Source organism: Vigna unguiculata, chromosome 5 (assembly GCF_004118075.2).
Source record: "Vigna unguiculata cultivar IT97K-499-35 chromosome 5, ASM411807v1, whole genome shotgun sequence".
Classification (NCBI taxonomy): domain Eukaryota; kingdom Viridiplantae; phylum Streptophyta; class Magnoliopsida; order Fabales; family Fabaceae; genus Vigna; species Vigna unguiculata.
Genome location: NC_040283.1, coordinates 21,341,827 through 21,413,340, shown reverse-complemented (window position 1 = coordinate 21,413,340; position 71,514 = coordinate 21,341,827). Strand labels below are relative to the sequence as shown.

The 71,514-nt window shown below is 36.9% G+C and overlaps 1 protein-coding gene across 1 annotated transcript; it reads right to left on the bottom strand.

Moving 5' to 3' along the window:
* Positions 1 to 43,408: 43,408 nt before the first annotated feature.
* Positions 43,409 to 45,029, bottom strand: LOC114183974 (hydroquinone glucosyltransferase-like). Its single transcript, XM_028071193.1, has one exon. It carries the CDS (start codon positions 44,958 to 44,960, stop codon positions 43,557 to 43,559), a length of 1,404 nt encoding a protein of 467 aa, XP_027926994.1. The 5' UTR covers positions 44,961 to 45,029; the 3' UTR covers positions 43,409 to 43,556.
* Positions 45,030 to 71,514: the final 26,485 nt, after the last annotated feature.

Sequence of the window (71,514 nt, the reverse complement as noted above, 5' to 3'; positions counted from 1 at the left end):
CTCCTGGACTTATGGATTTTAATTTTTAAAGTTTTTAAATTTCCCGTGTTTTGGGAAATAGTTTATATTAAATGCAGCACTTATTGGATTTCGAACTTTTATTTATTTAATATCAGTAATATTCCTTAGGGATGTTACAATTGGTATCAGAGCAAAAGTTTTGAAAATATTTTTATATATTTTGGGGCTAGTGGGGAGTGAGCTTATCGTTGTGTTGTTTGTGAATATTGTGTGTTCAATGTGAAAAAATGTGTGGTTTTGTTTGACTAAGCGACTGATTTTTAACAGTTGTAATGTGGCGTATCCAGGCTATGGCTGCTAACAGGAGGAGGAGGAGCAGTGGCGCTGATTACATCGCTGAGGCGATTCGCCGGATGGTGGATGGGATGTAGCCACCCGTAGCAGCGCAGCCTAGGACGGCGATTGCACCAGTCAGGGTGCCGATAGTGGAAGATTTCTTGCGCCACAAGCCAGCTGAGTTCACTAGCAAGGCTTCCCCCGATGAAGCGGATGCATGGCTCCACAAGTGTGAGAAAATCTTCAAAGTGATGAACTGCGAAGATGAACATAAATTATTGTTCGTTGCGTACCTGCTGAATGGGGATGCTGAATACTGGTGGGCAGGCATGCAACAACAAATGGAGAATAGTGAAGAGCCAGTGACTTGGGCCAACTTTAGAGCTCGTTTCCTGGAGAAGTACTTTCCAGATACAGCGAGATAGGACAGAGAGGCTGAATTCCTAGCATTGCAGTAGGGAGACATGACAATGCAAGAGTATGTGAATAGATTCGAGCACTTGGCGAGGTATTCTTCACAGAACATCACAGAAGAATGGAAGTGTTTAAAGTTTGAGCGAGGTCTCAGACTTCAGCTTAAGAGGGTGGTAACCCCTCTAAGAGATAGGAGATTTCCCATCTTGGTGGAGCAGGCCAAGAGTGCTGAGAGTCTTGAGAAGGGCCCTGGTCCTATTGTGAGTCGACATCAGAAGAATGTTGCGGAGGCTAGGTATATGAAAAAGCCGTAAAACGGGCCACAGACATCTCAGGGTCCCAGTTGCTACCAGTGTGGCGGACCCCACCTGAAAAGGAATTGTCCATAGTTGGCAGGTGGAGTAGGAGGGTCAAGTGACCGTCGCAAGTGTTTTATATGCAACAAACCTGGACACTTCACCAACAACTGTCCAGAGAAGAAGAGTCTTAGCACGAAGAAACCAGTCGCATCGCCAGCAGAGCGAGCTAGGGCAGCGGGCAGAGTCTTTGCCCTGACCACCACTGAGGCTACACAGTCGGGTAATCTTATCCTTGAACCTTGTGTATTGTTTGGTAATTTGGTATTGGTGTTGTTTGATTCCGGGGTAACCCATTCTTTTATTTCTAATGTGTGCGTGGGGAGATTGCAATTGGTGACACATGATTTGGGATGTGAGTTGCTTTTTCAACTCCCTCCTCAAGTCAAGTGGCTACCAGTTCAGTCTGCGTTGGGTGTTCTATGGAAGTGGCAGGTCGCAGATTCAAGGTGAACTTGGTGTGCTTGCCTTTGGAGGGACTGGATGTAATCTTGGGGATGGACTGGTTGTCTAACAATCACGTCATAATTGATTGTGGATGGCGCAGTTTGGTATTCCCAGAACATGAAGGACTGGAGTTAATTTCGGCTCAGAGGGCGATTAACGAAGCAGAAGCCGGAGCCACCTGCTTTATGATAGTGGCTCATGTAGAGAAGAATAGTACCACCGAGAAGGTCAGTGTGATTCCAGTCGTGGAGGAGTATGCCGACGTATTTCCAGATGAAATACCCGAGTTGCCACCGAGTAGGGATGTGGATTTCTCCACTGATCTCATCATTGGAGCTGGCCCAATATCCATGGCGCCTTATAGAATGGCACTCGCGGAGTTGGCTGAGTTGAAGAAGCAAATTGAAGACTTGCTTGAGAAGAAGTTCATCCGGCCAAGCGCGTCACCATGGGGAGCACCAGTACTCCTGGTAAAGAAGAAGGACGACAGTTCAAGGTTATGTGTGGATTACCGTCAGTTGAATAAGCTGACCATAAAGAATAAGTACCCACTGCCGAGGATAGACGATCTGTTAAATCAGCTGAGGGGAGCCACACTGTTCTCTAAGATTGACTTGAGGTCTGAATATCATCAGATCTTGGTCAAACCAGAGGATGTGTAGAAGACGACGTTCAGGTCACGCTACCGACATTATGAGTATGTAGTGATGTCGTTCGGGGTGACAAATGCTCCTACTATTTTCATGGACTACATGACCAAGATATTCCGACCATACCTGGATCAGTTTGTTGTCGTGTTCATTGACGACATACTGATATACTTGGATAGTCGGGATGTACATGCATATCATCTTAGAGTGGTGCTAGGAATTCTCAAAGAGCATAAACTGTATGGAAAGCTGTCAAAGTGTGAGTTTTGGTTGGATGAGGTACAGTTCTTGGGCCATGTAATCTCAGCCCAAGGTATATCGGTGGATCCAGCGAAGATTGAAACAATGGTGAAGTGGGAAAGGCCACAGACTGTGACTGAGGTGAGGAGTTTCTTGGGCCTGGCAGGTTATTACAGGCGGTTTGTGGAGGGATTCTCCAAGCTTGTGAGTCCCTTGACTCAACTCACTAGGAAGGACCAACCTTTCTCATGGACAGACGAGTGTGAGGTCTGTTTTAAGGATATAAAGAGGAGATTGACCACTGCACCCATATTAGCTATTCCTGACACCGCCAAGACGTTTGAGGTATACTCTGATGCTTCATACCAGGGTCTAGGTTGTATGTTGATGCAGGAGAAACGGCCTATTGCTTATGCATCTCGTCAGCTGAAGGTGCATGAGAAAAACTATCCTACACATGATTTAGAATTTGCGGCGGTGGTTTTTGCTCTCAAAACATGGAGGCACTACTTGTATGGGGCACAATTTCAGGTATTCAGTGATCACAAGAGCTTGAAATAGTTGTTTGATCAGAAGGAATTGAATATGAGACAGAGGTGCTGGATGGAATACCTGAAGGACTACGACTTTGAGCTGTTATACCATCCGGGTAAGGCTAATGTCGTAGTAGACGCTCTGAGCAGGAAGAAATCTCATGTGTCTGCCATGATGATTAAGGAGTTGGAGTTGATTGAGAAGCTGCGAGATATGAATCTGGGATTGGATATGGAGACAAATCACATACAGTGCAGCATGTTGAGGATCACTAATGAGTTCTTGGATGAGGTTCGGGTGGAACAGGGTAAGGATCAGGAATTGCAGCATATCATTAGTGAGTTGGGCATAGAGAAGAGAAGAGACTTCAGGATGGGTAGAGATGGCATCTTGCGATTCAGAGAGGATATGTATACCCAGCAGTCGGGTATTGAGGAAAATGCTCTTGGATGAAGGGCATAAGAGCCGTCTTAGCATACACCCAAGTATGACTAAGATGTACAAGGATTTGAAGGCGACTTTCATGTGGACTAGTATGAAAACTGATGTAGCAGATTATGTGGCATCTTGTCTAGTGTGTCAGAAAGCAAAAATAGAGCATCAGAGGCCAGGTGGTACGTTAGAGCCTCTTGAGATTCCTCAGTGGAAATGGGACAACATTTCCATAGATTTTGTTACTCACCTACCGAGGTTAGTGAAAGGGCATGATTCCATATGGGTAATAGTGGATAGATTAACGAAGTGCGCTTACTTTCTACCTATTAATCAGAAGATGTCTCTAGATAAATTGGCAGAGTTGTATGTCAGGGAGGTCGTCAGATTACATGGTGTGCCGAGGTTTACCTCGAGGTTTTGGCAGTCGTTGCAGAACACTTTGGGCACGCAGTTGAGAATGAGCTTGGCCTACCATCCTCAGACGGATGGCCAGTTTGAGAGAACCATATAGTCTCTGGAGGACTTATTGAGAACGTGTGTTCTGGATCACCTCGGAACTTGGAGTGATGTGCTACCGTTGGTGGAGTTTACTTATAATAATAGCTACCATTCCAGCATTGGGATGGCACCTTACGAGGCCTTGTATGGCAGGAGATGTCGAACTCCTTTGTGTTGGCAGCAGGATGGGGAGGCTGTGGTACTTGGTCCAGAGTTCTTACAACAGACTATTGAGAAGGTAAGGGTAATACAGGATCGGATGCGTGCAACTCAGAGTCGGCAGAAATCCTACGCAGATAAGAGGAGGAGGCCACTTGAGTTTGAGGCGGGTGATCACGTATTCCTCAGAGTTACACCTACAACAGGTATTGGGAGAGCATTGAAGTTGAGGAAGTTGACCCCTCAATTCATCAGTCCATATCAGATTACGAGGCAAATTGGACCGGTGGCGTACGAGATTGCATTGCCACCTCACTTGAGAAACCTACACAATGTTTTCCACGTATCACAGTTGAGAAAGTACGTGGCGGATCCTACTCAGGTGCTGGAGCAGGATGATGTCTAGGTGCGTGAGAATCTGACTATTGGAGTGGGACCGGTGAGAATTTTAGATTCTCAAGTTAAACAACTCAGAGGGAAGGAGATTTAGACCGTGAAGGTTCTCTGGGACGAGGCAACCCAGGAGATGACGTGGGAGATTGAGGACCTCATGTGGAAGTCTTATCCTCATCTCTTTACTGGTAAGTCTTATTTTCGTGGACGAAAACTTTAAAAGGTGGGGGTAATGTAAGACCCGGGAAAATTAATTAATTAAATAATTAATTAATTAATAAATGCGGGAGGAAGGCGTCTTTATGACATTAATTGTTGTTTAATGTGACGTGGAAAAGTACTAGCTCATGTGGTTGAGAGTACTTGATTTGTGTGAGAGGACTTGGGTTTGAGTCCTATGTATGCCAATTATGTGTTGTTGTTTTATGCTTTGTTTTATTAATATGTAAGAGTGTGGAACTTGAAATGTAAACGTATGTTGAGTGTGTATATCACCGAATGTGAATTGGCATAGTGGTTGTGCTTTGGCCTTATGAGTGGAAGGTCATGGGTACAAACCTTGGTGGGCAAAGAATAAGCTTTATTTTTGGTAGCTATTAGTTGTGGTATGAATGTGAAGGGCTAAAGAAAACCTAGCAGAAGGGTAACTATTAGGTGCTGAAAAATCAGTCAAGAAGGGACTTGAATAGCCATTAAGCCCACGAAATTGAGAGTGTGGGCAGAATTTTGGGTGTGCGAGGGCTGAAGCAAGAGGGAGGAAATTTCCAAACGAACAATTTCAACGAAATCTTTCAATTTCTTATTTTACTATGTTCAACTCTATGTATTCCTCTATCCGTAGAGTACATTGAATGTACAGAAATGGCTATAACAGAGTTTCTCTTATTCATATTAACAACAACTCTAGGAGGAATGCTTTTATGCGGCGCTAACGATTTAATAACTATCTTTGTAGCTCTAGAATGTTTCAGTTTATGTTCCTATCTACTATCTGGATATACCAAGAAAGATGTACGGTCTAATGAGGCTACTACGAAATATTTACTCATGGGTGGAGCAAGCTCTTCTATTCTGGTTCATGGTTTCTCTTGGCTATATGGTTCATCCGGGGGAGAGATCGAGCTTCAAGTAATATGTGTATGGTTCTGTGTCATGGATTTCACAATTGATTTTTGTTTGGCATGAAATTCGTGTATAATGTGCAGTGCTTGAGAGTCTGATTGGTTTGAGGTTGTGTGCATAACCTTATGATGCATTATATAATTAGAATGAGGGTTTTGGTGTTGTTATTTTTGGGTTATGGCCAATATGTGGGTTCAGAGGATTCAAATGTGTTGCACTGCATATATATATATATATATATATATATATATATATAGGGCTTTGTTGATGATACAAATTGATTGAACATGTTTGGTTACGATTTGGGATTGGTTTGGGTATGTTTCGAATGATTGTGTGCGTGTATAGAGGCAAAACCCTGCAAGTCTCGCCCAAGCGAGTCCATCTCGCTTAAGCGAGAATTTGCAGAGCTACTCTTATGATTTAAAGGTCTTGTAGCTCGTCTAGGCGAGCTGTGTTATTGTTGAGCGAGTGACACTCTCGTTTAGGCGAGAGTGGTTCGCCTAAGCGAGATAGCAAGGAAATGTTCTCATATTGAGCGCGATTTCTCGTCTCAGCGAGGGTTTGTGGGTTTTGAGCAGACCAGGATCTCGCCCAGGCGAGGTGGCCTCGCCTAAGCGAGATGTCGTAACCATGTGTGATGCTTTGTTTGCGTTTTAGCTCAGGCGAGTTGGAGATGGGTGTTTGGGCGAGAGATGATCTCACCTAGGCGAGAGTATCTCGCCTAAGCGAGATAACGTGGTGTGGTCTCTGCTTTAAGCTCGCTCAGGCGAGTTGGGTTAGCCTAGGCGAGGCTGAGAGCGTAGTTTGGCGAGGGGTCCCTAGCCTAAGCAAGTTTATGCGAGTTAATGTGTTTCATATGTTTGTGAGTGTGTGTTTTGGTTGTTTATCAAAAGGATGGATTGCATATGCATGTGGTGTGATGTTTGGGCTTGAAGGACTAAGTCCAATAGGGGTCTGGGATCTGCTTGGTGGTTGGACACATGATGGCCATGGAACTGGTTGAGTTCCTGTCGGCTACTAATGGGCGAGGAGTCCTTAGTATGGTGATTGCATGTGTCGGGCGCACGATGGGCAAGGAACTGTTATGTTTCCGTCGGCTACTATTGGACGAGGAGTCCATAGTATGGTGATTGTGTGCGTGCCAGGGTCCAAGTGTGAGACTTGGATGTTTTACTATAGACGAGAAGTCTGTAGGGCAGGACTATGAGCGGGATAGGCTCATAGGGTTGGACCACAAATGAGTTAGTTTCGTGGGGCCACAGGGAAGTCCCAAGACTTAGTTGATGCATATGACTCATGAAGGACTATGAGGTCATGGTTTGGGTGATTTGGAAATTATAAAGTTAGTTATGTTATTTTGGGTTGGGAAACATATTTATATCATGTTTTGTTTATATATGTTGTGCATAGCTCACCCTTTCTGTGTGTGTGTGGCGATGATTGGATAACTTGTTATTCGGGAGTAGATGATGTGACAGGTGGGCCAGGAGACACTTAGACGCGGAGCGAGGGCTACCACGGGGATAATTTTGTATATGTATATAGATGTTTACATTTTTAGCTTTGAGAAAATTATATAATCCCTTTGGGAGTCTTTTACTTTTAATTCGGTTTTATGAATTGTGGACTCCTGAACTTATGGATTTTAATTTTTAAAGTTTTTAAATTTCCCGTGTTTTGGGAAATAGTTTATATTAAATGCAGCACTTGTTGGATTTAGAACTTTTATTTATTTAATATCAGTAATATTCCTTAGGGATGTTACACCTTTCATTACCTTCCAATGTCCATCTCCAAAGGTGGTGTAATGCCCCTCATCATCCAACTACACTATAGATATTAAGTTTCTCTTTAAGGCAGGAATATGTCTGACATTATCCAAAGTCCACACACTTCCATTAGAGGTTCTGATATTGATATCACCTCTTCCTATAATATCAAGAGATTTTCCATCTGCAAGGTAGACCTTCCCAAACATTCCTAGAATATAGTTAGATAATAGTTATAAGGAAGGTGTAGTATGGAATGACGCACTTGAGTCCATGTCGCAATCGGAATCGCGACGGGAAGGCGAACCGAAAAAGAAAACGGGTTTAAAAAGAGATCGAGAGTCGCCACCATAGTTATTTCTAGAAAACTATAGAAAACCATAAAAATAAGACAAGTCTGCGAAAAAACCAAGGTTTTGGGTTCGGGAGTCGGTTACGCGTAAGGAATGTGTTAACACCCTACAACGCCCGCCCGAGGGCGGTACCTTTAATTAAAAATGCAAAGTTGATGTGGTTTTCAAAATGTTAATTTCCCCCAAAAATAACAAGACAAAAATGTTAAAAGAAACAAAAATATTTTTTTAATTTTTTGGGCCCAACAAGGATTGAGCTTGGTCCTACGTATTGTCATTGAAAATGAGAAATCAAGGTTACGTAGTTCTTTAAAAGCTTGTTTGTTTGAAAATGTTGATATTTTCATATTTTGAAATTTATATTTTTTGGTATTTTGAATTACTTGAAAATATGTGTCACACGACGCAAGCGGTCAGACAGACACGAAAAGAGAAAGAAAAACTATTTTTGGTATTTTTGAAAATGAGTGTCACACGGTGCGAGCGACCGGACAGACACAATAAAGTGAAAGAGAATATTTTTCATTTTTTAGATTTTTTCTATTTTTTTTTGAAATTTTTAATAATTTTCAAATATTTGGTTTTCTAGGAATAAAAAATAAAATAAAATAAAAGAAAATAAATAAATAAATAATAAAAATAAATAAAAATAAATAAATAAATAAAAAGAAACAATTTAATTAAGAAGGGTGAAAGTGGAAAACAAAAATATGAGGGTACATGAGTAGTTAGTGGGGGTGCACAAAATAGATACAACAACGGGCCCAAAGACAATAAACAAAGACGAAGGAGGTGCAGGATTATCACATGTGGGAGTGCACAAAGTAAAAAAGGAAAAGTATGATGAGGTGTGTTTAGTAGAGATGGGAGTGCAACAAGTATAATATAAAACAAGCCCAAAAGTGACAATAAAAATGCAGAGGGAGTGAGGTCAGTAAACATGATGGTGCAAGAAGTAAACAAAACTCAACAAAAATAGCGCACAATGACATAAGGGTGTGGGTTAGTAAAAATAGTGATGCCATCAGCAAGGAGGTGTATGTATAATGAAACAAGGGCTGAAAAAGTAACAACAGTAGTGTGAGAACATTAAAACAGTGGTGTAGAAAGTTAATAGAGTGTCCAACCCAAAAAAACTCTTAAACACAAAAAGCAAAACCTTAAAGAGAGTTTCTTCTCCTTCACACCACTCTCACTCACGGCCAGAGAGCCTCACCCACTCATAGGACCAACAAAACAACACCCACCTGCGTTGCACCGTTCCGGCAGGCCAGGGACGCCGGCGACGATGCTGACCATCACTCACCGGCGACACATCTCTTTCTCCTTCTCCAACGCGCGATATAGTCCTATGGCCAACCAAGAACAAGCTGCCACACGATCTTCGTCAGCCAAAGTCGTCGCCGGCCACGTCGTTTACCACCGGAGCCTTCACCGTCGATGGCAAAAGCCACCCCTTCTCTCCTTCTCTCTCACGAGATCGACGTCCGCGCTAGGAGTTGCCATCACGCGTCTACTGCTCAAGAACTGCCACACCCGTGGCCACTGCACCGCGTCACTGCCGTCAGAGATATCACTGGCGACATCCTGTTCCATTCAAAACTCCGAATCGTCGGTGGCCTTGCCGCCAGCGAGGGTTTCTACTCCTTTGTTCATCTCTCTGCTGTGATTGGTTGTGGCTGATTGGAGAAGATAAAGACTTGAGTGTTTGGCACTGGAATTGGGGTTTCGGTTAATATTGTTGTTAGATGAGGGTATGAATATGGAGATGAAAGCCAAGCTCATTCGTGTGCGAGTTGTGTGCGAGAATGTGAACTTGATAATGGTGAAAACAGATCCTAGAAATGTTCACAGCTTTGGCTATTTCATTGGATATGGAAAATGATGAGGATGAGTGGTTTTACAGATGAAGATCGAAGTTTAATGTTTAATGGATGTTTGAAGATTATGATTTGGGATGGCTGAAGGGTACATGAAGAAGATTACGATGGCCACGATGATGGTACGAGAGCGATGAGTGCACGATGATGCTTGGTTTTGGTGTAGCATATTCCATTTTTTAGACTCAAACAACAATAACCAGCACAATATATTTGACTATAATCCAAAGAGATGAAAATCATGCATATTCATATTCACAAAACGGTATTGAGGATGAAACACACCAACACATCAAGCCTAACATAGGAATCCATCATGCTCCCTCAAACATTCATTTATTTAAGATCAGATTTATTCAAGACTTGGTGCATACCTCTTGTAGTTGCTTGCCCTCACCCCTTCTGCTTTGGCTTATGCATTCTCTCTAATCCAGTGCCTTGAGTGCTTTTTTCCCCCTGTAGTAAAAAAAAATAGAACCCCTCCTCTCATGAATCTTCCTCTTTTTATTATGTAACTATCTGCACCTTCCAATCTCGAAATTTGGGATAAGGCTGAGAGCAGATGTTGCTTCCTGCTCCTTCAACCATGATAGCACAGCAGGCATTGGTCTGATAACAGAGAGACCTTACATTACCTCTTTCTTTCCCTTTTTCCTTTTCTTTTTGTTTTTTTTTGTTTCATTTTTTTTTTACATTTTTTTTATATATATATTTTTTGAAAAAGGAATAAAACAAAATAAAAAAATAAAAAAGTAAACAAAATATGATTAAAATCAAAATTAAAAAAAATTAAATTTAAAAATAAAAATAAGAATAAGAATAAAACAAAATAAAAATAAAATAAAAGCAAAATAAGATGAAATGACAAATCAAAATAAAAGTAAAATAAGATAAGAAAAAAAATAATAATAAAAAAATAAAAAAAGGTATTACCCGGACAAAATTGGGTGTTGACAGTCCATAATCCATGAGTCAATAGAACTATCTAGACTACATAATAATGCATGTTCAATTTCATCAATTGCTGCATTTACTGATTGATCATCATCTTACTTCTTGTTGTTGTTGTGCTTCCTTGGAGCCCTACATTGATTTCTAAAGTGACCCCTTTCTTGACAATTTCAACAAGTGATATCATTTCGGAATTTTGGTTGTAATCTCCTTCTAGACTTTGATCTACCTCGACCTTGATTATGACCTTTTTGGCTACTTCTTTCTTTAGTTTCAGTACTCAATGTTGAACCAGAACTAGAACTGGAAGATTCCCCTGAACTTTTCTTGCGAACATCTTCGCTTAAGATCAAATCACGGATGTTATCAAGCTTCAACTTACTATTACTTGCATAATTACTAATTGCAGTAACAGTTGCACTCCAACTTTCCGAAAGAGATGATAATAATGTTATCTGCACTAATGTCAACTGCACAATAATTGTATTAAATTCACTAACATGATTAGTAATCGAGTTACCTTCACCCATTTTTAGGTTGACTAGCCTGCGAATCAAATACACTTTATTGGCTGTAGATGGCTTCTCATACATATTTGACAACGTCTTCATCAAATATTTGGTTGTGTTGTTGTTCATGATGTTGAACGCAACATTCTTGGCTAATGTTAACTGGATCACACCAAGTGTCTACTGATCTAACAAATACCATTCTGACTGCTCTATATCGGTTGGCTTCTGCCCTGTTAAGGATAGATACAACTTCTTCTGATACAGGTAGTCCTCTATCTGCATCTTCTAGAACCTGAAGTCACTGCCATCAAACTTCTCAATCCTCACCTTCCCTTTTTCCAATGCCATTGATCTTGCTACTTTTGACGAAAGCTCCTACTAGTTTTGACCAAAGCTTCTACTGCTTTTGACCAAAGCTCATGTTGTTGCTTTTGACCAAAGCTCTTGCTACTTTTGACCAAAACTCCCACTACCTTTCTAAACTGAGATTCCCAAGAAGAAAATTAAACTAAATCTTTTCTGATGTGGAAGATCAGACAATGGTGCAACCATAGAGCATACTAAGAAAAATGGCTCTTGATACCAATTGTTAGGAACAAGGCAATAAAGGAAAGAATAAAGGAGAGAAAAATATAATGATAAAGATCCATAGAACCATTGACTTAAGGTTTTGGGTTGAGAGTGGTGTCAATGCCTAATGTTGTTGGGCTCAGGTCTCATTGGTGTTGTATCTCCCTAGTGAAACACCCTCTGTAAACCTAACAAAATTGTCACCAAAACTATCCAAAATATTTACCGTTTTTGTACGTCTATTGATTGCAGTCAAAGTCGTGTTATGGTGGTGAAAAAGGAGAAAAAGGGTCCATATGAAGAGGAGAGTGTTATGAACAAACATCATTAGGATTTAAAGGAACAATTGAGAAATGTTTATTGATAAATGTTTTAAGGAGTCTGATGGGAATATATTTGAAGGCCTTAGTACCATATATAATTATGGACGAGTGAGAACATTTTCTCCACATTCCACAAAGTAGCTCAAGTGTTCATTATCACTCAAAGAAGATTCACGAAAATAAACTATTCTTTTTGCCTTATACTTTGAGCAATTGGCCAAACATTTTAACTTGTTACTTATTACGGAAATTGTGTAAGACCCGTAAAATTTAATTAATTAAATAAATAAATAATTAATAAATGTGGGTGGGAAGAGCATTTATGACATTAAATTCTGATTGGTATGATGTGGAAAAGTGCTAGCTCATGTGGTTGAGAGGACTTGGGTTCAAGTCCTATGTATGCCAATTTTGTGTTATTATTTGTTATTGTTTTAAATATATGTTAATCATGTTGTGGAATAATATGATATTTGGATTATATTATTTAACATGAAATATGAATTGGTTGAATGGTTTGGCATTGAGTTGGCATTGCATGGTTGTGGGTTCAAACCTTGGAGAACCCAAATTAAATTTTATTTTTGCTAAACTTTAGTTTGGATTGAATGTGAAGAGTTTATGGAAAACATAGATGAATGGGCAGCTAGGAAGCCTGGAAGGGGCTGAAAAACAGACCATAAAAAATCATTGAATGGTCATAAACATTACAATTAAGCCTATTTTCGTTTTCGGTAATTAAACAATCATTAAGGGCAATAATAAAAGGCTAATTGTGAGAGAAATGAGGGTTTTGGAGTCTGAACATTAGAGGTATTGAGGACTGCACGAATTTAGAGAGAAACAGTGAGTAGGGAGTGGAATTGAGGGGCTGGACAGTGGAAGAGCTTAGAGGAATTGTTGAAAATCAAGGAAAGAACTCAAGCACTATATTTAAGCGAAGGAATTCCAGGTTAGGGGAGTTTTACCACCTTCTATCTGTGTTTTTTATGCATAATTGTATGATCATAGAATGTATATGTTTGCCTTTTGATTAATTGCATTGAAATCTGCGTTTCTAGGATTTTTCCAGAAACCGCCTAGCGGGCTGCTCATAGTCGCCAGGCGGCACATGCCAGTTTGGTGTTCTTGGGTTCCTTTGAGGAACCGCCTGGCAGTGAGTCCCTGTACCGCTAAGCGACGTAAAACTGCAACCCAGTTTCTGGGTTTCTCTGATGAACTGTCTAGCGGTGATGAATTTCCGCCAGGTGACGCGAGTTTGTTGGGCTCGATTTTGTGTGATTTTGGGTGTTTTGGATTGAGTTTGATCGAGGAAAACCCAAGGGGTAGTTGTTAAGGGATGATCTAACGTGTATTCCATTGATTTCTAGTGTGATGAATGGTATAATTTGATAGAACAATACAATTGTATTCTTAGGGTTTAGATATTGGAGGTCTGGAAAAATTAAGCTTGATAAAGTTAATTATACTAAAACAATTTTGTTCGAATTAGAATAAGTGATGATTGGTGGCACTAACATCAGGTTCTTGGAGGGAATTGATTGAGATAGAGATAAGGGAGCATCCAAATGGTATAAAAATCATTCACAAGGGCTGCAAGACTGGGAAATTGCCCAGAAATCCATGTGTCGCCTGGCGGCACGGGGCTTGCTGCCAGGCGCCTTCGCAGCAGTATTATTTTTGTGTGGTTGCGCGAGATAGTGAGGATGTGGGGGATTTTGAGGTTCAGATTGACAAGTGAATGGAATTGGGAATGTTAATTGGTGAATAAGAAATGTATTAGTTAGAGGATTGAGTTGAAGTGGGAGGAATTGTTGGCAGGCTTTAGGCAATTGTAAGTGGGAAGTTAGAGACAAACTTGGTAATGGTAATGAGTGAATTGTGAATTGGTAAGTGTGAGAAATATTAACATCAGATATTAGTCACTTGAGGAGTGATGTACCTAAGTGGTAATGACTTAGCGAGAGTTTGGAAGTAGGAAATGAATGATGGAAGCAGGTCTGACCCCCCTTTAAACCAGTACAACATAGGTACTGGTATGGCACCTGACAGTAGTGTTAAGTCCACCAAGCGATAGCTCTACTCCAAGGAGCTCTATAAGATGCGAGGTGCCTAGTGGTGAAGGATGTTCCGCTAGGCGATATCTGCAGGATTAAAGGTCTACTAGGGTGTGTGTGCCTGGCGGTGTGGTCTGTTCCGCCAGGCGGTGGCTACAGAAATTGAGGGTTCAGAGGTGCTTGGCGCTTGGCAATACGTGTCCTCCGCAAGGCGGGCTGGAAGCTGATAGCGCTTAGCGGTACGTGTCCCCCGTTAGGCGATTTGACTATTGCAGCCTTGGGTGTTAGATTTTTGGATGCGTGATCTACAAGGCTTTTAGTGGTGCTTCAAAGGTGGGATTGTTGGTGTTGCTTGAGTTGAGCTCAAAACGTATCCCTTGAGTTGAGCTCGAGATAGGGGTTAAACACGTAGCATTCCTCGAGTTGAGCTCAGAATGGCATCCCTCGAGTTGAGCTCGGGATGGCAGATGAACACGAGGAACCTTTGAGTTGAGCTCGGGTTGGCGAGTGTTACCGGTGTGAGTGTGCTGGTTGTGGCCAATACGGATGGGTCTAGATGGATTGCCCTCTTCAGTAGATAGGTGACGAGTTTGGTAGTCTTGGGACCATGCGAACTATGTTCGTATTTGGGAACTCCACCTGGCGTTACGTTGTATGATTCGTAGCAATGGTTCCTGCACGTGCTCTATCGGTTGTGGCCGATAGGTATGGCAGCAAGTCACCTTGGGGTAATCACTAAAAGGGGTAGAACACGAATGATTTGGTTGTGGCCAGGTGATACGAAATAGAGTGAGAGACTTTATTTGGGTGTTTCCATGAATTATATAAATGACTACTTATGTGTATATCAATATGATTGTATGTTGTTTTTGTTAAGCTCACCCTATCTGCTTGTGTTTGACGATGATCGTGTACGCGATACATGTGAGCAAAGGATGTTGATGTAGGTGGTGCTGGTGATGCTTAGACTCGGAGCGGGGATAGCATGGGAGTCTTTTTACTTATTATGTTTTCGAAATAAAATTGTAAACTCTTATGAGACATTTTGTTTATTATTTCAGTTTTATAAACTTTGGTTTTGGAATTATATTTGGCAATAATAAAATTTTAAATTTCCCGCATTTTGGGAAATGAGGAATTATTTTAAACGCGACTTGTTATTTATTTTATTTTATTTTATTTTATTAAATCCGTAATATCCTGACGGGATGTTAGAAATTGTCTTAAAGGCTCCTAAATGAGGAGGTTCCATATGATTCATCCTTTGAGACCTTGTAGTATCAAGGTTAAAATTAGGAAGTTGACTTTGTTCCAAAGGCAGTCCAAGATGCATCAAAGACAATCAAAAGTGCATAATCTTAATGTTATGAGTGTTGGAAATAGGTTAGTGGAGTCTAGTTTACCAAACTTTATGTAAATGCCCAGGTTCCATGTAACGTGATTAATGGAGTTGAGTAGGGAGCATGAGTCATCTCTTTACCCAAGGAGGTCAAAATGCGAATAAATTTTGGAAACAAAATGTGAGGAAGGCCGAATGGAATACAAGCCAATAGATGATAAATCATGTACCTACCATTTTCACTAATATGACTACGTGACTCTTATTTCTGCAAAATGTTCTTCTTGTAATTGTTGCTATATTTCCGCATAAGAGATCATTATAATTGCGAGTTCTTAATCCTAGGGGGAGATTGAGACAATATACTTGAATATGTTAAACAACCATTAAAGGTTTATACTCGTGTTTCCTGGATAAGGTTAAACTCGTGATTAGAGATGGCAAATGAACTCACTTTGTGGGTATTGCTCAAACTCATCCCTATTTTGATGGGGAATCCTTACATTGACTGGGTATGAGTATGTGTATGAAGAATCCCTGACTTTTTCAATTGGGAATGCGGATATACATATTCGCTTTGTCCCCGTCCCTACACCCACCATAATACTCTTAGGTTTTATAGAGGGGGTTTCACTAGGGAGAATAAACATCAATGAGAGCTGAGCCCAACCACATAAGGCATTGACACCACTCCCAACCTAAAATCTTAAGGCAATGAGTTTATGGGTCTTTATCCTTATATAATGCTCTACTTTCTCATTTCTAGCCAATATGGGACTTAGACTCACTTGGATTCCTAACAATCTCCCTCTCAACGGTGAATGCCTTCAACCACATTGGTATACTCCCCTCCAGCGGAAGCATTCCCACCCACAAGTACTCCTTTTCTGCCTTTTTTTTATCGTCGTTCTTCTTAACGGGACACGCTTACCTGTAACCCTTGCTAGGAAGACTTTGATACGAGGACCATATTGCGCTCGTTTGAGCCAGTTTTAACTATCAGCTCCGATTCCACTTCTTAGATTTTACAGAGGGGGTTTCACTAGGAAGAACAAACACCAATGAGACTTGAGCCCAACCACATAAGGCATTGACACCACTCTCAACCCAAAACCTTAATGCAATGGGTTTGTGGGTCTTTATTCTTATATAGTGCTCCACCTTCTCATTTCTACCCATTGTGGGACTTAGACTCACACTTGGATTTCCAACAATCTCCCCCTCAAGGGTGAGTCCCTTCAACCACATTGGTACACTCCCCTCTAGTAGAAGCATTCCCAACCACGAGTACTCCTTTTCTGCACCGTTGTTCTTCTTAACGGTCCACGCTTACCTGGAACCATTGCCAATAAGACTTTCGATACGAGGACTATACTACATTTGTCTGAGCCGATTTTAACTATCGGCTCTGATACCAATAGTTGGATCGAGTGCTTACCACTTGGCCAAAAGTTATAGCTATTAGTCAGGGCGTAACTCTTTTTACTTAAGAGTGTAACACAAGCCCAAACGCCATAATTTATTCGATTGTGACCCGCCCCACTTGGCCTTTATCACGGGATAATTGATGCAACTTGCAACAATCTCCTGCTTAGTAATTGTCCTACTAGGAATCCCACTTTGATTGTGACTTGGCCCACCTGGCCTCCGCCATAGGGCAATTGTGCAACAATCTCCCCCTTAACAATTGTCCACAAGGAATCGAACTCGTGACCTTAGCTTTGATACCACTTGTTAGGTCTATAGGGGGTTTCACTAGGGAGAACAAACACTAATGAGACTTGATCACAACCACATAAGGTATTGACACCACTCTCAACCCACAACCACATAAGGCATTGACTCACACTTGGATTCCTAGCAAATACCCGTCCCCACTATATCCCCGTACATGTTTAAATTATTAAAATATCCAGTCAATTAAGTAACCACACACACACACACACACACACACACATATATATGTGTGTGTGTGTGTGTGTGTGTATTACACACTTTATATTTTTCTATTCTTTTTTAATATTTTTCTTTATTGTATATTTTCCTTTCACGTGAGAATGTTTAACCCTTTAAATTTAAGTGTTAAATAGCATAAACCTTTTATTTGTTAGGTAATTTAAAAAATTATGTTCTTTACTCTATTATTTTAAATTTTTGTTTCATTTGAAGAATTCTTTTGTTTCGTTAAAACATTTTTTGTTGTTTTTCAACCATGGACTATGTTGATATTTGTCTTAGATATTTAAGGTATTTGTGCGATTTCATTAAATAGTCTCTCAATTTGTTAATAATAGTGGCAAAAAACCGCTACAAAATGTTCTCTAATTTAATAATATTTTTATATTTTGACGATTAAAAACCACCAGTAAATGCATCATATTTTTTACGGTTAAAAATCGTCACAAAATGCATCATATTTTGACGGCTAAAAATCGCTACAAAATATAACATTTTTTACGGTTAAAAGTCGTAACAAAATATATTATATTTTCACAATTAAAATCCAAAAATTATTCAAAATAATTTTAGAATTTTTTAAAATCCAAAAAATAATTTTAGGATTATATAAATAAAACATAAATAATCCAATACATAATGACAAATTTAATATTGTCTCAAAATGTAACACCCCATTTAATTAATAATGCTAATTAAAGGAGATGTCACGCAAGATAGTAGTAGAAGCAAGGTCTTGGAGTATGGACACTACTCCTTACAGTTATGCACGAGAAACAAAAATAGAAGTTTAGGCACACCACGATGCCAAAATCAAAATAGTTTAATGGGTCGACAAAGTACAAAATAAAGTGCTAAAGCAGGACAATACATGGGCCATAGCCCTAAAAGAAAATTAGAATCCATCCTAGAGATGCTAAGCAGCGGAATCACCGTTTCTCTGTTGACCACGGGGAGTTCTCGCATCTGCTCACATCAATAAATTGATGATCATCACAAAGAGAGAAAACCACACAAACAAAACATGTAACAAACAGAAGGGTAAGCTAGAGCAGAAAATGGTTTATCATACAATTATATACATTTTCACAGTCCAACATATATACATCATCCAATCATATTATGACCTTCAACCAATACACTAGACACAAGACATGACTCATCCGGATACATATAATTAGTCGGATTCAACGGATGCTTGCACTTGTGGTGGCCATTACTGCTCTACCGAGATAATTGTTCCAGTGTTTCACCCCCCATGCACAAGGTTAGTGCTTAAAGAGTTGCAGGGCTCCTGCTACTCTCACCACTCGAGTCAGTACACTCTATGTGAGACTAACTGACTCTTTAGAGCATCAGGATGCAATCCTTACCTTGAATCCTTACTAAATTATACAAATGAGGCACCAACATGAACTCCCACTAACATGGGTCATGGAATTACGTCCCAACCAACTAAGGCACCACCATGAGGTCTCACCTAGAGGCTCATGGAATTACACCTTAACTAATGAGGCACCACCATAAAACTATCATGGAATTACGTCCTAACAAAACCAAAACCATGATTCTAACCATGAATGTAACATTATTGCTCATACCAAATTCATGACCACATATATAACCAACCATTCATGTATATTCCATACCAAGGTCATGTCAAACTCATCATTCACCACCCACAAACCATCTTTACTCATGTATATTCACCCACCTCATACTTTAACATAGTAATTCAATCAAGCAGCTACCAAACATCCAAGAACAGAGAAGCAACAAAAAGGAATGCGCCCTCGCCCAACTCCTCGCTCAAGCAGAAGGGTCTCGCTCAGGCGAGCTCCTTTCGCCTAGGCGAGAGCTCGAGAAGAGGGGAATAGTGGCTTGTGCGTTCTCTCGCTTAGACAAGACCTCCTCGCCTGAGCGAAATAGGCTCTCGCTCAAAACAGGATCTCGTCGCCTGAGCGATAGCTCACGCAAACAACTTGGGCAAGTTGCTGTTAGTCCTGCGTAGGCGAGACACACTCGCTTGGGCGAGAAAACCATAACCGTCTACTGTTCACGTAGCCTAACACCAATATTCAACCATATCAAAGCACAAATAGCATTCATATCATTTTACATACACACATGGCTTAGAAATATGAAACAGACCCAAAAATAGGTAAAGATCAATTTAAACTAAGAAACCCTAGCTTCCCTTACCTAGAAAGAGCTACTAAGGGAAATTTTGAGTACGAACAGAGAAGCACCACAACTCCTAGGGTAGTTTAGTGAGGCGGAGCGGAAAGTGCTTGAGCCTTCTTGACCAAGAGCTGAGACCAAACCCTAGCAGAGTTTCTGTTGGGAAGAAAAGGTGAGGAGTCAGCACTATTTCGCAAAGTGAGTCCAGAATGGAGGGTTTGGCTGTTTTAGGGGTCTTGACACTCAATGGGCCAGACTTAGGCCCATCTGATTAAGATATGCCCTTAAAATTTAGGGCAGAAAAGAAATAGAAAAATAAAGTGGGTCTTACACACAAGACCTGGTGTTTCAAGAGAAAACTAAAACGCGAAGATAAGTCATGAAAATACGCAACAACCAAATAATATGTTCTTTCAAATATTTGAATATTATAAATTATAAATAGTTAAAAGAAAGTGATACAACAAAGTTGGTTGCAATTTCTAATCTGGTTACAAATTCTAATCAATAATACACCAAACTAATAAGAGAAAAATAACATGAAAAGAGAAAATACAACATATTAAACTTTTGATTCTAGAACTACCAAATATAAAACCTTGAGCTGGAGTTGATAATAAATGTCAAAAAAATATATTATGGTTTTACAAAATATCTTCTATTAAAAGCCAACAAATGTGAGTCTTGAGCATAAGCTACCTTGAGCATAAACTTCCTGGTACCCAGAACAAAACCTGCATCAATGTTCCCAATCCCAATAGCAAATTGACAAAATGCTCCAACCGTATATGTATGAGAATAAGTACCAAAGAGAACCTGCAAGAAATAGTGAAATTAGCAAAGCATGAACCAAAGTTATACCGTTGTATTCAAAATCTGTCTTAAGGTACATTTCTTATGATGTTCTAGATCTATCCAATCGTTAAACAACTTGAAATGTATTATTCAAACGTATTTATCATAACCCATCCTCAAATATCCTCAATGCTTAGAGGTGTCAATTTGGCCCAGCCCACAGGGTTTGGCCTTGGCCCATGTGGGCTAGGGCCAAAAAAGCCCACATTGAAAAAAAGCCCCCAACAAAGAAGCCCACAGGGCCAAAAATCCTACAAAAGCCATGTGGGCTAGGGCCAACCCATGGGCTTTCATCTTCCACATGAAAAATATATTATTTTTTAAAACATATTACAATTTGTGGGACAAGCCCAAAGAACCGGACAAGCACGACGACCCGAGTAGGTCGAACAACCCGGACCTGCCCGACGATCTCGACAAGAATGATGACTCGAACGGACCCGATGATCCAAACAAGCCCAAAGACCCGAACGGGCCCGACAACCCAAACGATCCGGACGGGCCCGACAAATAGGAGAAACCCGACAATAAGGACGGGCCCGGCGACATGGACGGGCTCGACAACCCGGACGGGCCCAACGACACGGACGAGCCCGACAACCTAGACGGGCCAAACGAGCCAGAAGGGCCCGACGCGCCGAAACAGCCCAACCACCAGGACGGGCCCAACGATCCGAACGGGTCAGACAACCACGACGGGCCCAACGACCCAGACGGGCCCGACGTCCCAAACAGGCCCAACGACCCAGACGGGCCTGACGTCCCGAACAGGCCCAACGACCCAAACGGGCCAAACGACCTATATGGAACCGACGTTCGGGACGGGCTCGATGACCAGGACGGGCTCGACGACATGAACAAACCCGACAATCTGGACGAACTTGACGACCCAGACGAACTCGACAACGCGGATGAACCCGACGACGTGAATGGGCCCGACAACCTAGACTGGCACGGACGGGCTCGACGATCCGGACGTGCCCGATAACCTGAACGGGCCCAACGACCAGAGCGAACCCGGATGATCCTAACGACTTGAATGGGCTCGAAATCCTGGACTGGCACGACGACCTAGACGGGCCCAACGACCTAGATGACCCAAATGGGTCCAATAACCAAGACGCGCCCGATGATCCAAACAGGCCCAACGACCCTGACAAGACTGACAAGACTGACGAGCTCGATGATTTAGATAGGCCCAAGGACGCGATTAGGCTCGATGATCTAGAAAGGCCCAACGACCTAATTAGGCCCGTTCGGGGGGACGGGCCCGTTCGGGTGGATGAGTCCGTTCAGGTTGTCAGGCTCGTTTGGCCTATCTGGATAATCAGGCCCGTTCAGGTCTTCGGGCTCGTCCAGGTCATCGTGCCCGTTTGGGTCGTCGCCCGTCCGGGTCGTCGTGCCCGTGTGGGTCTTCGGGCCCGTTCGGGTTGTTGGGCATGTTCGGGTCGTTGGGCCCGTTAAAGTCGTTGGGCCTGTTTGGATGATCGGGCTCGTTCGGGTCATTGGGTCCGTTTGGATCGTTGGGCTTGTCTGGGTTGTAGGGCCGATCCCGATTGTGGGCCCGTTTGGATCGTTGGGCCTGTATGGGTTATTGGGCCTGTTGGAGTCGTTGGGTCCATTCGGGTCTTCGGGGCCGTTAGGATCGTTTGGCTCGTTTGGGTTGTAGGGCCCGTCCGGGTCGTTGGTCCCATATGGCTCGTCGGGCATGTACGGGTTGTCAGGCCCGTTTGGATCGTCGGGCCTATTTGGGTTGCGGGCCCGTTCGGGTTTTGGGCCTATCTTGATGATCGGGCTCGTTCGTGTCGTCAGGCCCGTCTAGGTCGTCAGGCCCATCCGGGTCGTCGGGCCCGTTCGGGTTGTTGGGCCTGTCTGGATCATTGGGCTCATTCAGGTCATTGGGCCCGTTTGGGTCTTCGGGCCCGTTAGGATAGTTGGGCTTGTCCGGGTGGTTGGGCTCGTCCGGGTCGTTAGTCCCATTTGTCTCGTCGGGCCCGTCTGGGTTGTCGGGCCCATCTTGGTCGTCGGGCCCATCCTTGTCATTGGGCTCGTCCTGGTCATTGGGCTCGTCCGAGTCGTCGAGCCCATCCGGATCGTCGAGTCCGTCTGGGTCGCTTGACTTGATCTTTGACTCTTTCTTAATGTAGTATTATTTGGGGGCTGACCCACCTTAGCCCTAGCCCTAACCCACTAGAAAGGGAACTTTGGGGGTTGGGGTTTTTTTTTGGCCCCCCCATTTGGGGGCCCCCTAAAATGGAGCTTTATGAAAAATGGGCCAGGGGCCAAATTGACACCTCTATCAATGCTTCAACTAAATCCTCAAAGGACAATCTTATTCTCAATAGATAACTAGTGCAAGAGAAAATAAATCCTGGAGCATGATAAAATGAAAATTGTATTTTTATTACTTTTTATCAACATGCTTGGTATAATTTTTTTTTTCTAATGTGAACCAAAGTTTCTTTTTTTTTAAAATTCAATCATGGTTAGTTTTTTATCGTCACTGTCAATACTATTTTTTTTTTTTTTAATATAGATCATTATTTTTTCTACTTATTCTTAACAATGTGAAGATGCCTATTTGGTGTAATGTTAGCCAAGCTTTTTTATCAATAGCGATACAAATATTTTTCAATCCATATAAATTATTTGTTGGTTGATCCACACTATCAGCATTTATTTGAGAGAACCCCTAATAAAATTTAAGGTCTCCACTCTATGACATAATTTTAATAGCTACCATTAATGGCTAAATCCTAAAATCAAGACATTTATCATACTAATAAGTCACAACCACTAATAACACAACACCTATCCAGAATTTCAAATTCTTAAAATAACTCATGATAAACTTAGAGTAACTTCTAAGAACTACTCTAGATTTGCCGCTATAAGAACTACAAAGCAAGAGTAGTCCAACACTTGAGAAGTTGAGCACTTTACTACTTGGTTAATGTCCTAACTATAGGGGTATCATGACAAAAAAATACATGCATCTTTCCGTATTCAAACACTATGCATTTTCACCCTTTATATACAAATTTATGAGCACAAAATGACCATGTTAGGAAACAAGCAAAAAAGCAAATGTAAAAACATTTATGATAGTAAAGGGTAGCGAGAAACTAACATTTAAATCACGGTAAGTCTAACAAGTTGATTAGTTTACTCACTATTTCATCCCTCTGGTTTTCTTGATAACCGTTTTGGGACAACTCTCAGGAGTAAATTTCAACTCTGCACATCGTGAACATTAATTAGTTACATGAAAACAAGCTTGGGCAATTTAAAAGCCGTGACAAGTCTATAATCAAAAAATAAATTAAATAAAGAATTGCATGCATACAAATCACTTAATCTCATTGTTTCTGCAGAGAACAAATAAGATCAGTTAGGCACAAATATCACGTTACCCATGTCTGCCATCTCCTCGGTTGGCTTCTTCCCCTTTTGGCATATATCGGCTTGGACCCGGTAGGGGTTACCTGCAGAAGAGACTCCAAAGCTTAAGTCAGCCAAAGCTCTCAAAAGTCAAATCAGGTGATTAATGGAGTAATGAATGCGTACCTTTAATTCGTGGTGTCCATGTGTATTTATAGATTATTAATTACGTCTGACCATTTCATGGGCCGGACCTTGGCTTGGGTCATAGGTGGGTTTGGACCTTAGCCCAAGCCCTTAGTCTGATTATTATGGGCTTGCTGAATCTTAGGAGTGCCTTGATTCCATTAAGTGTACCAAGGTGGTCGCCATAGGCCGGCTACCTCTTCAGCGGCGCATGCCGCTATCGCTTAATGCGTGGTCTTGGACTGGTACTTAGTGTCCTAGGGTACCGGTTTAGGCCGGTTAGGATTAGGTTAGCCTGGACCGATTTACTGAATAACTTAGCGTGTAGATATGGTGGACGTTTGTTATTATTATTTGGTCGAATTGGCTAGGTGTGGTACACTCGTCAAGGCAGAAATGCTAGTTACTTGCAACCGAAGAACCTTCACATACCTTATTGTTTTCTCCAACATGGAGACCAAATCAATCTGCAAAATTCATCAATGGAGTAAATCATAATCCTAATTATTTTAAGTTTTCTTACTTTGCAATTAAAACTTTGCAAATCACTACCAATATAAAAATATTAATTATTACGACCAATTATGTCAAATTTTAATTACGTTAACCGATGTAAGCCACAACTCGAGCAAAGTATGTTACAACCACAATATGAAGAACATCTAGTCAACTCTGACAATATAACTTGCCTCCCCTTGTAAGTGGCAATAAACAATACCCACTTTCTAAGAGCTTTTACCGTAAATAAAATATAATCAGATACAGAACAAAACATTAATTAATAACTCATTACAAATCAAACCTTGATAAGAGAAATTAACCGCTGCCTAAGTCTAAAACTGATAAGATCTTCAAGATACTTTTGAATGTCTTCCAATATATCATCTTGCAGTCCCTCATCAAGCACCATAGCTTGTCAAGAAAACAATACAGAGGTATTATCCAGTAACAAAATAATTAAATAATGGCTAAATGAACTTGAGTGATTCCTTAAACAGAAAGAAATACCCTTAAGAGAAAATGGAGGGATGCTATCAAATCTCTTCTTTCTGTATATATAAACCAAAGTCCTGCCGCAAGCCGTAAAACTTCCGGTGGTTCCCTTCCCATTAAGCCTCACTACAGATAAAACCAAAGCAAGTAATTAAATATAAAAGATGCACATGTATTGACAATATCATTCATGGGATCGTGGTTTCTCAGTCTAACATAAAAACTGGAAAATTAAATCCACTAAAGAACCACAACTAAAACTAACTTATCTTTAAACTAAACTACCTTCAACAAACTTTCTATTTCAAAGAACAATCATATAGTGTTGTAAATTAATCACTGCACCTAAATCATGTTTATTAAGCAAACACAAGGGAATGTTGTTCAGGTTAATGATATATGCATATGTTTTACAACATTTGACCATAGAGACCGAAACTGAGCTTTGTTTAGACAGGAGTTAAGATGAACAAAAATGGGGCCAAAAAAAACTTGTTTTTATAACTCTCCCCTTTACCAAAATTCATGGTTACATCTTTGCCATAGTAGTGAATGCTTGTGAAAAGTTTTAAAATTATGAAACTATATGAAACAATACACTGGTTTGAGAAACAAGAAAGAAAACTAAAATACCCCAAGATGTTAATAGGTTCAAACAGTTGAAGATTATCAGATTTCATGAACAATCATGGTTGACTTTTCCACGGAAAAAAGAAGAAAGCACGAGATACGCAGAAATGGTGAGGGAAAGCGAGAGCATGCAGAAACGAATGGAAGAGAAATGTGATGGATAGCAGAAGTGATTCATCTTATTAAAAAAAAGAGAGGAGTCTCCTCCTTTTATACAAAGAGAAAGAAAAGAAAGGTAGGTTAACAACTAACAGACTAGCGATTGAAAAATAGAAATACATGAAAACAGTTTTACACAGTGGTTACACAGTTACACAAATAATGATGGACTATTAGATCTTAAGACCCCCCCGCAAGCTGGCAGTAGATGTTCTGCGTGCCAAGCTTGGAACTGAGTTGGGAGAAGAGACCAGGAGGTAAAGACTTTGTTAGAATGTCAGCAAGTTGGTGGAGAGACGTAAGTGATGCATGAGATGATACAACCATTGCACCTCACAGACCGTGTGAGCCAGGGCTCGATACTCGGCTTCAGCTGAACTTCTGGAAATGGTGGTCTGTTTCTTTGATTTTCAAGCGATGATGGTGTTTCCAAGGTATACCAGATATCCAGTCATGGATCTATGAGAGTCAGTGCATCCAGCCCAATCGGAGTCGCTATAGGCTTTGAGATGAACATCACTTTTCACATCCATGAATATTCCTTGCCCAACAGTGCCTTTTAGGTAACGAAGGACCCTGTATGCGGCTTGATGATGATCCTTGGTGGGTGCACTTACGTATTGACTAAGTTGATTGACAACATAAGTGATATCTGGTCTCGTGTTTGTTAAGTAGATGAGTTTTCCGATAAGCCTTCGATATGCACTTGGATCTGTCACGGGCTCGCCATCTGCATGTAGCTTAGTGGAAAAATTCATGGGAGTGCTAACAGGGGAAGAGTTTAACATACCAGTTTCACACAGCAGATCCATAGTGTATTTTCTTTGTGATAGGTTGATACCAAGATGGCTTCGAGCAATTTCAAACCCTAGAAAGAAGGTTAGATTGCCCAAATTTTTAAGTTTGAATTTTTCATCTGGGTCACTTCCAGTTACAATAATATCATCAACATAGACAAGAATAATGATGATTTTACCTTGGATGTCGCGAATAAATAAGGAGTGATCAGCGAATGATTGTGTGAAATTGTGGGTGAGAAGAAAATTGGAAAGTTGAGCATACAACTGCCTACTAGCCTGTCGCAGTCCATATAGGGATTTATGTAGAAGACATACCTGTTTTGAATTCTGATGTATCAGGCCAGGAGGAAGGTCCATATATATATGGTTTCATCCAATTCTCCATGAAGGAATGCGTTATTGACGTCTAGTTGAGTTAATTTCCAATTCTTGATGGCAGCTAAAGCAATGATAAAGCACATTGTAGTTAATTTTGCAACAGTGCAAATGTGTCATGGAAATCCATGCCCTCCAATTGAGTAAATCCTTTTGCTACTAAGCGGGCTTTGTGCCTCTCTACAGACCCATCAGCTTTGTGTTTAACTTTAAAAACCCATTTCCATCCTATAGTTTTGCATCCAGAAGGAAGATTAGTGATGGTCCAAGTTTGATTTTGTTCGAGTGCTGATAGTTCAGTGTCCATAGCTTTCTTCCAATCGGGATTCTGAGTAGCTTCCTCAAAGGATTTTGGTTCACTATTGCTATGAATGTTGAGAGTGATCTGCTGAAAATGAGTGGACAGTCTATACAAAGAAATATATGATTGAATAGGGTACTTTGTGGTCTTGACACAAGCTAAATTAGTTTGATAGTCCTTCAAGTATGCGGGCAAATTCCTAATCCTATTGGATCTTCGTGTATCAATAATGGAAGAAGTGCAGTTTTGATCAGCAAAAATCAAATTACCAGTACTATTAGTATCACTACTGGTATCACTATTGTGCAGCTCATAATCAAAAACAGGATTATAAGATTGACTGATAGGTAAACAAACATCATTTCTGACTGCATTATTATCAATGTTATAGCAGCTAGGGAAAACATCTTCATGAAATAGCACGTTACAAGAAGTCTTAATGTCATGGCTTTTTAGATCATAAGCAATGTAACCTTTGGTGTGAGGAGGAAAACTAAGAAAAATAGCAGGTCTAGCACGTGGCTCAAATTTAGAACGTTTAGCTAACAAAGTTTGCACATAACAAAGACATCCAAACACTTTAAGATCATGATAGTTATAAGGATTTTTGTAAAGTTTTTCATGAGGAGTTTGATTATTAAGATAAGGAGTGGGAGTAACATTAATTAGAAATGCAACATGTAAGAGAGCATAAGACCAAAAACATGTGGATATTTTGGATTAAAAAATTAAGGCCCGGGCAACATTTAGAAGATGCTGATGTTTTCTTTCAGCTATCCCATTTTGCTTGGGAGTTTTCACACATGTGGTTTGATGAATAATGCCCTTAGAATCAAAGAAACTATTCATTTTAAACTCATTACCATTGTCACTTCTAATGATTTGCACCTTGGTCTCAAACTGATTTTCAACAAGATTAATGAAATTGACTAGATGAGTTCTTGTTTCAGATTTGTTTTGCATAAGATACACCCATGAAAATCTGCTAAAATCATCTATGACAGTAAGAAAGTATCGATGCCCATGAAGAGAAGGAGTGGGGGATGGACCCCATATATCAACATGTATAAGACTAAAGAACCTCTCAGTACGAGACTCACTATTGGAAAATGAAAGCTTCTTTTGTTTTGCCATATGACAAATATCACAAGGTTCATTTACAGAGTATATGTAATCAAATTTGCTATGTAAAACATGAAGTCTTTTATTAGACGGGTGACCTAATCTTTTATGCCAAATATTGCTATTAATGGAGTTGACAAACCTTGTAGGATTGGAAAGCACGTATAAGCCTTCTTGATACTCAACTGAACCAATCATCCTTTTGTTCAGATCCTAAATAAAACAACCACTATCAGTAAAAGCAATGTGTACCTGTGAATCTTTGATTAGTTTGGATAATGATATTAAATTGTAATTGAATTCAGGTATGAACAAGACATTATGCAAGGTAATACCATTGTTTAGTTTAATGTTTCCTTTATGGGTAGCTTTTACATGAATGCCATTAGGTAGATTAACTTTGATATCATTGATCTTACTGTAAGAATCAAAATTATCCAAACTTATAGTAACGTGGTCAGTAGCCCCTGAGTCCACAATCCATCTTTCTTCGTTATGTATCATGTTAATGTATGAAACGATGTTACCTGAGTCAATGTTATTCGTAGATATGCTGCTGATGTGACTTGACTTTGGTGTTATGGTAACGGACTCTCCTACAGGTTTGATTAGTGCCATCAAAGCCTGATATTGTTGCTTTGTAAATTTGATTTCTTGCTCATCTTCATCATTCTTAGTATCATCAGCCTTGATGTTAGCACTGAAAGGCTTGTGGCCAGGAGGAAACTCAAGCTTCTTATAGCACGTATCGATAGTGTGGCCAGTTTTTCCGCAATGTGAACAAACCCGCTTGCCTCCTTTGTTGCTTGGAAATCCATTCTTTTTATAACATACAGACTTAGTGTGTCCATTTTTACCACAAAAGTGCATGACGAACCTGAGTTGTTTGCAGCAACAATGATCTTGACTTCTGGATTCAAAACATTGTTTGATAACTATCTTTCTTGCTGTGAAACATAGGAAAATATTTTCGTAATGGGAGGCAAGGGCTCCATCAACAACACGTGTGACTTTACATTGCTAAACTGGTCATTCAAACCTCTCAAAAATTGCATGGTACGATCCTCGAGCTTTCTTTGTGCAATAATTTCAGAGACTCTCAAGTTCGTCCCAGATTATCCTTAGTTTGGTGAAATACTCACTCACCGTTTGGTCTCCTTGCTTTAACTTAGTAGCTTCAGATTAAAGGTCTGAGATTCTCAAAAGGTCTCCTTGAAAGAAGCGGCTTTTCAGGTCACTCCATATATCTTCTGCATTTTCCATCCATATGATGCTCTGTCGTATTTGTGGCGAAACCGAGTGCACCAGCCAGGATACCACCATATTATTGCACCTCATCTAGGCATCACGCAAGGGGCTATCACTATCAGGTTCAGTGGCGGCTACATTCACAAACTGTAACTTGTTCTTTGCACTGATAGTTGTGAGCACCGATCTGCTCCATGAATGGTAATTATTTGAATCTAAAACAGGAGAAACAAGTGCAATGGCTGGTTCTCTCCAGGGTGCAAGTAGAGATAGCTATCATTTGAGATCTTTTCTGATTTTTCTTCCTTGGCCATGATATGAAAAAGAGATTAAACGAAAGAATTGTAAAGAAAACATGTGAGAAAAGGATTGGGAACGTAAAGAAAAGCCAAGAAAAGATTAGGAGATTATCAGAGTACACCAGGCGTGCAGCAGAGCTCTTCATACGAAGAGCTCTGATACCATATCAAATTTCATGAACAATCATGGTTGACTTTTCCACGTAAAAAAGAAGAAAGCACGAGATATGCAGAAATGGTGAGGGAAAGCGAGAGCATGCAGAAACGAATGGAAGAGAATTGTGATGGATAGCAGAAGTGATTCATCTTATTAAAAAAAAAAGAGAGGAGTCTCCTCCTTTTATACAAAGAGAAAGAGAAGAAAGGTAGGTTAACAACTAAAGACTAACGGTTGAAAAACAGAAATACACGAAAACAGTTTTACACAATGGTTACACAGTTACACATATAATGATGGACTATTAGATCTTAAGAAAGATTGTGAAAATATGTGCAGTGGAAGCTTAGAAACATTAAGTATAGTAATTTTAAAATGTGGTATTGTATTGGAGTAATTTGTAAGGTTGCATGAAGAACTTACGGAGAGAGTTGTTGGACCCACATGAGAGGTTAACTCTTGCTTGATAGGGACAGCATTGCGGAACTCATTACTTAGAGGTAGAGTAATGATAGTTTAACTCACCAAATTTGACCCCTTTTTAACCTATCTACATGTCAATGAGATGTGGCATTTTGATTTTTAGTTTTCAATTTTTTTAACTTGTGTGACATGGCATTTGTATTGATTGGTGTAGTCCAGAGCCGAAGAGGGTATTTGCAGTTCAGGTTTCAAACCGACCCTTTTCATTCTTTCATTCACTTTCTTTCTGCCTCCGCGTCTCTTATCTTTCACCACTGAAATCTCCTCAAGTCTTTGTTTCTTGGGACAACGTTCTTCGCTTTTTCTCTTTCGTTAGAGGCACTTTGAACATTGTGTGATGCTGAAATTTGGTGAAAAAGAGGGGTTAGGGTTTTGTCTTTCTTCCTCGCAAGGAACACACATGCACATTCATCGATTCTTTTTTTTCATTCCACATCTCTCACCGTTGTGTATCCTATTCTATCTCCTAGGTAAGTGAGAGTTTCTATCTTCATCCTCTCTCTCGTTTTAGGTTTTTTTTTTGTTCATTATTTCTCTCCTTGTTCATCTTTTATTTTTCTTTTTCTGGGCTTATTGTTCCCAACATGAGTTTGTTTACTATATGTGTATGAGTGTGTATTTATAAGATTCAAAATTTGATTTGTTGAAGCTCTACAGGTTCACAGTTCACTCTTGTGAGTGTATGCAAAGAAATAAAATCATATGCCTTTTCTAATTTTTATCACATAGGGATCAATGCATTCCTAGCTTAAGAATAAGTGGTGTAAGGAAGACTTGGTTTTATAAAGAACAAGCATACGACCCAATTGTGTCTTTGTATATAAATAGTTTAATATCAATAGAAATTGTTGGCAATGACAATTGTAGACAAATTCTTTAAATTGGTGTTGTAAGAATTGACATGTTTTCAAAGTAATAAAGTATATGCTGACTATATAGTATTTAGTATTTTATTGATAATTGTTTCCCCAATCTTTTATTGATTGTGGTTTTTCAAGATTGGTATGTGGTCATCACACCGTCTGATTTTGTTATCATTTACAATGCGTCAATGATGGAGTAAATTAAAAAGTTGAACCCATCATATGTAACAACAACGGTTGGATCTTACCTTCTCATTGTGTTATCATTTACAATGATTCAATGATATAATAATTTTAAAAATTGAGCCCACCATCTGTAATTGTTGGACCTGGGTGGAAGTTGTTTTGTTTTCTTAACTATTAACTTTGATTGATTTTTTTTAACTATGTCTGTCTCTTATTATATTTACTGATATTCATAGGTTAGTGCACTACTTGTTTTGGGTTTGAAGGCAAAAATTTGTTTTAATGTTATTTTGGTTATGAGGAGTCTATACTCTACTGATTAAGTAAACTATAAAGTATTATTTCAAACAAAATAAGGTCTTTGTTGAATTAATGAAATTTTTTAGGTTGTTTATATTTCTTCTTCTGAAACTCTGCTTCAATAGTTTTCAGATGTAGCATAGTTACGGTTGTCTTTAACTCTTCCATTGTTAATAGCGATTATATTTACAAATGCTAAGGAACATGCAAAGATAAAGAAAAAACTTCTTTTAGTTTAAACAATATATGTTGTCTTATTTTTTTAACTATGTCTGTCTCCTATTATATTTATTGATATTCATAGGTTAGTGAACTTGGCATTTGAAGGTTGTAGATACTGTCATACCAGGATCTGACTAGAAGCCAGGAGCTTGATTCAAACTAACTTGTTTTACTTTTATTGGAACTTGTATTTTTTCCTTTATGCTTGGCATTTGAAGGTTTATGCTTGATGTTTGAAGGTTGTAGATGACTGAATATTAGCAAGCAGGTTCATAATTCAATTACAGGGATCTGCATAATGGAGTAAGGTCATCATGGATCATGGCGGGCGGGGTTAATACCATAAGGCTCAATTATACTAGTTATATTGCACAAACATGATCATTATCCTTGACATGAAGGAATACCGTGCTATACAACTCCTTTCTAGAAAAAAAAATTAGGATAAGGATTTTAAATATAGAATTTGTCTTATAATTTAACATCTCTCAATATTGTATTTTTTTATATTGGAAGAATTTGCAACAATAATTGAAGATTTTTTTTTGTAGTGTTATAATTTTTTATAGATTGTGTTATAATTTTTTTATAGATTTAAATTTTCATTACTAAATAAAAACTGTAAAAGAATGAATATTTATAGAATGAATATCTATATATATTGTTAGTTTCTATGTACTTTGTTTTGTGCAAAAATGGATGTAAATATCTGCATGTGTACAAAATCTAAAAAAAAAATAGACAATTGTACATAAAAATGGACTTACTATTGCTAGAAGTATGGTTACGAGGAGGGTTTGTTTTGAAATGTGCGTTTTTGGTGAACTTTTATTTGGTGGAGCAATTAATGAAAATTTATATCATATATGGAATAACCCTTTATTTTTTAAGATAACACTTAATGGAATAAGCAAGTCTATATGTACAAAATCTTATAAAAGAAAAGATAGATACTTGTGCACAAAAAGACACTTACTGGTAATCCATGTGTACAAAATCTTATAAAAAAAAAGACAGATAGTTGTACACAAAAGACAGTTATTATTACTGATAGTGTGGTAATGAGATGACCTTTGAAATGTTCATTTTTGTTATTAATGAACATTTATCTTGTGAATAAATTAATAATAATTAATATTGTATTTGGAGTAACACATTACTCTTGAAGATAACACTTAATGGAATAAAAGTCCATATGTACAAAATCTTCTAAAAGAAAACACATATAGTTGTGCACAAAAGACACTTATTGGTACTCCATGTAAACGAAATCTTATAAAAAACACCTACTATTACTAATAGTGTGGTAACGAGAATAAGCAAATGCATATGTACAAAATGTTATAAAAGAAAACACAGATAGTTGTGCACAAAAAGACACTTACTGGTACTCCATGTATACAAAATCTTATACAAAAAAAGACAGATAGTTGTACACAGTAAGACACTTACTATTGCTGATAGTGTGGTAACGAGATGACCTTTGAAATGTTCATTCTTGTTATCAATGAACATTTATTTTGTGAACCAATTAATAAAAATTAATATCGTATTTGGAGTTACCCTTTACTCTTGAGGATAACACTTAATGGAATAAGCATGTGCATATGTACAAAATCTTATACAAGAAAACACAGATAGTTGTGCACAAAAAGACACATACTATTACTGATAGTGTGGTAATGAGATAACCTTTGAAATGTTCATTTTTGTTATCAATGAATGTTTATTTTGTGAACCAATTAATAAAAATTAATATCGTATTGGAAATAATCATTGAAAAATACTTAATTTAATGAGGATGTCCATGTACAGAATCTTACAATAAAAAAGACAGATAGTTGTATTTGTAGATATCCATGAGATTACCTTTGAAATGTGCATTTTACTCCTTACTTCGTGAAGAAATTAATGAAAATTAATATCATATTTAGAAAAATCATTGAAAAATACTTAATTTATTGAGGACATCTATTTGTACAAAATCTTACAAAGAAACAGATAAATAGTTATACATAGAAAGACACTTAATAATCATTCGTTAATTAATTGAATGAGGACATCCTTGTGTGCAAAATCTTAATAACATACATACACATAAACATATAACATGTCTTGTACAAATAGATTGATGAAACTCTAAAATGAAACAACCAAATAAATTTTGAAATTATGAGCAAGCACACCATAAATCTTCTATAATTGCAGTTTCAGCAACAAGAAACATTGGACAAAATTTACTAATATCAAGAAAGTGGCAATCAAATCTACCCCACAAATTATAGGATTGGTTCAAAGCTAATAACCATTGAACAATATAGTTTATCATATATGATCAACTTTAACAGCTTTATGAAAAATAAAAAGTTATCTAATATTTTTCTAATGTATCTAATTAGGTATATCATCTATGAGCAACTTTAACAACATTAATCTTTAGAGTTGTGAACTACACGTGGTCTGATCTTCTTTATGCATATGACAGATTTTGACTTGGGCAACATTTGAAACCTTTAATACCCTCCATGAATAGGCAATGCCCACGAGAGTGTTGTAGTGCAATTAACTCCAATTGATCAAATTAACTCCACCACCATAACTTGTCACATGCACAATTGAAAAAGTAAAAAGAAAAGGAATTAGAATCATAGAGACATAATAAAATTTGCTAAGATGTGAAAATGAGACATTCATAGTTGTCAAGATCTTATTTTCAAAGCTTCTACTTCTAACTTTGAAAAAAAAATTCAATATTAATTAAGCATGACTAGGGATTAGGTGTGTGAGGTAGCCCCAATTTCAAAACCGTAGAATGGCAAAGTAACAGGAATAATAACAAAAAATGATTGAAGTATCATTGTTCTACTTCACTTGACCATAAAAGCTAATGGCTCACGGAACCATTTGTTAATGGTGGAGGAAAAGGAATACCAGTGACATTCCTCTACCTTAATAGAACAACATTATTTACATATGGGTCTGGAACCTCAGTTTATAGCAACCAAATCCTTAGTATACTTAGTAAAATATTGTCCATTAGATGAGGTCCAACAAAAAAGATAAAGTGAATGCAAGAAGTGCCCACATTGACTTCCATGACATAAATAGATAAAATGTGATTTTATGAATGCATAGGTGGCTTGTCATGAAAAAAAAAACCTATCACAAAAGGTTGTTTATTCATGTCAGTTGCAGAAGTAGTTGATTGCTCTAGGCTGACGTTTCTTTGCTCTATGCTCTCCATGTAAACTCCAGAAAAGTGAACCTCAGATGAAGATTCCATTAAATCCACAACTGACTTAGTTCCATAGGCAAAGATCTACAAAAATAAAATGTCAAACAAACACTCAATAAAAGACATAAAAATATGAGTAGTAATAATAATAGTAGTATACCTTTCAAATGTATGTGGATGATTGGATCAATCAAGACAACCATTTCACCTTATCAACAATGCTTAAGTTGGATTCACGCTTTCAGATGAAGTTCATTCAAACCTTCTAAAAGATGATTAAGTTCACCATACAAGAATCTTAACAATTGCCACTTCCTATAGCGTTATACATATAAATAATCAGAAAAGTGTTATTATATATTCAAGAACTTAACTAAAGGACAAAAGAAGTATTTTGAAATTTCGTTCTGTCCATGGCATGACCTATCAAATAAATAATAACGATTCAGGTCATCATCAACATCAGATTGAGAGGACAAACTAAACCAAGCTTAGGCATCAGAGATCGAGAGAAATAACGGTAAAAAAAAACCCTAGAACGACAAAAGGATGAAGATAGAAACTCTCACTTACCCAGGAGATAGAATAGGATACACAACGGTGAGAGATGTGGAATGAAAAAGAAGAATCGATAAATGTGCGTGTGTTCCTTGCGAGGAAGAAAGACAAAACCCTAACCCCTCTTTTTTCACAAAATTTCAGCATCACACAATGTTCAAAGTGCCTCTAACGGAAGAGAAAAAGCGAAGAACATTGTCCCAGGAAACAAAGACTTGAGGAGATTTCAGTGGTGAAAGATGAGAGAAGCGAAGGCGGAGGGGAAACGAATGAAAGAATGAAAAGGGTTGGCATGAAACCTGAACTGCAAATGCCCTCTTCGACTCTATACTACACCAATCAATACAAATGCCACGTCACACAAGTTAAAAAATTGAAAACTAAAAATCAAAATGCCACATCTCAGTAACATGTAGGCAGGTTAAAAAGGAGTCAAATTTCGTGAGTTAAACTATCATTACTCTTAGAGGTATACCCATAAACCTTCTGCTGTGCAGATGAAATAAAAAGAATAGTCAGAGACAGCCTTAAAAAAGAGTTCGTACGATCATCAGAATTCCAAAAGTAGACTTTAGTGTTGGTTCATTCGATGATCGATTAATTACTTCGCTCCATAGAATATGTAAGACCGACGAATATAAATAATTAATTAAATAATTATTTAATAAATATGGGTAATAAAAATTTTTATGACATTAATTATTAGTATTTTTTATGTGAAAAAATACTAGTTCAAATGATTGAGAGTACTTGTTTGTGTTGAGATGACTTGGGTTTGAGACTTGTGTATGCCAAATTGTGTGTTAATTTAATTGCTTATTGTTTTAGTAATATATTTTATCTTGGTGCGTGATATTAAATTCCTAAAGGTGTAGAAATTATCACGAAACATGAATTGTTGTGCATTGACTTTGTAATTGAGTGGTTGTGTGTTCAAACCTTGCTAGGAACGAATTAAGCTTTCTTTTTGCCAAAAATTCTTTTGGCGTGAATGTTAAAAGGCAAAGGAACCCTAACTGCCAAGAGGGGCAACCTAGAGGGATGATAAACACCTTGTTAATGACTAATGAATAGCCATCATGTCTCCTTTAATTAATTTTTTCGTGTTTGAAAGTAAATGGAGATTTTTACTCTAGTAATTGTGATAGAAAGGAGCGGTAGGAGTGTGTAAATTGCTATTTTGAGTGCACTGTGAAAGGAGGTGAACAAAACAACCATATATAGCATAGACATAAGGTGTGCAAACTAAATTGGTGGGGAAACAAAAGAGGACTCTTGTGGATTACAAAATAAGCTTGAGATTTTAAATTTCAGCAAGGATTAATAGGTAAGCGGAGCTGCTATCGTATGTTTTTAATCGTCTATAATATACTATGCCTTGTATGAACATAATTGCACGAAATCCTCTTTTGTTTACGTTGTTTTTCGTAGGTTTTTAGGTTTTCACCCAGAAACCGCCTTACGGTCATGAGTGTGCCGCCAGGCGATGCACCAATTTTGCCCAGTTTTTGGGTTCTACTATGAACAGCCTGACGACTATGAATACCCGCCAGACGACGCGAGTCTGATTTGTGTGGTTTTGTTATATTTTTCAATGCATTTGTGATGTCTTAAAATTCCTTGCGGAGTATTAGGCATGAGTGACGTTGTGATGCTATATAATTGATATTAAATGTAATTGGTGAAGTGGTTTTGATGATGAATTATGAATGTAAGATATTGGTTTTGGGAAAAATTAATGGTGATTCTGATTACTAGTGTTAATTGTTATATGAATTGTAAATTAATGGTGATTCTGATTCCTCATGTTATCTATGAATTTGGCCTAATTGCATGATTGGGATGGGTTAGGACAGATTAAAAAGGTTTGCGCCGAAACGGGAAAAACTGGGATTTTACCCAGAAACTGATATGTCGGCTGGCGGCGCATGATTTGTCGCTAGGCGATAGCGGGAATTTTTCCAGTATAGGGTCCTGACTTGGTTGAATGCAAGGGTTGAGTATCAGGGCCATTATTATGGATTTAGGTGACGAGAATAATGTACTTAAACTTGGTGATTGGAAAGAGTAATAAAGAGAATGTGATGGTGATTATTCTAATGTGTAAGTGAGAATTGATATTAAATGGTAATTGCAAAGGAATTGTAATGGGTAGTTATGAATCAATATAAGGGTTAGTGTGAAATGTGGAAATTCTAGATTCTGATTTTGGTGATTTTATTATAAGCTTGATTGTGAACTTTAAGAGTCAAAGTTAGTTGCATGAGTAATGAGGTTAACTGACTTATAAGTAAGAGTGAATGTATTACTAGGTAGAGAGTAAACACTGCATTACAATAAGGTGGATTTTGCATTATGGGATGTGATGCTATATATAAGTTATAAATGTGAGTTACTCTTGATTGGAATAAAGTGTTAATGGTTGCAATTTAGGGAATCTATGTTGACCTTGAGTAGTTGAGATATATGTGGTGTAGTAATGTAAAAATGGAGTGTGGCATAATGATGGGACATGTAGATTGCTAAACTAGAATTTAGCATGAACAGTTAAGTATGAAAAATCTATTTCTGGGGTGCTAAACCAGTAACTGGCACGCTACTAGTAGTGCCTGGCGGCACGGTGAAGGCCGTTAAGCGATAGGGCTTCCAGGGGTGTCACTAGAACGTGGGTCGCCCGGTGATGAGGTGTGAATTGCCATGCGGTATTGTTAGAGCAGTGGTGTTGGTTTTCGTCTGGCGCCTGGTGACGGGGGTGTTTCTCGTTAGGCGGTCTACGTAGGATTGTCGCCTAACGGCGCTTAGGCAACACCAGGAGATAGCATTGCAACTAGGAACTTTTCTTGTTTTCATTATCATGCTGTGATGTGAGACTTGGATCAGAAGATCTTGTGCCATGAGCTGGTAGGTTCATGGATGGTGGTGAACACGTGATGATATGAGCGGGAAGATTCATATCCTGATACTCTCGTGTAGGGATACGAACGGGGAGGTTTGTATGTTTCGTGCTCACACTTGAGAGATGCTACGAGCGGGGAGGTTTGTAGCTGGTGGATCACGTGTGTTGGACTACGGACGGAGAGGTCCGTAAAGTTGGACTACTAGCGGGGAGATTCGTAGAGGCAAGACTACAAGCGGGGAGGTTCGTAGAGGCAGGATCACGAGCAGGCAGGTTCGTTGGAGCATCATATATCCTAAGTCCATGGTCAATTAATTGTGTGAATTAAAGGTTGAAAACCCTTAGGGTATTAAGGTCTTGGTCAAGAACTAACTAGAAGAAAATAGTTTGGTGTATCTTGATTTTATTAACTTATATGTTAATTCTTGTTGAGCTCACCCTTTCTGTTTGTGTTTGGCGATGATCGTGTGACGTGTCACATAAGAGCAGATGATATTCTAGGTGATGTTGTTGATGCATATCGACGGAGAGAGGGATAACATCAAACCTTATTTTGGCAAGAGATTTTGATTATGTTTTGTTTTCATGTAGTCAAAGTTCTGAAACTTGTAATACATTTATGAACTGGTTTATTTAATTTTAAGTGCGATAAATAATTTTCAATTTTTTCCGCATTTGAGAATAATAAAACAAATTATGACATTTGATTTTTAATGATTATTTATTTATTTTAATTTGGTAATTTCCAATAGGGACGTTACAGAATCATATTTGAGATCACTTACCTAAGCCACAAAGAAAGATTCACCTAAAAGAAACTGCAAAAAGCATAGATAACAAGCTACATCCTTCTTTAGCACCTGCATATGCCATGCATATCCCACATAACCACCAATTAAAACCAATTAAACCTACTTTTTTTTTCATATTTCCCAACAACCAAACATTAACTTGCATTCTTTTATATGACTCAATAGAGCAACTATAACAGTAGAAAAATCTCCCTTTCATGCTATAACTCAAGATATTATTACATGATCCAAGTTCCAATCATCATGTGACACATTCTTTCTACAAACTACAAACTATAATTATATGTGACAAAAAGATTAGTCAGATTAAATAATTTGTTAAAATACTCGTTGATCCTTTTTTTTATACCAAAATCTCAATTTGGTCCTCATATTTTTATTAGTCTCAATTAAATCCATATTTTTGTAAATTAGTAACAATTAGGTCATTTCCGTTAGTATAGAACTAACACTATTAAGTAGGTGTCACGTGTCATCTCCTCATTTTTTTGAATTTTTGAATTTTTTTTAATTTTTTTAAGAAAATATTTATGCCACGTGTCACTTTTGTAGTGTGCCACGTGTCAATCTAATATTGTGACATGTGTCAAATTATTGTATGAATTTCAATTTGGTCCTCATATTTATTAATTTGATTTGATTTCAGTCCCAATTTTTTTTTAAATTTTTAATTTCATGTGCTTCATATTTAGACCAAATTTAATTTTTATATAAATGTTATGATGATACTTTTATTACAAGTGATATTTCTATTACATATTTTTAACAATATTTAATTTATTTAAATTTATATTTTACATTAAACTTTATTTAAATTTTATTTTAAAATTATAAATATGTAGATTTATAAATTTATATTCGAAATATTTGTATAACATTATATATCAACAATTTTTTTAGAGTTGGCTTAAAAATAACAATTTTATAAATTCAAATGTAAAATTTTAAAACAATTTTATAACAAATTAAAATAAGTATATTTATAATTTTAATATTAAATACAATTAATATTATTAAAATATTTAATAAAAATATTAATTTTAATAAAAATAATCACAACATTATATAAAAGTAAAATTTGGTGTAAATTTGGAGCGCGTGAAATCGAAAATTTAAAAAAAAAAAGGGGACTGAAATCAAATGAAATTAACAAATATGAGAACCCAATTGAGATTCATACACTAATTTGACACGTGTCACCATATTAGATTGACACGTGACACACTGCAAAAGTGGCACGTGACATTAATATATATTTTTTTAAAGAATTAAAAAAATTAAAAAATTAAAAAAAATTAAGTAAAAATTAAAAAAAAAATTAAAAAATTAAAAAATTAAAAAAAACGAGGAGCTGACAAGTCGCACCTACTTAACGGTGTTAGTTCTATACTAACAAAAAGGACCTAATTGTTACTGATTTACAAAAATATGGACTTAATTATGACTAATAAAAATACGAGAACCAAATTGAGATTTTAGTATAAAAACAAGGACAAACATACTGTTTTAAATTAAATAATTCTTGTCTACACAATAATTTCTCTATGATTGCACTGAGTTGTGTCTCACTGTGGTCCAAGTGTACCTCTGTGTAGCCCCTTGTTATTGTCATGTAAGCTTTTGTAAATTTTCTTATTGAAATCTATGGAAAGTTATTGCACCTCCCCCAAAAATCAAAATCTCATTGTTGAATTTCTTCATAATATCTTTATCCATAGTGTAATGACTCATGACAGAAAACATGTGAAATGTTAGTGTATGAGATCAAAATTTTCTTTCCAGCATTTAAAAGTTCAATAATAAGTGCTTCAGAATCAACTTCAAAATTTACACTTTTAACCAATTCTCTAAAACACACCCTATTATTAGATAATGTTTATTGAAAAAAAAATACAAAAAATTTTTAAACAATAATGAATCATTTGTTAAAACAGATATGTTTAAGATAATGTTAGTACTGCTCTCCTTACAAAACCTACAATATTGCATCATATTATTTTCATAGGAGTTTTTCTGAAAAGGAAAATGCTAGATCTTCAACCAATTTTTATTTAATGATTCTCCAAATCCCAAGTTTGTGTCAGGAAGATACAATAACAGTGATGCAAGTGAAGAATAAACCAATATGTTTTAACCCTCATTCCTCTCATTGTGCTTATACGTTAAAATAATATAGCAACAGTAAGATAAAAGATTGAGGATATATAACCCATATAAGAGTCAGCGTAGGAACAATAAACCAAAACCTAACCTTTTCTTCAATGTCTCTCATGTTATCCTATGCCAGTCCATGTTTCTATTCCCTAAAGCTTCTGCACTTAGAATAACAACAATAACATGAATCAATCGAGTAAAGGGAGTAACAAAAGTAAACCTCAAAGCATGAAGTCTGAGATTTGAGTTTCTGCTTAGAATTTCACAAATTCAGCATTCGTTGAGAAAGGATAAAATGGAATGTTTTGAGGCTAGACTTCGCAATAATCGAATAACGTGAGGTTTTTCTCCTCAAACAACGACCTCTGCTCGCTTTCGATTATGCGGGGCGATTTTATTACCTCCACGAGATTCAAGTGCTATCACAACCTCTAGATGGCTTAGCTGATCCACCTCCATCCCAGCAGAAGCTCGACGACATTTCTGTGAGGAGTGGGCTCAAATCTAGGGTTCCTTGATGCATCACCTTCACCTCTAACCATGATGTTTTCGGTGAAAAAATATCTATGCTCAATTGAAGAAGACGAAAAGAAGTAGAATGAATGATTAACGAAGAGCAAAAAGATACGAAGAAAGAGAAGGAGAAATATTTAATATAAGTTATAATTAGATAATTGCAAACAAAATAGTATAGAAAGATTTGTGGCAGTGAGGAAAATTAATAGAAATTAAAATATTTGTACCGGTTTTTTTAACCGTTACAAAACTTTTGTCAACAAAAAAAATATATATTTATTCTAGTGATATATTGAAATTCAAAAAATACAATTTTATTATTATTATAACTTTTTGTATAAAAAAAATTATTAGAATTTAAAAAAATTAAAGCAAATAAACATTTAAAATATATTTTAATTTGAATATTTATTTTTCTTTTATATTTTTTTAAAAATATTTTTAAATGTAATCAACTAAGTTTCCTTCATCTTGCAAACAGCTCCGTTGCCAACCCTGATCGTGATACATAGAGGTTGGTATTAAATTTCCTAGGTGGAGGTGAACGCTTACAAATCTTTCTGTGTTTTCTTCTCTACTTTACTCCTTACATTAATTTACTTACAATAGTATGTCTGCACAAAATGATTTGACAATGTCGACCGACTATTCAACTCCCCTCTTCCCCCACTTTCTAAAGCCACGTTGTACCAATAAGTGCGATTAAAGCCTGCTTTTTCGGTGGAGTTATTGAAAAAACTGTAAGATAGGTCTTGGTGGACATGAAAATTAAACAAATTGAAGTTTGTCCACCTACTCTCATAGAAGAAAAGATATATGAAAGAAGAAGACGATGTCATTCTTCAAAAATCAATTTGGATGTGGGAAACATCATTGAATGTGACACAATCACATTGCTTGATGATAAGAGAAAATTACTTTCTCGAGATGCTTGGGACAAAAGCCAAAGATATAAAACAAAACTAAAAGCCAAGTCAAGGTACGCCCTGCTATAGTAGTGCCTTTTCAGAATATTGAAGCTAGTGAGAATATTTCTATGATATGGAATAGTATTTCTCTATCTCATTGCTCTATCGAAAGGATGTACATCTTTCTTGTGCCTTAAGTGGCTCGCGTTTCTTGATTATGTGTCCTGATCTGAGAGTGTACACAACTTTTGGCATTAAGTGACTTTTGCTAGCAAAAAATTATTTAAAAATAACATCTACTTTTTCTATAATCAAACTCAAAGTTCAACTTAAAATAAAATTACTGTCTCTGTTACGTGTCAAAGATACATCTTCCAAACAACTCAATCACCATTAACCACATAATGCATGAAGAAAACAAATTAGGAAAAGCATACATTCAGAGAACAATTTCAGAAAGAAAAAAAATACTAGTTTCCTAATTACCACTCAAATTTTCCCATTCACTAGTCAACCTTGACAAGGTTTGTTTTGAAGAACCATCTTGGAGTGCATGAGCAGCAACATCTTTCAAAGTCCTCATTCTTTCACGCATTCCTTTACCTATTTCTTCTTCCATCAAACACTTTATCACCTTTGCAATTTCCTCCTTTTCCACTATGCCATCCTCGTTAAATCTTGGCCTCAATGCAACTTTCAGTCCTTCAGCTAACATCACTGCATTCATCCTCTGCTCTGCAAAGAGTGGCCATGTTATCAGAGGCACTCCCTCTTGCACACTCTCCAAAGTCGAGTTCCAACCACAATGGCTCAGGAACCCACCAACTGAACTGTGACCAAGGATCTGAACCTGAGGTGCCCATGAAGCCACAACCAAACCTTTCTCCTTTGTTCTTTCCAAAAACCCTTTTGGTAAGAATTGCAAAGGGTCCTCCTCTGCAGTCTCAAGGTAAGCAGCACTAGGTAAATTACTTGGTGCTCTCAAAACCCATAAGAACCTTTGACCACTCAATTCCAAACCCAAAGCTAGCTCATCGATCTGGTGTTGAGACAGTGTTCCTCCACTTCCAAAAGAAACATACAACACTGAACAAGGTGGCTGCTTGTCCAACCATCTTAAACTTAAACACTCATCATCCTCGTTGCTTGACCCTTTCTGTGTAATGGGTCCCACAGGGTACAGTTTGATCTTCCCATTTACCGATTCTTCCAATGCTCTTATAGTACCTGATTCCAAATCTAAGAAGGTGTTCATGATCATCCCATCAGCTATAATCATCGCTTTGGCACGTTCAAGAAAACTCTTGTAAGCTTCACTTGATCGATTTTGGGTTGGGGCAGGAAGATCAACCCCCCAGAGTGGTACACAACCTGGTAACTTTATAGGTTCCACCAGGTCCTTAAACTCACCTGAAACCTCCTCATCTAGTTTTGGTAGTTGTAAAACCAGTGACAATGCCATAGCTGAACCAGGACAGTAAAAATAGGACAAGGCGTGGAGCTCCTTTGCAATTTCCAAGGATTGGAATGCAAAAACATCAGCCACCAATGCAGTTAAACGGACTTTAGATGACAAGGATCTGAGAGCCTCGTGTATTGATGGGAGAGAAAGAGTAACGGTAAGTTGAATTTGTAGTCCCATGTATAGTCCTTGGGGAAATTGTTCTTTGCTGATTGGAGGAAGAAAGACGGAGTCAATGGTTGAAGGAAGAGTCTTAAGGTATGCTATGGAGGATTGTGGGGGTGACCCAAGTGAGGGAACGATGCAGGTGACATGAAAATTTGGGTGAAGTTTGACAAGTCGCTTAGTGAACTCAATTATAGGGGCGAGGTGGCTGAAACCAGGACTAGAAACAACAGCTATATGAACTGTTTTTGCCATGAAAACAGACCAAAGACTAACGTTTTGTTTCTCTTAAAATGTGGAAAAAAAACTAAAAGTGATACTGGGTTTATGACCGTAGAAGTTCTCATATAGATAGATATACCAAATCATTGGCTTTGTCTTATTCATGTATGGAGTGGCGGTCCTTTGTCCGACTAAGTCCCAAATTTTTTTATATTTATATAATTTTAAATACATTTTTTAAAATTTAATATTTTTAATATATTTTATGTATTTAACATTTTAATTTTTTTATATATCTATATTTATATATAAGAAAAAAAAATTCTTTCACACCTACTTTTTAATTTTACATTTTAAATATTTTTTTAAATAAAACTAATTATTTTATTTATATTATATTTTAAGTGATCATTCGTTTAATTTCATTTTTTTATTTGATTATTTTTTTAAACTTAATCATTACAAATAAAAATTGATTACAATAAAATTACAAAAAATATTTATATTTAATTTTATAATTATAATAATAACAATAATTATAATTATTATTTTTATTATCATTAAAAAAGTAGTTTATAAACAAATTTTGGGATTATGTTTTTGGTTTTTATTTTTTTCAAAAATATTAAGTTGGTCCTCCAATTTTTGTTTTAGTTTCAATTTGGTTCCGATTTTTGAAAAAAATGATGCAATTTGATCATTTTTTGTTAAATTTTTTAAATCGGATCAAGATTTTTTCATCAAAATCGAAGTCGTGAATAAGTATGGTTTTCTTTGTTGGTATCATTGACATAATTCTAGTGTCAATTTTGATGAAAATTTTTTGCTCCGCTTCAAGAAATTTAACGAAAAGGATAAAATTCCATCAATTTTTAAAAATTGAGACATAATTGAAACTAAAAAAAAAAACTAGAGGACCAACCTAACATTTTTGTATAAAAAATTAGACCAAAAGAGTAATTCAACCAGAATTTTGGCACTCCTAAAATATTGGACGAAGATCCGCCACTACATGTATCAAACCTTACTTTGGCTTTCTTTCTTTTAATGTAAGCGCATATGCGCTAAATGTCCTTTATATTAATTTTGATATTTTAAAAAATATATTTTTTTAATAAATGATTTTATTGAAGAAGAAATTTATGTCAAAAATATCCTAGTTTTGAAGATGAATAATTTTTATAATTTTTTTATTTATCACTTTGAGAATTTTAAAAGTTTTATTATATTTGATTATACATTCAGTAGCTAGTGTAGCGAAGGTTAATGGTTATAGTTATTGTTGATGTTGTTCAAATAGTATAGATGTGCTTACAATATTTCTTCGCGAGATTTGATTACCACATGTACACCTCAGGCGCACCTACAACAAAGTACACTTACCAACCTCCATTGGTGCCAAGTCTTTTTGAATCTTTAGAATCTTTATTTCAAGAAAATCCCAACAGGCATTTATCCCATCTTTTGTCTTTCTCTTAATGTTAAGAAGTATACACATTTTTCTCTACATATGCATTACATTTATGTAGTGTCTAACCTCTAATTTGAACTAATATGGAAGATAAAAAAATCGATTTTTTTCTTCCAAAGGCTTGTCAAAGATGAATTCTTTGATCTGTTCTCAAAGATATTATGTACTTTATTAACTTTTTTAATAAATTTAAAGGTCTATCAATGGAATTGGTGCATTGTCATTCTCTCGATGTCCGTTAAATGTGTTTTCCAACATCTGGTAAGGATGATTAGATTGTAAAAATCTCTAGTGGCAAATATATATTGTCTTCTTTCTATGTTTCAATTGATAAGTTGTAGTGTTTTCTTCACATATAGGACATGCTTTATGACATTTGACACTGTATGCTGACAAATTGTCGTAAATTGGGAAGCTATTAATGGTACAAAATATCATCACATCCATCATGAAAGGTTTAGAAGAAAAAAACATAAAATATTTCAACCTCATAAACCCACAACAACGTCAAATCTTTAACTAATAGACATAAATAAACATCTATTTCATTTTCAGGCAATTGTCTTGGACCAAATATCATCATAAATAACTTCATGTATTTGCTCTTCATGCACAATCTAGGAGATAAGTTGTAAGTAAATAATATAATAGACCATTAACTATAGTTGGTACTTAAATTACCAAATGGAATCATTCCATTCGTAGCTAAACCAAGCTAAAGATTTCCACATTCTTGATCGAACTGAAGGAATTTGAAACGATCGCTTCGAAATTTGAATTCTTAAAAGGCACAAACAAAAAAATAAAGCAAAGAAGAACACGAAATAATACAATGGTGGAGTGAGGAGTTCATATTTATGCCCTCATTTGGTATTTAATAGTGGAATTTTAATCGATTTTTGTGCTTAAAAGATTAATTAAATTGAGATTTCTTATAATTGGATTTATTGAGCATGAGAAACAAAAACATGTTAAAAAATAGCTTTCTAGTTGCATAAATGTTTTTTTTGGATATTTTGAGGCGTGTTAGGGCAGTTGCAGCTAAGTTGAGCTCATGGAGGTGTGAAAATAATTTGATCAAAGCTTCATGACACCTTAGAGATAAATCCAAGAATAGAAATTATCAACATCAAAAAAATCCAAGCCAAACATTGCATGAAGAAGGCCTGAAAAGTTTCAAAAAGTGAAGAAGTTTGGCTAAGCCAAGAAAAGAGAACGGGCAACAAAAAATTGGACTTTGCGGTTTTCTTTATCTTTATGATAGTAGATAATTTGGAAAAAATATATCTTTAGATATTTTATTTGATATTTTTAAATAATTATCTTATAATAACTACCAAATCTTTTTTAAATATGACAAGATCTTCTTAAATCTTTTTAGATCCACAACAAACAAATATATCTTCAAGATATTGGATTATTTAGAAGATAATTTGAGGAAATTGAAAAGGGTTGATTTGGAAAATTAATACAAACATTAGTTGGTGATAATTTATCATATATCTTTAAGTAATTTATTTATTTAATTATATTAGATATTGATATTATTAACCAACTATATTTATCAAATAGTCTATATCTCTCCAAATATTTTTAACTATTTATCTTTATCTTTATTTTAAAAGATATTTGAGAGATGTTAGCAATAGAAAATCCTAGTCCAAGTCCTATATAAAGAGACCAAGGGAAAGTAGAAAAGATAAGTTTGGCACTTCAGAATTTAGGAACCCTTAAGGGGGGGGCTAATTTCGTTTTCGTTCTCTCTCTCTATTTTTCTTTTATTTTTATTTTATTTTAATTATGGAGTGTTAAGCTTCTTGGGTTGATTCCATTGTAATTTCAATTTGGATTCCGAGGTTAGAATGAAATAATTTCTTTGTTCTTTTCATTATTATTGAGGTTTTAATTCATCTATGTCTTTTATCTTTGAATCACGTGAAAAAGTAATGGATTTTACATCATAGCTAATTAGTGATATGTTTTAATCTATATGCATATCAATCATATGAGCTTAAGGGTTTTTAATTTTAATTGAGAATGTACTTTGATTAAATTTAGAAACGTTCATGTGATTGAATGGGTTTTTGATTAGAGTTGAAAACTTTAACTAGAATTAATCAAGAATGTACTTATGTTAATTAGCTTTTTGCTTGATTTTAGAGGTAAAAGAATGGACATGATTAAGGATAGTAATATTTAATTGAGAATGTACTTTGGTTCAATTTACTATATTAATCTACAAGGTTCTTGCTTTTGATTGAGAATTTACTTTGGTTAATAGTGAGAATGCCAACAAATTAATTGGGAATTTACATTGATTAATTTGCAAATTTACAACAATAATTAATTGAGCAATAATCTTTAGATAACCGATGATGAATCTATTTTGAAAAAGCAGTGAAATCAATCTATTTTCTTTATTATTGTTTTTTATGTTTTTATGTTTTTAAAATTTATTTCTTTATTCCTTATTTTATTTGATTAACCATTTTGTATAGTTTTTATAAAAACTAATTTGTTAAAAATCTATTCCGTGTTCGTTGAGAGACTACTTTGGGTTACTTTACCCTTTTTGTTTTGTTGATTGATAAGTCAATGAAGATTCACCATAAAGATTGTCATCTTTGATATGAACCATAGTTGGACATGCCACAATCTAATATATTGATAAGTCAAGGAAGATTCGTCACAAAGAATTCAATCTTTGATAAGAATTAGTTATAATCCAAGAACCAAAAGAATCTTCTCTCAATGAAAAACCAATTTTCATATAATGACAAACCAAGGTGTCTATATATAGGCACAAATGTTTAAGCCACGTAATAAACCCTAAAAGAAAGCCTAAAGACATCAACCCTAAAAGAAACTTGAAAATTCAAAAAATAGAAACAAATTGTTTAAAGATTTAAAAGAAAATGACAAATACTTTTAAATGCCTAAATTATTCTATAATCATGTTCCAAGTCATGATCTTCATGTCTTCAAGCCCTTTGAATTGCAAATGCTCCTCCTCCTCATATCTTCCTTCTTGAATAGAATTTATCTTGAAATTCATACCACTTGAAGATTCAAAGGATAGTCCTCTATCATACCCTTTTTCGTGAAGAGAATTTGTCCTCAAATTTACAACACTTGGAGATTTTTCTCCTTACATTTGGTAATGGTTGAAGTAGTTCCCTACTTCTTAAATTTCCCTTTATCCTTCAATGAGACAAATGATTTATTGTAGGAGTTCCCTCTCTTTAGTTTTTTCTTCCTCTGGACATGATCAATCAATCATCATCCTTCCCTTCTTGGAGACAATTCGGCTAGGAATTCTATAAGATCCTAGACACAAACACAAAAATAAATTAAAGACACAAATATAAAATACTCTAAAATAAAAAATTCTACTAAAATGAGATTTGGGATCCAGAAAGAAACAAATCTCTTATTATTAAAAGGTTGGAGCCCTTCCTCCAAGATCAAATACCCATCTACAACAAACATAAATAGTTTTAGAGTAAGGATGTTATGCTAAAAGAAAAGTAAAAGAGTATTGTCCTAACAAACAACCAAACTATAAGTATGACTTTAAGTATCCATAGGCTTGTTAGGGGATGGATAAAAAAACTAATCCATATGCATATATTTCCAAGCTTGCGTCCTTGCCCATAAATTTATTGGAAATGAATAGACAAGGTAACTCATGTGCAAATATTTCTAAGCTTGTGTCCTTCTTCTCAGCAATACTTTTTTCTTTCCATTGTTGATGTCATTGCTCATTGATGAATAAGTTTTCCTTAAGTAATGTCCTTTCTTCTCCCCATTACTGATGTCATTGCTTCCTGATGAGCAATGCTTTCCTAGGCAACACAACAAAATAATATGAGTTAGTACTTCCTTTCAATGCCAAATCAGGATGTTCTTTTCTTTCTTTTTGTTCTCATCTATTTCTTTTAATTCATTTTCTCATTTTTCTTTCTATTTCTTTTCTCTTTTTTCTTTCTCTTCTCTTTTTTTCTTCTTCTTTCTCTTCTCTCTCTTTCTTTTCTTTCTCTTCTCGCTCTCTCTTCTTTCTCTTCACTCTCTCTTTTCTTGCTCTTATGTCTCTTTGTTTTCTTTCTCTTCTCTTTTTTTCTTTTCTTTCTTTTTTTTTCTCTCTCTCTCTTTGAAAGACCCACGAAATTTAATTAATTAAATTAATAATTAATTAATAAATGCGGATAGTGGGAGCCTTTATGGCATTAAATGTTAATTGTTGTGACATGGAATAGTCCTAGCTCAAATGGTTGACAATATTTGATTATGTAAGAGGACTTGAGTTTGAATCCTATGTATGCCAAATTGTGTGTTATTTTAGTTGTGCATTATTTTAATAATATATTTGATAGTGTTGAGTGATAATAAAATCCTAGATTTGTAAAAGTTATCACAAAACATGAATTGGTTGAATGGTTGTGCAATGATTTGACATCAGCATGGTTATGGGTTTGAATTTTGGTAGAACCAAATTAAACTTTCTTTTTGTCAAAATTCTCTTTAGCATACAGAGAAACCCTAGCTGACAAAGGAGCAGCCAATAGAACCAAATTAAACTTTCTTTTTGTTAAAATTCTCTTTAGCATGAATGTGAAAGGGCAGAGAAACCCTAGCTGACAAAGGAGCAGCCAAGAGGGGCTGAAAAAGTACTCATAATGATCCTTGAATGGCAATTACCATCACCATTAAACCAATTTTCAGTTTTGGCCATTAACCACAATTAAGATTCAATTAAAGAGGGAAATTAAGGGAGAGAAAAAGGGTGTTTGAGTCTGGATATTGGAGAGCATTGTAAGGTGTGAGAATTTAAAGAAAAAAACATTGTTTAGTAGTATAATTGAGGAGCTGAATTGTGGGATAGCTAAGGGAAGCCATTGGTGATCAAGAAAGAACTCTCACATACTCAATTTTAAGTAAGGAACCCAGGTTAAGGGTGTTGAACTCGTAATGTTATTGTGCTTAGTTTAATTGTATGTTTTATGAAATGCATGTGCTTTATATATCTTTGCCAAAAATCCTGATTTCTAGGATTTCTTGAAAATTTCCAGAAATCGCCTGGCGGCTCATTCAAAGTCGCCAAGCGACGCATACAATTTTGCATATTTATGGGTTTTTGCCAAAAACCGCTTGGCGGCATGAACGGCTCGCTAGGTGACACATACTGTTCAACCCAAATTTCTGGGTTTTCGGATAAACTGTCTAGCGGTGATAACAACCGCTAGGCGACATGGGCCTTTTTGGCTCGATTTTTGGGTTTGTTATGTTCTAGGCTGGTTTTGATTGGGGAAACAAGAACCTTATATTGTGGTTGACTATTAGGTGTCATTAATTGTTGAAATATATGGTGATGTGAGTGTAATGGGAAGGGATTGGAGGAAAAATGATTTAGGGTTGGGAAATTTGGGGTTTTGAAGATTTGAGATTAACAGTTAGATTAATCGAAATGAAATGTTACTGAAATGCTCGAGGTCGAGAACTTGTACCAATATAAGGGTGATTTGTGACAAGGTTGAGAGAACAGGTAAGAAATGAAGCTTGGGAAATTTGGAACCTCGCGGGTGTAGGAAATTTTGGGTAGTGTCCAGAATCCTATGCACAGCGGAATGTTTATGCGTTTGGACAAAAACAAAGAGGAGAGTGAATTGGGTTCTTAATAAAAATTGTGCTTTTAAAATTTTCCCTTTTAAAATCAAAGATCAATTAAAATTATCTCCTTTATTTTAATAAAAACAATAAAATAAAGAGAGTATAGAAGAGATAATTGCACAGAGTATTTATACTGGTTCGGATCAAAAGACCCTACGTCCAGTTGTTAATCTCTCAAAAACGAGATTAACTAAATCACTAACAAGTAAAAAATTTACAATCAGATATTAAGAGTGTAAGGAAAGAAAACACCTCTCTTGAATCACACAAGAGATGAACACCTTTCTCTGAATCACACAGAGAACCTTGACCTTAACTTTCCTAGCAACAGCAGCAACACTCAATCTCCTAGAACGACTCTCAGGAAAAGTTATCGCTCTACCCACACTAGGTTTTTCAAAGCTTCCATTGAGAACACTCAGAGAACTCTCTTGCAGCCACAACACTAGCACTCTAGCTTCTAAAAAAGGTAAATGAGAAGTAACTCTGAGGTTCCTGATGAGTTCAAATTTTTGCCCTCATTTAATATTTAAATTTGGGGATTTAATTGAATTTTCTGTGCTTAAAGATTGATTTAATTATGATTTGTGATTATTGGATTTATTGAGTAAGTTTGGTAAAAGTGGCGTAAAAATTGATTTTAGTTGCATAAAATATTATTGGATATTCTAACGTTTGTTAATGCAGCTGGAATTTATTTTTAGTCAATTAATAATGTGATTTTGAAATATTCAAAGTTACAAAATAAGTCCAAAATCAAGAAATTCTGAAAAAGAATAAATCAGGAGCTAGATGCACCCCCAGATTTTATTTGCACACCCCTTTTAAAGTGGACCACAAAAACCTGTTCTGCACCCCCAGTTTTCACTAAGTTGCACCCCTCCTACCACTTAAACTCCACTCAACCAGATCATGCCATGTGGCAATCCCCACCTTTTAAAATTAGCCAACCATAAGCCGCCACGTGTCATAATCCCCACCTCACCAAATTAACCACTTAGACTCTGCCACGTCATCATCTTCATCTCCCAAAACCCTAACCCTAATTTTCTCCTCTCCTTCCACCCTCCACAGCCGCCGCCGCCAACCTCGCCGGCGACGCACCATAAACCACGGCAGCCACCATCTTCGTCCGCGACCACCACCAATCTGCAGCGCGCCTCCACCATCTCCACACAAGAACTGCAGCAGTGCCGCCACCACGAATCGCGCACAGCCACGACAACCGCAACTCACCTCGCCGGCCACCATTACAGCAGCCATCGCGACCATCTTCTCGCGCAGAAGCTCCACCACCATGGCCTCCGCACCAGATCTACAACCACCGCTAGCGCGACCTGCGCGAGTTCCCGCAACAGCAGCTCCGCCGCAACCACCATGCCTCTCCATCCTCTCCGCAACACCACCATTTCCTTCTTCCCGCGAGCACACCGCCAGCGCGACCTGCACATCTCCTCGCCGCGCCACCACCATCTTCCTCCATTCGCGGCCGTCACAGAACCTCGCGCTCACCACGAATCGCGCAGCCACCTTCACCTGCAAGAACGCCATCGCAGATTCCGCGAGCAGCGCCGCCTCCATCTTCTCTGCGCAGCCATGAGCGAGAACGACCATAATAGTAGCGGAAACCACAACCATTGCGACGCAACAGCGAACACATCTAGAAGCAACACCACGTCGCCGGAGAAGGAGGAGCAGCCGCGCCGTCATCCACAAGCCTCCATGAAACCCTAAACGCAGCAAACCCTAGTCTGGAGAGAGAAAGTGCACTCTGCGCCACGTGTCAGCATCTGATAGGACAGTCAAACTGGTCAACTGGTCAACTCTGGTCAACTGGTCAAAGTCAGCAGTCAACTCTGGTCAAAACTGCGAATATGGCTAAATGAGAGGGGCAGAATTGTAAATTGGGCAGGAATTAAGTTGCTAATTAATTAAATAAAAATAAAAGATTTTAGCAACTCACAGATAAAGCCCAAAGTCCAGTGGAAGCCTATATAAAGAGACTTAAGGGAGCAGAAGAGGGGGACTGACAATTTTACAGCTGATAGCTTAGACACTTAGAACTCTCTGGTTTTGGCAGATACCATCTCCACCACATCTCTCATTCTTTCTTTTATTTTCTTTCCTACCATTGTAATTTCTTAAATGGATTCTGAGGTTAGATGAATTTATATGTTTTGTTATTTTGATTATTGTTGTGGTTTTTGTTTATCTATGTCCTTTGCTTCTTAATCGAATAGAAAATAATGATTTTAAATCTACATGCATGCTAATCATATGAGTTAAAAGGTTTTTAAATAAAATTGAGACTTTACTTTGATTTTGTTTAGAAACTTTCATTTGATTAAATAAGTTTTTGCCAATAATTGAGACTTTAATTTGATTAGAGGTAATTACTTTAACTAAAATTAGTCAAGACTTTCCTTTGATTAATTAAGTTTTCTATTTGGTAAAGAAACAAAGGAATAGACATGATTAGGCATAGTAAAATTAATTGAGACTGTACTTTGATTGAATTTACTATGGACAATCTAATAATTCTCACTTTTAATTGAGACTGTACTTTGATTAAAAGTGAGGATGCCAACAAATGAATTGAGTCTTTACATTGATTCATTTGTAAATCAACAACAATAATTAATTTAACAATAATCTCTAGATAACCAATGAAGAATCTTATTTAGAAAAAGCAGTGGAATTGACCTATTTACTATTACTGTGTTTACAATCTTCCGTGTCATTTTCTTTGCATATCAAAACCCCCCTATTTTTATAATTGCTAGTTTTAATTGCATTTTTAAGAATCAAATATTTGAGATCAATTTCGTATTCGTTGTGAGACGACTCAGGGTTATCTTAACCCTAACTATTTTCTTCACTACAAACTGGCAATACTGAAGTTGCTAAAGTAGTGGTGATTTGATCGCCTAACGACAGCGATATCAAATTTGGCGCCGTTGCCGGGGAATACGGTTAGTATTTCTTTTATTTTGATTCTGTTTTTATTTATTTATTTTATTTTATTTTATTTTTTTATTTTTATTTTACGCATATACATTTGATATAGTTTGTTATTTTGTAGTATCTAGTTTTCTGTTAATATATTCCAAGCAAATTTCTATTTTTGTTTTGATTAAGAATTTCTTTTAAGAAATTTTTTGAGACTAGTTTGGAAAACTCTGTCTAGGAAAGACTTGGTATTTAAGTTGTCCACTGTGACGCACCTCTCTTTCCTGGGAGTAGACCCAACGACATCTTAACTCATTTCTTTCTTGAAATCTTTCTCCAAAACAAGAATAGGAAGAAAAAAAAAAACAACACACAGGGAAACACTTTCAGGTGGACTTGCATAGTGCATGACTCGGGCCAATCCGGGTCAATTTTATCAACCTGATTCAGAACTTGAAAGGAACTTGCGTAAATCACGTAGGAGACTTGATCTCAGGTGTTCTACTGAAGGAGCACCATCATCATCTGAACCTACCACTGAAAGTGTACCGCTAGAATCACCTCCGGTGATTAACATATCTTCTGATCCATCACCTGAACCAGAAATTCAAGAAGATAGAATGGAAGAAAGAACAATAAGAGAGTTGGCTTCACCGGATGCAGCAATTACACAAAACATGTGCATCCAATATCCAGATGGAGAATGTGAGCTTAAGTCTGGGTTAATCCATCTTTTACCCAAATTCCATGGATTAGCAGGAGAAGACCCGTACCATCATTTGAAGGAATTTCATGTTGTTTGTTCATCCATGAGACCTACAACAGTGACAGAGGAACATATCAAGCTTAAGGCTTTTCCATTCTCATTGCAAGATGCCGCTAAGAATTGGTTATACTGCCTTCCGCCAGGATCCATCAATACCTGGGAGACTCTGAAAAGATTATTTCTGGAAAAGTTTTTTCCAGCATCTAGAGTTGCTGCTATTCGCAAAGATATTTATGGGATAAAGCAACAAGAAAGAGAAAGTCTTCACGAGTATTGGAAAAGATTCAAGAAGTTATGTGCTTCCTGTCCTCATCACCAAATAAATGAGCATCTCCTCATTCAATACTTTTATGAGGGATTGAGTATCATGGATAGACAAATGATAGATGCTGCAAGTGGAGGGTCATTGGTGGACAAAACGCCAACAAATGCAAGACAATTGATTGAAACTATGGCGTCAAACCATCAACAATTTTCCACAATGAGTAATTCTATAACTCTATTGAAGGGAACCCATGGAGTAGAAGCTTCATATGTTGCAGATCACAAGAAATTAGAAGGGAAGTTGGATGACTTAGCAGCCATGGTAAGGACCTTGACAGACTTACAGAAAAAGCCTATCCCTTCTACTTTATGTGGAATTTGTGCTTCTACTAATCATCCTACAGAGGCTTGTTCTATGTTAAAAGAGACAGGGACGTTAGATAATGAACAACCTCAGGCATATGCTGCAAACATCTATGGCAATAATAGACCACCTCGGCAGCAATACAACCATGATTTGTCCTCCAACAAGTACAACCCAGATTGGAAGGAATATCCCAACCAGAAATGGGGAAATCAACAACCTCAACACCAACAAGTCTATGTTCCACCTCAACAGAGGCAACAACCACAACCAGCTGCAACCTCTGGTGATTCAAACATGGAAGCAATGATGAAAATGATGGCTGACATGATGAAGGGACAAATCAATGAGTTGAAACAGACAATGGAAGCAACCAATCAGAATTTGCAAAATCAGATTGGACAAATGGCAAATGAGTTAAATCAGATGAAGTCTCAACAAGGCTCAAGCAATTTGCCTGCACAAACTGTAATCAACCCGCGAAATGTAAGTGCTATTACTTTAAGATCGGGTAAGCAAATACAAGGTCTTGGGGATGCCCAAGAAGATGAAGATAAGGACAATGAAGTTGTACCTAATGATGAAAGAGGAAGATCAGATGAAGCAACACAAGCAACATCTGAGATGCCTGCACCCAGTGATAACTCCAGGTTGGTATCCCCTAATACTTCCTCTGAAAATCCTTCTCCTTATTCTCCTCCTCCTCCCTATCCAAACCGTTTGAAACCAAAAACTAAAAAGATGGAGGAGTTAGACAAAGAAATCCTGAATACTTTCAAGAAAGTGGAGATAAACATTCCTTTGTTGGATGCTGTGATAAGATAAACTTACAACGTTGAATCACAATTTTTTATTAATATGTACTAGATAACATATAACTAGTGTAGGGTCTAGTGATGGCTTAGTCTAGTCTAATAAGTCGATCTTCGTATGAGTGTATTTTATTTTTTATTTGGTTATATTGGGACTTACATACTTGAATCATTATGACTTATGTTCTTCATTTCATTATAGATTTTGTTAACATCAAAAACCGACTTAATCAATATTAGCAACTAATGAGGTTCGTAGCATTTGGTTCTAACAATCTCTCCCATTTTTTATGGTAAAAAAAAATTATAAGTATGGAACATGACAATTAGCTTATAGTTATGGTTCCAACTGATATTTTTCATTAAAACATTTTGAGTGTCAGCAAAAATTAATTTAGTTATACCAAACAAGAGATAAATTGCAGTGTGAAACCAATAAACCATTGCTCCACAATGTCCCAAATAAAAAAGAACAAAGCAAATACCTAATCACACACCAGTCATCCGTAAAAGCAAACAAAGACAAGCACAATCACAATATCAATGAAACATAATCGACCAGAGCGATTACTACAAGCACGATCATAAGCTAACCACACCACACAAGTTCATGCGTCTTCGTTCCAGCACTTCTAGCTAGATTATTAAAGTCAACGCAAATTCTAAAACAATATAGAAAAGTCAAAGATAGAATTATTGAAGTGAAATGCAAAATCAAGAACATTCTACATAGGTAAAAATCAAGAACATTCTATATAAGTTCTAACTAGAATGTTCTAGAATAATGTAAGTGAGATGGGGTCCATAAATACCCATGTACACTAACATTTCATCTATGCAAAATAACTAAGAAAACATCTAACACAACCATTCACAAGTACAAAACATACTACTTCCAACTAGTACTTTCACATTCTACTATCTCCATATTCTCTCTATCCCATCAAGTATTCCTTTCATAACCTGAAAGTACTAACAGTGGTACCATAACTACATTCGATCATATATTGGTTGTAGATAAAATTTTCAACTACTTCTAAAGAAAAAAAACAATAACTCATTATGTACAACTGTAAAAATATTTTCTAAACTCATGGCCGCTACTAATCAAACATAATCAATTCTAGTACCTATTTTCATAGGAGAAAATTATGATTTTTTGAGTGTCAAACTGAAGACATTCTTTCGCTCTCAAGATTTATGGGACATTATAAAAGAGGGATTCAATATTCCAGAAGACAATTCCACTCTTATTGTAGCTCAAAAGATGAAGATAAAGGAAAACAAGGAGAAGGATTCAAGGGATTGCTTTGCTCTTCAACAAGCAATTAATGACACAATCTTTCCAGGGATAATAGATGCCACAAGTGCACAAGAAACTTGGCACACAATACAAGAGGAGTTTAAATGAAGTGATAAGGTACGCAATGTTAAAATTCATCTTCTAAGACGAAAGTTTGAATTAATAAGAATGAAAGAATCTAAGAAAATAAAGACTACTATTCTAGAATAAAAGAAATAATTAGTCAGATGAGAGTTTATGGGCAAAAAATTATTGAGAAAAAAATTGTTGTGAAAATTTCAATTTGTATTCCCTAAAAATATGATGCAATTGCAACCACAATTGAACAAACGAAAGATTTCACTACATTGTCAATAACACAATTAATGGGAAATCTTGAAGCTTATGAACCAAGGTTTAAAAGGCATAAAAAATCAAATCTAAAATTACAGTCTTAGAATAAAGAATATGAAAGAAATAAAAGTATAAGAGAAATTTCTAGAAATAAATAAAATTCTAGAAGCTTCTCTATGACCCGTCAAGGAACATATCCTCGATGTGGCACCTGTAAAAAGACAAGTCACTTGGAAAAACATTCTTGTCATCATGGAAAACCTCAATATCAGTATTGCAAGAAATTTGGACACATGGAGAAATTTTGTCTTAACAAAATGCATCAAGCAAACTTTGCTGAAGAACATAAACAGGAGCAACATTTATTCTATGCTAATCAAGAATCTTCTAGTGAAGAAAGAAGTTGATACTTAGAGAGTGGATGTCGCAATCACATGGGCCAAAGATCAAAGCATTTTCATAAACACATATAAATTTGTCAATGTCAAAGTTTGGTTGGGAAAGAGCACCATACTGAAGTCTCAAGGCAAAAGAATTATCATGGTGGAGTCAAAGAAAGGTACGAAATTCATCAAGGACGTTTTCCTAGTTCTCAATCTTAAAGAGAATCTTTTAAGTATTGGCAATATGATGGAGAATGGATACTCTTTTCACTTTGAGAAAGATACATGCAAAGTTTATGACATAAAAAAAGTATAAATTTGCCAACTAAAGATGGAGAAGAGAAATAAAAGCTTTCCTATAAGCTTCAAACCTGGAACTAATATTGGCATGAAGGCAGAAGTTGATGACTCATGGCTTTGGCATACGAGATTTGGCAATTTCAACACATGCCTTAAAGTTTCTATATCAAAAAAACATGATGAGATATCTTCCATGCTTGAAGGAGAATAATGAATCATGTGAAGGATGTCTCCTCAACAAACAACACTGATTACCATTCGCAACGAGAAAAGCATAGAGAGCAAAAGACATACTAGAGTTTATCCATACTGATGTTTGTGGACCAATGAGGACGTTTTCATATCACAAGAAGAGGTATTTCATCCTTTTCATTGATGACTTCTCAAGAATGACCATGATGAATTTCTTATAGGCAAAGTCAAAAATATTTGGAATATTCAAGAAAACCAAGGCCCTTTTCAACAAGCAAAGTGGAAAACAAATAAAAGTATTTAGAAGTGATCATGGAAAGAAGTACACATCTCGTGAGTTTGAAAAATTTGCAAAGATGAAGGCATATAGTGACAACTTACAGTTGTATCACAAAAAAATGATGTGTCTAAGACAAAAAATCAAACAGTCAGGGTGATCGCAAGATCAATGGTAAAAGAGAAAAGTATGCCTAACACTTTTTTGGGCTGAAGCAATTTACACTACAACGTACATTCTAAACAAAAATGTCCAACTAAGGTAGTTCAAGATAAGACTCCTATTGAAGCTTGGAGTGAAAGAAAACCATTAGCTAAAAACCTACGAGTATTTGGATGTATCTGCTACATACATGTTCATGATCAAAGGAGGTACAAGCTTGAAGATAAGACTATACAAGGAATATTCTTGGGATATAACACACAGTCAAAAAGTGATCGAGTCTACAACATATAGAAAAAAGCTCATCATTAGTCAAGATGTCAAGGTTGATAAAAATGCTCTTTGGAATTTGATGTAGGATTACCTTGTTCTTTTTAGAAGATTAATGAATATGGTGATGATTGATTAAGAAAACCAAGGAAATCCCCACTGGACATTAAGATAGCAAGTTATCTAGATGTGAAGGTTCCTTTCCAAGGTTCTATAGAAGTGAAGAATGGATTGATTAAAAACAAATAAGAGTGGACAACACATAAAAAGAGTAAAACCCAAGTCACACACACAAAGGAAGAAGAAAGCATAAAATGGAAAGGAAAGGAATGATAAAAATGTGAGAAGCACGCCACTATAAGGCTAGGCTAGAAAAAGCCATGGAAACCTTGAAGATGAGTGGATGTGTGTCGCCACTTGAATTAAGATTCAAGATAAGGCTTAAAAGAACTCCACTCCGTAAGGAGGAAGACTCTCACAATGGTTGGTACACAAAGGTGTTTAATTTTTTCAAAATATTCAACCCTCGTACAAGTGTTAGAGGTCCTCTTAAATAGAAGTGTCTAGGGGCCTCTTAGCAAAAACAAATAAGCTAAAAAGGATTACGATGCAAATAACAAAACCTAGAGTCTAGAAAGTAGGTCAACAAAGGAGCACATGGACACATTCTAGAAACCTTCTTGGCCAAGGCCAGGTGGATGCTCCTTTTAGATGTTTCTAGACTTCTTGGTGGCAAAGGCATGTGGTCATCCTTTGTAGATGTTTCTAGAAAGCTTTGCTTTTTCTCTTTCCTCCACGTGTGTTCTCCAAAAGTCATCTAAATGTGCCACTTGTCCTTCCTTGTCCCACCTCTTAATGAACCTACAAAACAAGTTGATTTTGAATTAGCATGTTGGCTTTAGGTTAAGCTAATTCTTTGAGTCAACAAGTCAACCCAAAGTCAAGGTCAACAATTAAACTTAAAAATAGTCAACCAAGCCAACTTAATGGAATTTTAAACTAAAGAAAATAAAAGCAAAGGAAGGGATCAAGGAACTCCCTTTCTCTAAGCATGTGCCATGGGCCATCATCCTTCGTAGGGTTCAATCCTTTATCATTCTCCCCTTGTTTGATAGAATTTGACCTGAAATTCTTGAAGTCTTTGTTGATGGAGCTTGACTTGAGTTGATGAGAAGTTTCTTCATCTTTAATGATTCCATCCCTAGTCTTGGAGATGCCCTCTTTCTTTTTAATGCCACTCTCCCTTTCTTCCTTGTGCTTTTGTTCATCTCTCTTTGTTTAGGAAGAGAATGAAGAGTGGTGTTGCACCTCTTGCTTTGAAAAACTCTTTTTGTAGGCAAGTAACTCCTTGGTGAAAGCTTGCGCCTTTTCTTTTTCTTTTTCATCTTTTATTTTATTTTTGTCCTCATTTTCTTGTAGAGGTGGAAAAGGTAGGATTGTGAACTTCCACCCTAGGGAGGAGAAAACATAGGTGTTTGCATGACCATCATAAAAAACTTTTCTATTAAATTGCCATGGTCTACCTAGCAAAATATGGTTAGCTTCCATAGGTACAATGTCACATAATACCTCATCCTTAAAATTGCCAATTGAAAAGTTAATGAGGACTTGTTTAGTTACTTTTATTTCTTCTTCCTTAAGCCATGATAGCTTGTAGGGTTTGGCATGAGGAATGGTTTTCAAGCCAAACTTGTCCACCACCATTGGGCTAGTCATATTTACACAACTTCCACTATCCATGATGAAGGGACATATCTTGTCATTGATAAGGCACCCACCATGAAAAAGGTTTTGTCTTTGAAAAGGATATAGTTCTTTGGGAACTTGCCCTAGTTGGCGCCTTACCATTAAAAATCCACTTTTAAGAGGTTTAGTCCTTTCAATTGAAGATAAAGAAGTGTGGGAAGAAGTACTTTGGGGGGAAGGGGAAGAAAAACGTTCACTCTCATCATTACTCTTCTTTAAGATTATTGTCTTCTTGATTGGGCAATTCAAAGCAATGTGCTTATACCCCAAACATTTAAAACATTTAATGGAACTTGATCTTTGAGAAGTGGAATGGTGAGTGTGACCACTTGGTGACTTATTTTTTCTTGATGGTGTTTGGTGAGACTTAGAAGGAGATTTATCATGTTTCTCTTTAGCTTTTCCCTTCCATGAGAGACTATAGTAGTGGTTAGGTGAGTAACTCTTTCTTGCCCTATTTTTTCTTTTAGAATGAGTTTCAATCCTAAGGGCAAGTGTGAAAACATTTTGAAGAGTGGACTACTCATACAACTCTTGATGTGACCCCAACAAGCCCAAGCGCAAGTGCATCAACAAGCCCAAGCCCACATCAAGGCCCAATCACTAGAAGCATGATGAGAAAGATTCACATGGGTCTCTCACAAAATGATCAAGTCAATCATGGGCTTTTTACATTATTCACATGGGCTAAATAAATCTCTAAAATATGAGATTATGCATGAAGGGTGTAGTCTAGATTTAAATTAGGCCATTGTTTAGGCCTTGTTTTCTAGAATAAAAGTCAAACAATGTTAGTTGAATTGATAAAATTGGGATTGACTAAGCCCAATAGAAGATTTGGCCATGAGCTACCAAAGGTCCAAGGTGAACTAAGTGGAAGTAAACATTCCTTCCTACACCTTATGGATCCAATGCATCCAAGGGCTAGGAATGCTTCCTCCTTTTCCAAGGCATCATCCAATGGCCATGAGCCTTGCTCCTTCTTCAAGCCATCTTCCATGGCCAAGATTGAATGCCTTTCTCATCCAAGGGCTAAGAGTGCTTATGTGTATTTGCTTTCATATAAAATCCTAAATTTTAGGCTATTATAATCACTCTTGAAATTTCTAATAGAATGTTTGTGTTGAGATCACTCCACTCTTCTATTATTTTGAGAGCATACATGGGTAACCTTCTCCTTCATCTCCTCCAGCCACCTTCCATACCATAGCTCCACCTCTACTCTTCATCTTCACCCAAAACCTCCATTGGCGAGAGCTCTTCTTACTCTTATCTTCATTTCCGCTGCATTTCATCTACTTCTTGGTGTCTTCCATGGATCTTCTTCCTCTCCTACACCAAAGATGTCCATCAACTCTACTTGCTCTTGTACGTCTCTCCTAAGATCATTCACAAACCTTTTCATTTTTTCTTTGTTAGTTTCTTTTATTCCAACCCTAAATATTTGAGACTCTAATTCTTTAAAGTACTCACTCACACACATAGGACCTTGGTGAAGCCTTTGGAGTGAGGACCAAATCTAACGTGCATAAGAGTTTTAATGTCCACCCAAGAAGCTGCGGGTGGCCCTTGGTCATAATTTTTACAAACTTTATGCCACCAAATTTTGGCATACTCTAAAAATCCTAACACTACTAGATCAACTTGTGCTTGATCCTTTACATGATTTTCATTAAAAATGTGTTCCACTTAAGATTCCCAATCAAGGTAGATTTTGGGATCACATCCACCATAGAACTTACGAATCTTTGGAGTTTCATTCTGTTTTTATGGTTGGTGCCTATAATGCTCCCTTTTCCTAGCCTCTCTTTGAAATGGTTGCAATTGTTGTTGAATTTGTTGAATTTGTTGTTGCATTTGTTGCATGTAAACTTGAAGGGTTCTTTCTTGTTGTTCTCTATCTTCTTGTCTCTTAAGCTCCATTTCTTGTAAGATTTTACCAAGGTCTACCAATGCACCTTGAGTGGCCATGGGAGTCACCATCTTAATTTCCTACAACAAAACTCAAAATCCGAGAAAAGAAGGTGTTAGTGACAATTGGTAACCAAACCCGAGACTAAGTATGGTCCAAAGAATTTCACCCAAGTGTTTTAGATCACTCTCCCCCAAAGCAATAAGGCAAGGCTACACTCAAATCCACCAAAAGGAGTGAAATACTTTTAAAATTTTTGAAACCTTCTCAAACACAAACTCAAGTGGGTCGGCCACCAAACTTAAAAGAGAAAAAAGGAAAAAAACCACCAAACAAAGATTACTTAAGGACAAGCAAGAAAAGCACAAAGCTAAGGAAGTTAAACTCTAATGAAAGGAAATTATGTGACAAAACTTTTATCAAAACAAACAAGAAAAGCATATGAAAAGGCTCTATTGGAATCTTTTCCACCACTTGTCACACTCAAAGTGATGGTCAAACCGAGGTGGTCAATAGGACTTTGGGTCAACTATTAAGGTGCATGATAGTCCACAAAACTAGGGAATGGGAAGCGCTTCTTCCCCATGTAGAGTTTGCATACAATAGGGTTGTGCACTATGCCACCTCCCACTCTCCCTTTGAAATGGTGTATGGTTTTACCCCTTTAACTCCTCTTAATCTTCTTCCACTTCCCACTCAAGAGGCATGGACTTGCCAAGATGGGGAGGCAAAGGCAAAAATGATCTCCTTGACTTGCACACACAAGTCAAGGATGCCATTGAAAGGAGGGTGAAGAAGTATCAATAATTAGGCAACAATGGAAGGAAGGAAGTCCTTTTAAAGGAAGGGGATTGGGTATGGCTTCATTTGAGGGAGGAAAGATTTCCTACCCAAAGAAAGTCCAAACTTCTTCCAAGAGGGGATTGACATTTCCAAATCCTCAAGAGGATCAACAATAATGCCTATGAGTTGGATTTGCCTTCAAGTTACAATGTAACCAACTCTTTCAATGTAAGTGACCTCTCTCCTTTTGATATAAGGCTTTAGAATTCATGGTCGAATTCTCATGAAGAGGGGGAGGATGATGAAGATGTGATCACCTCATCAAGTTCCAAGGAGGCCAACCCTAGGAGGATAACTAGGAGCATGATAAAAGGGATGGCATTATCCTCTCTATCTTTATTTTGCATTTCTTTAGTTTCAATTTCTTGAAGTTGGTTGTGGTTGACTATTTTCAGTTGACTTATTGACTTTGACTTAAGGGTGGACTTGTTAACCCAAGATTAGCTTAACCTTAAACCAACATGCTAATAAATTCATTAATTTTCTTTTGTAGGAATAAGAAAGGAGGATGACCACATAGGAGACACTTGGCGTCCTAAGGAAGAGAGAGAAGGAACAAGACTTTCTAGAAGCATCTAGAAAGGGGGGCCCACATGCCTTAGACAGTAAGTCTTCTAGAAAGTTCTAGAACCTTCCTTTGGGAGCCTTGGCCATGAAGACTTGCGACCTAGATGGCTTGGACGAAATTTCACCCATGTGCACCATATGTTGACTTACTTTCTATAACATGCTAGATTTCTATTGTAACCCTTCTACTTTGTTGTTTTGCTAAGGGACCCCTAGACTTGTCTATTTAAGGGGACCTCTAACACTTGTACAACAGTTGAACATTTTGGAGAATTTATACACTTTGTGTTTCAACCTTTTGTGAGAGCATTCCTCCTTAGGGAGTGGAGTTCTTTCAAGCCTTATCTTGCCTTGGCAAGTGGCGGCATACACCACTCATCTTCAAGGTTGCCATGGCTTCTTCTAGCCTAGCCTTGTAGTGGCATGAATCTTCCATTCCTCCCTTTTCCCTTACTTTTCATTTTATGTTTCTTTAGTCTTCTTGGTTTATATTATTTCTATTATATGTTTTTCCTTTTGGTTTCTTACTCTTCATTAATCTATTCTCCTCCTCTCTAGAACCTTGGAAAGGAACCTTCACATCTAGATAGCTTGCTATCTTAATGTCCTGTGGGAGTCACCATATTCATTAATCTTCTAAAAGGAACAAGATAATCCTACATCAAAATTGGGAAGATGAAAAATTTGTTAAAAGTAACACTTTAGTTCTAGTGCAAAATCTCAAGGAGAAACTCAAGAAGAGGCAAAAGATTCAAGTATGCATTTTCCACCTCCACAACAATAACTATAAGATTCTTCATCAAAGTCCACTCCAAGGCGAGTAAGATCTTTGGTAGACATATATAAAACTTGCAATATGTCAATAATTGAGCTAACTGCTATGAAGAAGCATCAAAGAAGGAAGTGTCGGTCAAGGCTATGTAAAAATAGATTAAAATGATTGAGAAGAATAACACTTGGGAGCTTGTAAACTATCCTCATCAAAGACATCATTAGAGTGAAATACGTATATAAAACAAAGCTTAATCCAAATGGAACTATACAAAAGCACAAGGCAAGATTGGTCGCAAAAGACTACTCACAACAACCAAGAATCGACTACAATGAGACCTTTACTCCAGTCAAACAACTAGATACAATAAAAGCTCTAATAGCCCTTGCAACACAAAAAGGATGGAATATTTATCATCTAAATGACAAATTAGCTAAATGGAGTGCTCGAAGAAGAGAATTGTGTTGAATAACCACAAGGCTTCATCAACAAAGGCAATGAAGAAAAGTACTAAGACTAAAAAAGCCTTATATGGCTTGAAGCAAGCTCCTCAAGCATAGTATTGCAAGATTGATCAATACTTCATCGATCTAAGATTTAGGAGGGCCAAAAGTGAGCCAACATTATATATTAAAGCACAAGGTCAATATCATCTCATTGTCTCCTTATATATCGATGAACTTATCTATATAGGAAACAATATGAAGATGACGAAAGAATTTAAAGAAAACTTGATGAAGACATTTGTTATTGACCATTCTTGGCTTGAAGAACTATTTCCTCGGTATAAAGGTGAAACAACAAAAAGAAGTTATATTTATCTCTCAAAAGAAATATATTGAAGCTCTATTGAAGAAATATATGTCACTACTCCATCAATGGACGACATTAAGAGTTTGTCAGGATATGCTTTCTCCCTAAAATCAAGTAATTTCTCTTGGGGATCAAAGAAGAAAGCAATTATGGCACAATCAACAGTAGAAGCAAAGTATGTAGTCGCTATTGCAACTACGAGTCAAGCAATATAGCTATAGAGCATACTTGAAGAAATGCGTGAACCACAAAATGGGTCGACTATTATCTATTGCGACAATAAATTGACAATAGTAATAGCAAAAGATCCAATCCACCATCAAAGAACAAAACACATGGCCATTAGATATCACTTCATTCGAGATGAAAAGACAATTAAACAAATTCGACTCAAGTACTGCCCAACAGAATACCAAAATGCAGATATTTTCATCAAGGAAGAGTATTAAAGTATAATGCAAATTCTAGAACAATAAAGAAAAGCCTAAGATAGAATTATAGAAATATAATTCAAAATCTTGAATATTATAGAAAAGCCTAAGATAGTAGGAAAAAATCAAGAGCATTCTTCATAGGTAAAAATCTAGAACATTCTACATAAGTTCTAGCTAGAATGTTCCAAAATAATCATGTAAGTTAGATGGGGTCTACCAATACCCATGTACACTAATATGTGATGTATGCAAAACAACTAAGAAAACATCTAACATAACTACTCACAACAACAAAACATACTACTTCCAACTACTACTTTCACATTCTGCTATCTCCACATTTCTTTTTATCCCTTCAACTATTCATTTCACAACCTCAAAGTGCTAACAGACACCACTACCAATCACTAATGTTGTCCGACATGAGAAACAACACACGTCTGACCTTACGATCCCAAATAAAATGTGTCTCAAGCAACACGAACGTAAATCACTCATAACAAGGAGAATCAACTAAATACAAATTGCTTGTAATTAGAATTCATGATACTTGAATAACTATGTTATTTCTTTGTTGTTGCATCTCATTGTATTCATTGATTAATCATACTCACCATTAGTAGCATATATCTATTCTTATTGGGATTGAATGACCTTGTTTATTTATTTCATTCTCAAATAATAGTTGCAATTGACACAACACTCAAAATATTTAACTGATATATAAAGAATTGTCCAAACCACAACACTAAATGTAACATCCCGATTAGATATTATTAATTTTAATAAATAAAATAGAGAAAAAAAACAAAGCCTCATTTAATATATATCATTTCTAAAAACACGGGAAAATTAAAACCATTTATTACATCACCATTACTCAAAATTAATAAATTTCAACAACTATCATAAAATAAAATCCATATGATAATAGTCCTATGTTATCCCCACTCCGGCTCTATGCCCCACCATCATCACCTGCAACAACCAGATAGGGTGAGCTAACAGTACAAAATTATATATATACAAATCATATATATAAGCATACATTAATCAGAGAAACTCTATCCTCTGATTTCATACAACATGGCCATCACCATGTTATCCATGTTACATCTTTGGATGGTAACCTTAAGATATCCTTGCTACCACACCTATAAGCCATAACTTGTAGAACACGTACGGGAAACTAGCTACGGACCACACTCTGTAATGGCAGGTGGAGTTTCCAATATGAACCATAGTTCGTACTCTCAACACAAGATTAGCACATCACTTGCCACAACATGTGATTGGCCAATCAAGTAGAGACCCTCCGTACGAGCCACAACTTGCACACTCACACCGATAAAACTCGCCAATCTGAGCCACAACTCAAGGAATGATCATGTTCATCCACCATCTCGAGCCATATCTGAAAGCATGTGATTCCTAGCAACAACTCAAGGAATGCCACGTGTTTACCTTCTATCCCGAGCCATAACTTAAAGAATACGATTCTAAGCCTTTCAAGGAAGGCTCCAACAAGTTCATCTTTAAGGTATCACTCAAAGCATTGTAGACCATGCACAACCAAAGAAACAAGCCAAGGGTCGTGTTAAACTCTAAATCTCGTTATGCACATGAAACTACTATTCAAAGCACACCATACAAATAGTTGACCATGGACCCAGGAAATATATTATGCTTCCACGAACCTGTCCGCTCGTGTTCCAACCCCTACGAACCTCCTCGCTCGTTGTCCAACTCTACGGACTTCCTCGCTCGTAGTCCAACACACGTAATTCATCCAGCTGCGAACCTTCTCGCTCGCAGCAGCTATCAAGTGTGAGCACAGAACATACATGAGAGCATCATAATATGAACCTCCCCGCTCATACTATCATGTGTTTACCACCAGCCATAAACTTGCCCGTTCATGACACAATCAAGGTTCTCTTGGTCCAAGTCCCACATCACAACACACAAAACGCAATTAAAAAGAACATGTTGCCTCTACGCTATCACCTGGCTCTGCCTAAGCGCCGCCAGACGACATTCCATTATAGACTGTCTGGAAAAAATCTTTCACCGCTAGGCGCCAAGCTCAACCAGACCTACTATTCTAGTCTTTGTCGCCTAACGGTTCACTCCTCACTGCCAAGTGCCTCGCGCTCCAGGGATGCCCCTGGTACCCCAATCGCCTGGCGACCTCTCCCGCGTCACCAAACGTTATACCAATAGCATGCCAGCTACTGGTTTAGCACCCCAAAATAGGTTTTAGCACTCCCCACAATTCAAACTCACATTCAGATTACATGTTTATTTTTACAACTTTCATTAGACAGCATAATTACCATGACACACACACACACACTCAAAGTCATATAAGCATACATACTTACATTCATAATTTTACCCATGGCTTCACTTAAGTATGGTCAATTGTATTTATAAATTCAAACAAATTAACCAATACTGACTTTAACAATAAGTTGCAGTATCACAAATAACTCATTACCAACTAGTATTACTCAACCTCTTTTACTTCTAATGTACTATACCCAACTCAAGCTTTTACCAACTCTCCATGACAATTCAATCATTGTTAGATCTCCATCCATTACAATTGGTCAATTTTATATAATTATCACATGCAGGATTTAGCCTCACCCTCACAAAATCCCAAAACGTTCCTAGAACAATCACATAATGTAATTGCCACTATTGCAATGTTTATCACCTGGTGGTGCATACTTTCCGCTAGGCGGCACATCATATTATGGACAAACCCTAGATTTTTTCCAGCACCCGTGATGAACCCTAAACCCTTAAATATCGCTCTCGTCAATTAAGCACATGAATTCACATAAATATGTGGTTTTCCACATAGAGACTCAACCAATAATTTCATACCTTTGCAATTTATCATTATTGAACTCTAAGAATCATATTTAGATTTCAGTTACACCCTTCAAAATTAACATGGATTTATCATTATCACATGGATCCTTCATGGTTTATATCCCAATTCGGACACAATATTACGCATACATTGTGTATAGAATACTATCACAAGAAACCTAGAATAATACAAAATCCATAAAAAAATTGCAAGAGCAGCACCAGCGTTCGCATCACTTGGCGGAGTGACCCTTGCCACCAAATGGTTCATCACAAAAACACAAAAATGGGTCCAGCTCTCATGCATCGCCTGACGGCTTTGAATGCCTGCCAGGTGGTTTCTAGAATTTTCTAGAAATGTGAAAACAAATACACTTTTGATCATGCAGAGGCACCACATTTATACATCATGATATGAAACATAATAAAATGAACTGACACATAAATAAGCTCCCCTAACCTGGTAATATGTGCTCCAATTGCAAAACTTAAGTTAGCATTTTGATCCACAAAGCCTACCTCACCCTCCCCTTCGTTCAGCTCTTCCTCTTACTCACTAAAATACAGTGCTTACTCTGAAACTTCTCTCTCAAAGAATGCATCAATGGTAGTCTCAACAAAAACCACTCTTTCACCCTTAATTGGCCTCTTAACCATGCCTTGATTAATCTTAATGGCAGTAAAAACGAAATTTACATTAAAATTAGTTTAATGGTTATTCAATGACTCCCATAACATGATTTTCCAACCCCATTCCAATTGACCTCTTAGATGGCTAGGTTTTCTGACCTTTCCCATCCATGCCAAAAATAATTTTAGCAAAAAGAAACTTATTTCACGTCTACCAAGACTAGAACACACAACCATCCAATTTCAAAGCAAGCGCACAACCAATTCAACAAATTCATGTTTCATGATAATTCTTATAAATCTAGAATTATGTTATCACTAATCATGATCAAGTAGCTTATTATTAAAATAATAAACAATTAAAATACACCCAATTGGCATGACTAAGTACTCTCAACCACTTGAGTTAATGCTATTCCTTGTCATTAATTCTAGCATTAATTACCATAAAGGTTCCCATTACCCGCATTTATT

Excerpts from the sequence above, each read along its gene's own strand:
- LOC114183974 (XM_028071193.1), bottom strand. The coding sequence starts at position 44,960 with ATGGCAAAAACAGTTCATATAGCTGTTGTTTCTAGTCCTGGTTTCAGC.